General features: G+C 50.9%; 1 protein-coding gene and 1 long non-coding RNA gene across 5 annotated transcripts; one reads left to right on the top strand and one right to left on the bottom strand.

Annotated features, from left to right (window-relative positions):
* Positions 1–5,846: 5,846 nt before the first annotated feature.
* LOC128332718 (uncharacterized) lies at positions 5,847–7,995 on the bottom strand. The gene is made up of 2 exons (XR_008310732.1): positions 7,142–7,995; positions 5,847–6,417 (listed from the first exon to the last, which is right to left on the bottom strand). It is a non-coding gene; the product is annotated as an uncharacterized LOC128332718 (long non-coding RNA).
* THRAP3 (thyroid hormone receptor associated protein 3) lies at positions 7,918–41,675 on the top strand. Of its 4 annotated transcripts, none has more exons than XM_053267341.1 (12): positions 7,918–8,071; positions 17,339–17,403; positions 20,767–20,927; positions 24,105–24,995; positions 28,075–28,833; positions 31,949–32,121; positions 33,618–33,723; positions 34,958–35,042; positions 37,907–38,088; positions 39,225–39,438; positions 40,019–40,174; positions 40,394–41,675. In XM_053267341.1, the coding sequence occupies exons 3-12, from the start codon at positions 20,791–20,793 to the stop codon at positions 40,616–40,618; spliced, it is 2,928 nt and encodes a 975-aa protein (XP_053123316.1). In that variant the 5' UTR covers positions 7,918–8,071; positions 17,339–17,403; positions 20,767–20,790; the 3' UTR covers positions 40,619–41,675. The 4 variants fall into 4 exon arrangements, with proteins under 4 accessions (XP_053123316.1, XP_053123317.1, XP_053123315.1 ...); XM_053267342.1 differs by having other exon boundaries at positions 17,339–17,408; positions 40,022–40,174; XM_053267340.1 differs by having other exon boundaries at positions 17,339–17,408.
* Positions 41,676–60,948: the final 19,273 nt, after the last annotated feature.

Below are 60,948 nucleotides of genomic sequence, written 5' to 3'. Positions count from 1 at the left end.
TGCAGAAGTATTAGAGAAGATGATAAAATATATGGCCCCAAAATTGGGAAACAAGATTACAAGTTGAGAGCCTTTGCGGATGATGTTGTGTGTTTTTTTAGAAAATCCAATGGACAAGATTGGAAGACTCTTGGAAAAAATACAACAATTTGGCCAGTTGACTGGATTCTATATAAATAAGGCCAAAACTAAGGTTCTGACTAAAAATATGGATCAGAAATCTAAGGACAGATTCTCTGAAATAAGTGAGCTGAAAGTGGAGAAGAAAATCAAATACTTGGGGGTCTGGCTGACAAACAATAATTCTTTGTTGTTTACAAATAATTATGTTAAAATATGGAATACAGTGAAAATTGATTTACAAAGATGGTCTAAAATGAATTTGTCTTTAATGGGAAGAATCTCAGTGGCGAAAATGAATGTCTTGCCTAAAATGTTATTTCTCTTTCAGACTACTCCTATAATCAATACTTTAACTTGTTTTAAGCAATGGCAGAAGGATATAACTAAGTTTGTTTGGCAAGGGAAAAGACCAAGAATTAATTTTAAGAATTTAACAGATGCAAAGGAAAGAGGTGGTCTTACTTTAGGTTGTATTTTGATGCTGTTTGTTTAACGTGGCTAAAAGAATGGATAACATTAAGAAACCCTAGAGTACTTGATTTGGAAGGATTTGATAGAAGGTTTGGATGGCATTCATATCTGTGGTATGAAAAAAGCAAAATACATAAAGATTTTTTGAATCACTATGTGAGAAGAAGTTTAATGAGGGTGTGGCTAAAATATAAAAAATGGTTGGAACCTAAAACTCCGTTATGGGTATCTCCGATTGAAGCTTTATCACTTAAAGAAGTAAATATGCAACTGCATTGGGGTACCTATAGGGATTTGTTATATTTTCAGGAAAAGGACTGTAAGTTAAAAAGTTTAACAGAAGTACACAATTTGGTTAGAGATTGGTTTCAGTATCATCAGTTAAATGAGATGTATAAGAACAATTTTAAAGTTGGATTTGAAGATCAGATTTCGAACTTTGAAAGGAATTATGTGAAAATGATGAGAAAATAGTTTCTAAAATGTATAAATTTTTACTTCTGGAGGAGACAAGAGAGGAAGTGGTTAAAACGACCATGATAAAGTGGGCTCAAGATGTGGGGTGTAATATAGAAATGGCAGCCTGGGAAAAATTATGGGAAAATGATTTAAAATTTACTGCATGTTATGCTTTAAAAGAAAATTATTATAAAATGATGTATCGATGGTATTTGACACAAAAAAATTGGCATTAATGTATAAAAATGTCTCAAACAAATGTTGGAAGTGTGGACATTCTGAAGGTACTTTTTTTTCATATGTGGTGGACCTGTGGGAAGGCTAAGGCTTATTGGGATATGATATATAATGAGTTAAAGAAAATATTTAAAATGACATTTCCTAAGAAGCCAGAATCCTTCCTGCTGGGAATAACACAAGGTGTAATTTTTACAACTAATTTAACATTTTTTATGTACGCTTCTACAGCGGCCAGAATAATATATGCACAGAAATTGAAGAGTAATGAACTGCCTTCAAAAGAAGACTGGCTGATAAAAATTTTGGAATATGCGGAGATGGCAAAACTTACAGCACTATTAAGAGATCAAAACTTGGAATATTTTAAAGAAGATTGGAAACCATTTTTGTTGTATCTAAAGAACTATTTTCCTACTATGGACTTTATAGCAGGGTTTGAAATTTAGTAAAAATTGCAGGTTGGGTAGATTAACTGTGTTTGTAAGGGTTTAAATTTATGTTTTGAATTATTATTATAGCAAGGGTAAATTTTATAGCTGATGATTCACGAAGAGATGTGTGCGGGAAGTCCACATTTGTTTATTTGTTAATGATAATATTACTATTGTTAAAATCAATAAAAATTGAATTTGGAAAAAAAAAAGAGTTTGTGGATAGCGTTGAGTTATCAGTAAAGCCTTGCAGAAAACTTGAGGTAACAACAACAAATATTTATATACCCCTTTTCAACAAAAGCTTCCAAAGAAATACATGGAGAAATAATAAATATATAAGATGGCTCCCTGCCCCCAAAGCACTCACAGTCTAAAAAGAAACATAAGACAGGCACCAGCAAGAGTCACTGGAAGTCCTGTGCTGGGGGTGGAGGGTGGGGGCAGTTCCTCTCCCCCTGCTCAATCAAGAGAATCACCAGGTTAAAAGGGGCCTCTGCCTAATTAGCAGGCAAAACCTGCTGTGTGGAGAACTCCAGGCTGACCAAGGCAGTCCCCAGCCAGAGCCCACCCAGAAACCAATTTGAAATGGGTTTAGATCATCTCTTTCCTCCAAGGGCGTCTAGAGCTGAGAGGCCACCACCCTCTTAATAGCTTGCCCAACCATGAGAGGTTGAAGATGGGGCTATAATTGCTTAACTCTAAGGGATCCAAAGCAGGCTTCTCCGGAAGAGGTCTAACAACTGCCCCCTGAAAACAGGAAGGCATCCTGCCCTCCTGCCAAGAAGTGTGTATAGCCCCCCAATAGCCCCCCCCATAACCTCCCTTCCAGATAACATAAGCCATATTAGGCACAACCAAGAGGACAGGTCTTGGTCTTGCACGACTTCAAGCAGCTTGTCCACATCCTTGGGAATCGCAGACTGAAACTGATCCAGTTTCAGAATTTGTAGAAATTCAAGCATACTCATTTCAATAAACTCATGAAAGGTTGATCCACACATTCCTTGAAGCTATTCACATGCGCATGCAAAAGTGGGCTAAGAGAGCCCCACCCAGTTTTGCATGCACATGTGAACCACCGGGATGGGGCCGATCCAGGCAGCAACATGGCGGCAAACCTGCCTAAGTAGCCACCCTTGGAAACGAGGTTAAGGGAGCAGGCACTCCCATAACCTCGTTTTTCTGATCATCTGGCAGCCCAGGGAGGGGAGGGGGGTGCCCAGGATGCACCGAGCACTTGCGTGGTGCATCACCGTATTTCCGGGGTCCAGGACGACCCAGCCCAGTCCCTGACCCTCCCCACTTCCTCAGGGCGCGGGGAATCGTCTGGGCGTGTGGGGAGCATGCCCAGCAATGCCAGTGGGATCTTCTGCGGGGAAGGTAAATATAACCCGCCTTCTCCACAACCCGCTCTGGAGCCCTTCTCCCAGATCGTGAGAAGAGCTGCCTCATGTGGATGGCAGATGGAAAGATACCTTTCTCAAAGAAACTGAGTCAGTCTGGGCTCCGCTATTAGTAGCAAATCTCCAGTTGTAAGTATGGGGGTGGTGAGAAGACTCATGATCACGGTGTTGCGCTTTCAGGTGTTCGTTTCAACTTCTGCTTCTTCTTAGCAGGTTTCCCACTGATTCATTAGAAAAACCAACTCATTTGTCCAACAGGTGATTCTGAGCTTTAAAATGCCTGTTCTTCCAAGAATACCGGAAAGGGAAAATTTGGAGAAACTACAGAAGGCCGGGTGGGGAGAAACGACAAAGGGTTTGGTTGAAATAATGTCAAAGAGTGCTGTTTTACCACTCCACCCACGCTTGGGGGTCCAGTCTCCATCCTCACATTGCCTTTTAGGCCTCTTTCCTTCCCAGCGGAGCAGATAATTAGTTGGAGTGGCTTCCCTAGGGCCAGCAGCAGCATGTTCATAGCAAAGCAAGAGTTGAATTGGGGGCCTCCTCTTGGCTCCGAGTCCCAGCTCTACATGCCACTCCACTGCTAAGGGACTGAGCCAGTCTCAGGCTATGATCTCGGTCTTGCCCTGAGGAGGGAGATGTGTCATTGTGTGCTGCTGGTCTAGGAGCTGCTTGGCAGCGGCCCCTCACCTCAGTGTGACCCCTGTGCACACCAGCCACACGAGGGGGGGGGGTGTGTCTGCCCGGTGGCATGGCCAGCACTCTTGCGCTCTTCCCAGCTGGTGAGTGAAGGGCCGGCTGGGTCGTTCTTTTTTCTGCTTCACTCAGAGGGAGGGAGTGGCAGAGGGGGCCACACCTTCTGCTCCCAGCCAGCTGGGTGTGGGAGAGGACAAGGGGGGTGCTGTGGGGGAGGAGTGACCCCGGCAGCCCAGGGTCATTTGTCCATCCCCCCCCACCACCACCACCTTGTTCAATGGTGGCTATTCCTTTGTGCATGATACTTGGTCTGAAAGGGACCCGTATGTGTGATGGACTCTCTGCCAATACTTGCTGGGCATGTTAACTGTGTTTCTGACTGCTTAATTGCCTTTGACCAATGATCAGACATGACTGATCGTGTGGCTGATGATACACCCCACCTATAACACATCCGAGAAAAGTCCTTCCTTCACTAAGATGTGCTTTCTGCCCTTGGGAGGGGCCTGGTTGCAATCGTGGGGGCTACGGCTCCCCCTTCCAACTATTCAAGAGCAGAATTTAGATTCTGACCCCCAGCCATCTCTCTCCCAGTCCAGCAACTCAGCTGTTGCCATCTCATCGCAGGCTGATGACAGCCCCGAGGGTCTATTTTTAACCTCTCATCCTGCTGCTTGGAATCTGCTCGCACAGGAAGCTCAGCACACCTGCTGCCGCTACTGGCTCCTCAGACCTTCTGGCCTGAAGTTAGAGGCCTCACCTGTTTCCAGCAGTCTCCCTCCTCACATCCCCGTTTGGGTCTTTGATCAAGAGGACTTCATCCTCGCCTCCAACCCCCCCCCCGCCCCGGTCTCTAGCCAGCTCTGCGCCTGCAAAATCTGTTGGCAGGTTCACCCAGCCGACACTTCTTGGCCCACCCCAAAGGCGAGAGCAATTCCTCAGAGCCATCAAGGCTTAATGGACTGGAAGACGGCCCAGTCCTGGGCAAAACCCCTTGGCTTGGGAAGCAACGGCCTCTTTGTCAAGGGGGCCTTGGAGGGATCAGAAGAGCAGCGGCCAGACGCCTGTTCTTGAACCTGCAGCCGGCAGCTGGCTTGTGGCTCACCAGGAGGATGTTCAAACTATACTCACACCTGAAAACAGCCCCCGCAATGTGGGCGGATTTGAACACAGAGCCACCTTAAGTGGCACGGGGGGGGGGAAATGCTTGACTAACAAGCAGAAGGTTGCTGGTTCGAATCCCCGCTGGTACTATATTGGGCAGCAGCAATATAGGAAGATGCTAAAAGGCCTCATCTCATACTGCAGGGGAGATGGCAATGGGAAACCCCTCCTGTATTCTACCAAAGACAACCACACGGCTCTGTGGCCACCAGGAGTCATCACTTGTGCCAAGAGAGTCCTAACTAGAATGCCCGAGCTCCCGCTATGCATAGCCTTCCTTCCTGCAGTCTGCACGAATGGAGGAACCTGCAGTCCAGCAGCTCCTGCACACACCTGCCCTCTGAAGGGGTGCAGTCCAGAAAGAGGTGCGTCCCCCCAACACACACGCACCTGCTGTTAAGCTGCCTGCGCCTTCAACTGGCTGCAGGCAGGCAAAGTCCCCCAAGCACCGCTCCAAGCCCCTCCTGCTCCTTGGGCAGAGACTAGTGTGGCGCTGCTGTGGCTGCCACTCCGTCCTCCCAGCAGTTTGCTGCTCCTTGGAATGGGACCGAGCAGGATCTTGCAGCAGAAAACCTCTGCAGGTTTCCTAGACAATTTCACAGAAATGTCATGTTGGCTCCCCCAAAGCAGTGTCCGAAACAGGGGGAGTGTTTAAAAACTTTATTTCTGTTCAAAAGAGCTGGTGACTCCTGGCATTTAAAGTAGGACATCATCTCATCCTGCCAACAGCTAATCTCCAAGACAAGAAGGCAACAGAAACCCAACACTGGCGAGGGGTAGGGCAGAAAAGCAGGCTGCATGAAGGGATGGTTGTGTAGCAGAATCCTCCGGGTTCAAAGTGAGAAATTGACACCAGTCGTTGAGAAAAAGCAGAATTTATTGCTAGCAAATAGACTCAGTGGAATAATTTCCGAAAAGCTGAGCGCGGGTTACATTCTGGCTTCAGGGCAGTTTACATGAAAAGCAAACACAGATAATAATTAAAATTAAAAAACAACAACATTTAAACCAGATTAAGATTAAAACTAGGTATCACTTCAGTTATATTTAGATTTCAGTTTGACATAACCAGAGTTTTATTATCTATATTCACACACAAACACACACACACTGCTTTTCAACAACAAAAAGGTTCTCAGTGCAGTTTGAAACAATGGGGCTGGAATAGGTCTTCTAGCCCAACCCTCTGTTCAGCGCGGGGAACCTGCTACAGCCACCCTGACGGATGCTTCTCCGGCCTCTGCTTGGAAACCTCCAGAGAAGGAGAGCCGGCCACTGCATGAGGCAAGCTGTTCGACTGTCACCGTCAGGAGACTCTTCCGCATGTCTCACCTGGACCTGCTCCCTTGCAATGTCCACTCTTGGCTTCTAGTTTTGCTCTCAGCAGCAACAGAGGACAAGCGGGCTCCCTCTCTGATGAGACAGCCCTTCAGAAATGGGAAGACAGCACTCATCTCTTGAGTCTTCTCTTCCCAGGCTAAACACGCACAGGCCCTTCAACTTCTTCATACAGCACATAATTAATCTGTGGAATTCCTTGCTGTGGGATGTGGTGATGGCCACCAGCTTGGAAGGCTTTAAAAGAGGCTTAGACAGATTCATGGTGGACAGGTCTATCAGTGGCTACTTATCTGGTGGCTGTGGGCCACCTCCAACCTCAGAGGCAGGATGCCTCTCGATCCCAGTTGCAGGAGAGGAGCCACAGCAGCAGGAGAGAAGGCACGCCCTCACTTCTTGCCTGTGGGCTCCCCAGAGGCACCTGGTGGGCCACTGTGTGAAACAGGATGCTGGACTAGATGGGCCTCCTGGGGCCTGAAACAGCAGCCAGGCTGTCCTTATGTTCTTAACTGTTTCTCACAGGACCTGCTTTCCAGACCCCTCACTGCTGCTCTCCTCTGAACCCCTTCCTTCCAGTTTATCAACACCCTTCTTAAAATGTGGGGCCCAGAATGGTGGTTTGACCAGCACAGAAGAGAGTGGAATGATTAGTTCTTCTCCTGGTCTTCTGTTCATGCAGCCTAGGATTGTATGCGCTTTTTTTAGCAGGGCCTCATCAGGCTACTGGCTCACATTCAACATATTGTCCCCTGAGACACCTAGGAAGCTCCTTTCACGCGTCCTCCCACCTACTTCTGCCTTTGGGTTTCTTACCTGGTGTAGGTCATCCCACTTGTCTCTGTGGAACTTTGTTTCTCTGCCCAATATTTGAACCTGTCCAGATGAGACTGGAGCTGGATCTTGTCTCCTGAAGTGTTTGCCAGCCCACCCCACTTCCTGCAGTCTACTAATCTGATGAGCATCCCCTTCAACTCCCTCCTCCAACTCTTTTATTTAAACTTATTTTGTTCTGTTTAAATAAGTTAAACAAACTTATTTAAACACGGCGGCCCTGGTTTTTTTTGGGGGGGGGGATCCTGACACCACACACACACACACACACACACCCCAGGTGCAACTGGGTAATTTTGGAACCTGGACCTCAGGGCCTTCGGAGGCCCCCTCCCGTTAAGCATCATTATGCTCCGCACCACCCAGGACAGACTGGGGGCGGGGAGGGGGGCAGGGGCCGTGGAGGCCCCGGACTGCGGCCTCGAAGTCCGGGGGTGAGAAGAGCGCCTCTGCCCGCGACTGACACCCCTCCTTCCTCCGAGCACGCAGCAGACCCAATCATGTCTGTCCCTGGCCGAGGCGCCCCCTGGGAGTTGTGGTCCCTCCGCCCCGCGGCCCAGGCCTGCCCACAGCAGCGGCAGCCAGAGGACGACTCTCCTCCCATCAGGCTTCACGGCGGCCCTCGCGGAGGGAGACGGCGCTAGGAAGCGTGGGGCGAAATTGTGAACCGACCACGAGCTCTACCGTGGCACGCCGGGAGTGGTAGTTTCCAGCTCGGGGCTCTTCGTGGAGGCGAGCGAGCTGGGCGGGCCGGAAGAACTACCTCTCCCTTGGGCCTCGTGGGCGCCGCGCGCGCACCGCTCTAGGCCTGCTTCCGCCGCTGCCTCCGCCTCCTGCTTGTGGTGCCGCCGTGGACTGGCCGCGCCGCGCCTCGGAGCGAAAAGAAGCAGGCCGCGCCCGCCCGCCCCGGCGGTGAGTCTGCCCGCCCGGCCCCCCCACCCGCCCGCGGGAGGCTCCTTGGAGAGCGCGAGGAGACGAGCGAGCGGCCCTGAGGGAGGAGCGGGACCGCCGAGGAGGCCTCTGGGCGGCGGCGGCGGCGGAGGAGGGAGCGCAGCAGCAGGCCCGGCCCGGCCCGCTCGCGGAGGCCCCCGGCTGGGCCGAGGAGGGCGAAGGGGCCGCCCCGCCGAGGTGGTCTCCAGAGGGCGGGCGCCTGGAGGGGAGGCTCCCCGGGGGGGCTGCGGGGGGCGGGGCTCGGTCGCGGGCAGCGGCCGCCGCGGCCTCCTGGGCGGCGAGAGCCGGAAGCGCCGCCGCCGCCGCCTCGAGGAGAGGGACGGGGGGGGAGGAGGAGGCCCCCGCCGTGCCCCGATGCTGGGCTTCGCTTTCTCGCGGGGGCGGGAGGGGGGGAGGAGGGACGCGGGCGGGGGGGGCGAGGGCTGCCCTTGCTTCCCTGGGGGCCCGCCTGGCTGCCCTCCTCCCCTCCCCCCCCGCTCCGCCCTCCTCCTCCTCCTCCTCGGCGGCTTCGGCCTCTGCTGCTGCTGCTGCCGCCGCCGCGCTCGCTTCCTTCGGAGTCGGGGAAGAGCGCAAGGCGGGAGACTGAGCGGCGGCGGCGGCGCCACCAACGCCGCCTCTGAAATGTCTCCTCGCCCTTCTCGGAGGCGCTTGTTTCCCAGCGTGGCGGGAAGGGGCGAGCGGAGGTTCTGCGGGGGCGGCGCGCGCCACCCTGGGCTGGGGCTCCGAAAGGGGCCTTCACGGGCTCCTGTGAGGACCGAAGCGGGCTGATGAGGTGCCTCAAGGTGGTGTCGACTCTGAGCGACCACAGAGATGGACTCCCTCCAGGCGGATCTGGCTTCCACGGGGCCTCGAAGGCCTCTCAGTGGTGGCCTCATTGAGTCCATGACCCCCCGGCTGCCGGCCGTCCTCCTTCCTTCCACTTTCCCCAGCATTATGGACTTCCCAGGGGAGCTGGGCCTTCACATCATGTGTCCAAAGTATGATAGTTTGAGCCACGTGTGCCTTGAGTGAAAATCCTGGATTGATTTGTTCTAGGATCCATTGGTTCCTTTTCTTGGCTGTCCATGGGATCCAAACCCAGCTTTCGCATCCATGGAGTCTCATGGGAAGCTCCATGGTCCGAACGATTCTAATCTTTGTAGGTATAGACGTGTCACAGCATCTGATATCGTTTCCAAGGCCTTCATTGCAACCCTACCAAGTGCTAGTCTGCGGCATATTTCTTGACTGCTGTAATGTGCTCTACCTAGGGTTGCCTTTGAAAACAATTCGGAAGCTTCAGCTGGTCCAGAATATAGCAGCCCGCCTCCTCATGGGTGGCCATAGATTTGGTATTCACACCTCTTTTATGGTCGCTGTACTGGTTGCCTGTTCGCTTCTGGGTCCACTTCAAAGTTCTGGTTCTCGCCTACAGAGCCCTTTTGGGCTTAGCACCTGTATATCTCCGGATCGTTTCTCTCGGCCATTTGTATCCTGTCCTGTGAGGTCTTCTCAGCTGGCCCTCCTTAGTGTCCCAGGCCCTGGTGTAGTGCGTGGGGCCGGGGCCTGTAGGAGAGCCTTCTCTGGAACACCTCCCCCACCCCATTCATTCAGCCCCTTCCTTAATTGCTTTTAAGGCCCTTCTTAAGACCTACCTGTTTCTCCAGGTATTTGAACTTTATTTATTTATTTGTTACTGGTATTGTTGTTGTTCAGCACCTAGAGTCTTTGGAGCAGGCAGTATATAAGAAACTTTAAATAAATACAAAGCAATTAAAAAAACTCATTTACAATCAGTTTAAAAATCATGTTTAAAAATACAAACTTAAATGTAAAAGGGCTGAGTGAACAAAAAGGCCTTTACCTGGCATCTAAAAGAACAAAGTGATGAAGCCAGGCAAACCTCACTGGGAAGGCTATTCTATAAGTGGGGTGCAACCACCAAAAAGACCCTCTTCCTAACAGCTACCTGCCTCACCTTGGCAGAGGCATTCAGAGGAGGGTTTCCAAAGAGGTTCACAAGACCAGCTCCCCTCTTCATAAGATACTCTATCTCTGAACTATGGATGCCTTATGTAGTCACCCATCCAAATGCAAACCAGAGTAGACTGTGCTGGGGAAAGAGGACAAGAAAACCACATGGCTCTGTAGTCGCCAGGAGTTGGCACCAACTCGAGGGCACAACTTTACCACAGGACCAGTTCTTCTCCCCCTGTATGGCTAAGCAGTCTGGATGCTGCCCAGCATTAACACAAACATTACTGTCGGATATCCAGATTAAGAATTGTGTATAGAGAGGGCTTCCTCATCTCTGCCTCCTGAAAGTCTGCCCCGAGATAAATTGCCTTTCCCCACCATGCACAGATAAGTGCTCCAGTTGGGATGTCTGCCACTATAGGTAGGATGTATGAGACAGTCTTTCAAAGCCTAAATATTCCATTGGGCAGAATCAGCAAGCAAACACCCACTGGGCACTCACGAGCCCCAAAGGGAGTTTTCCTTTCTCTCTGTCAGGAGGGAAAGGGGTTCTCTCTGAAGAGCACTGAGAGAAAGGGAAAAGAGAGAAGGAGTTGGCAATTGGGAGTTGGCAAGTAACCTGGTGTAAACAGTTTTAAAAAAAAAGATTTCAAAGCGGGTTGACTTGGCAGTCTTACAGGAAGTAGGCTGTGCCCTCAGCAGCCCCTTCTCCGCTTCCTGGCAGTGACCTTTGAAGTCCTTGCTGAAGCCTCTAAGGCAGTGATCTTCACTGTTTTTCAAGCAGGGGCCACTTGGGCAAAAAACCCCTCAGTGTAAGAGCCATTTCCCATAGTGCTGACCTTCGCCCAGTGCTGGGAAGGCCTTTAGGTGAGACAGAGCCCTCTCCAAAACACACTACAGGGCAAGTGCTGGGAAGGGCCACACTTCTCAGCATTATGTGCGTGCCTTCCAAGATGTTGCAGGGCTCAAGAGGGCTCCATTCCCCTTGAAGGAGCCCCCTGTGCTGGGCAAGGCACAGCATTGCGGTGAGAATGGTGGCTGTCTCCTCATGGTGCCGGGGGGACTGTGCTGGCACCGAAGCTTTGGCTGAAGCGTCACATGGGCCTCATAAACGATTAATGAAGGGGCTTGATGATGGGGGCCTCCACTGGCCCTCGGGCCTTACCGTGAAGAACACTGCCTAACTGTGGCACTAGTCCCAACCCAGCTATGCGTGGTCTTCTGTCCTTTCCGGTCCCATTCCCAGTCTTGCCGCTTCCATGTTGCTGAACCCGTGGTCCTCAAGCCTGTGAATCGCTCCAATATGCATCACTTTACACTTGCTAACATCGAAACTCATCTGCCATTTTGTTGCCCACTCCCCCACTTTGGAGATATCCTTTTGGAGCTCCTCACAATCTGTTGTGGATTTCACTGCCCAAATAGTTTAGTGTCATCTGCAAATTTAACCACCTCACTGCTTATCCCAATTTCTGGATCATTTATAAATTAAAAATTTATAAATTAAAAATTTCCCACCCCTGCTAACTGGACAAAGAGGCACCTTTTACCGTGGTGATTCCCTTTATTTAGCAGGGGGAGAGTAACTGGCCCTATCCACCCCCAGCACAGTACTTCCAGTGACTGTTGCTGGTGTGTGTCTTATGTTTCTTTTTAGAATGTGAGCCCTTTGGGGACAGGGAGCCATCTTATTTGTTTATTTCTCTTTGTAAACCACCCTGAGCCATTTTTGGAAGGGCAGTATAGAAATTGAATGAATAATAATAATAATAAGCAGCAGCACTGGTCTGAGTACAGATCCCTGGGGGACCTCACTTCTTACTCTCCTCCCTTTAGAGAACTGTCCATTTATTCCTAACCACTGGTCCCCAATCAGGGCCTGTGCACCACTCAGGATTAAGTCCAAGGCCGCCTTCTCTCTGGTTGGTTCCATGGCCAACTGTTCTAGGGCACAGTCGTTCTGTATATTTAAAAATTTGGCCTCTTTGTTGTTACTTGAATGTGAATTTACCCAGGCTATGTGTGAGTAATTAAAGTCACCCATTATTACAGCCCTGCCTCTCCTTGACGCCTCCCTGGTTTCCTTCTGCAACTCCCAGGAGGGCCATAGCACATTCGTAGCAGAACATTTCCTTTCAGGCCTTGTATTGCCACCCACAGAGTTTCTGTGAAGGACTCTGGTCGTGTTATATGTTTTCTTTAGCAATCAAGCACTCCAGCTTGCCCATCTTGGCTCGGAGGCTTCTGACTAAGCACCTATATGCTGAATCTTGTACCTGGTGTGTGCTATCTTTCTTATGACCACTTGATCTCTTTGACCAGCTAGCACATCCTCCTGTTTGCTCTTTACCTGGTTCTACTCTGTCCCCTTCTGGTTTATCTGAAGCATTTACACCCTCATACCTTAAGGGACGGCATTTGCACAACTGGATACCGCCCAGCTCCTGCCAGCTATCCCGCAGCCTCCACTTTAAAAGCTGCTCTGTGGCCTTTTTTATTTTAAGCACCTGCAGTCTAGTTCCATCTTGGTTCAAGTGGAACCTGGCCCTTTTGTGCAGGCTCATCTTGTCCTGAGAAAGATAAAAATCTGTTTAAAAGGGAACTAAATCCACTTGGGGCTTGTAACTTGAGGGGGAAACGTGCATGCCAGATCTGTTTGTAAGGGGAGGCTGCGCTTGTCGAATGAGCAAGCCTGCTGTAGCTGGTGGGGTGCGTGTGCCTTTTCTAAATTTCCAGTGGCTAAATACTGCAGGCTTTCATTTGTCTCCTGTCCAGAAGTGACATAGGTCTCATGAGGGAAGTGATAAAACATAGCCATAAACTTTGCGCTGTGTGTTATTGCTGCTGAGTGTCAGGTGAGGAGATAATAAACAGGGAGTTTCCAGGAGCAAGACAATTAAGATATCCTTTGAGACTGGGTACTCAGCAGATCTGTTGGAACAGGTGGTGACTTCTTGTTTTCAAAAGCCCAGGTGGATTGATCGAATGCACGGAGGAGGAGCAGCATTGCCTGCTGGTGAGGGACCTCTGGGCTTCATTGTATTGAACAAAAGATGTTTTTCCCTCTTGGGTTTAAAAAGCAGTATAAAATTAAAGTTGTAGATGGCTTTGGTCGTGGCTATAGCAGCAGGAAGGCAAAGCTGATGACTTGGGCTGGCTGAATCTGACATTTGCCACGTCAACACAAAGTGTCCCCCAAAAAGCAACAAAACCAAACTCTTTTTGCAACTTGTATTGATAACTTTATATTATGGCATGCAGCTGAATTGATTTGTGGACAAAAAGCACCCTATGTAAAATCTTTTTTTCTTTACAGTCTTACCTTTGTGGGGAGGAGAAGAGAGACATGGAGCAGCCCCTCTACTGTTTTTGTTGTTTTTTAATTGAATAAACAGAACACATAACAATCATTTGTAATAGCATCATGCCTAATAAATATCACCCTTTTTGCAAATCACATGAATTTCTACTAGATTGCAAAACAACCTCATTTAGCAAGCTCCTCTCTACTAGTTGTGCCTTGAGACTTGGGTTGGGTAAAGAGGTGTAGGGCTGATGGCTGCAGTAGTGGCACTTGCTGGTTTGACTCCGGGCTCTCTGGGACCAGCACACGACTCCAGTGCTGCTTGATCTCCCTGGGCTTCTGCTGTTTGCAGGTACAATTCAAGGTGCTGCTTGTTGCCTCTCAGGCTCCATATGGCTTGGGACCAGGTACTTGAAGGACTGCCTTCCCCCATATGGACCTGCCTACTGGCTGCGTTTCTCACTGGACACTGCTCTGTGTCCTCTTATCCTGAGGATGAGGCAGGAGGCAGGGCTTTCTCAGCAACAGCAACCAGATTGTGGAACTCCACCCCACCCCGAGGTCTGACTGGCTTCATCCTTGCCAGTTTTTAAAGGGACAATAAAAACACGTATTCCTTTTGGCTCTTCTTAGATTTATTGGCCTCTGTGCCTTTATTGTATGGCTCTGATTGCTCTGGTGTGTGTTAGATTGCGGTCTTGTTTGTGGTATATGCGAGTAGTTGCCTCTGAAATGAAGCCAGGTAATGCTGTGAATCTGGTATTCCTGTTGAGCATCCATTTTGTGTCCTGTCCTTTTGCCAATGCCTTGACGGGGTCTTGATCTGACTGCCATGTTTGGAGTCGAGGTTATACCTCTTCCCCAGGCCAAGCAGGCTACGGCTACACTCCTAAACAGGCTTACTAGAGAGCAAGTCCCCTTGAGCTCTGAGAGACTGACTCTGAGTATGCGTGCTTGGGACTGGGCAGCTCGTGGTCCTCACCTCGGCTCTCTCAGGCAGGAAGTCCTTTGGCGTTCATTGTCCACCGGCGGCTGCTGCTGCTGCCTTTCTGGGCGCAGCTGCTCTCCAGTTGTGGCACCCTGTGGCCTGCCTTGGGTGACCTGATGCGGGCAGGGGGGTAGGCAGAGGATCCAAGTCGATAGCCTTTTGGTCTGCACTATTCTGGTATTTCTTCCTCCCCACTGCTTTGTCCTGATGTCTTCACATCCCCTGTTTACCCAGAAGAAAGCCCCACTGAGTTCTGTAGAACTTCCTAGGAAGTGTGTTTAGGACTGCAGTTTTCATAAGCAAGATTTTCTTTTTTTTGGGGGGGGAGAGGGGGGAAGACCCCCATTACCCTCAGAAAGGTAATCTCTCGATTGCAGGGCTGCTCAACTTCGGCCCTCCTGCAGATGTTGGCCCACAACTCCCATAATCCCTGGCTATTGACCATTGTGGCTGGGGACTATGGGAGTTGTAGTCCAAAAACTGCTGGAGGGCCAAAGTTGAGCAGCCCTGGCCTAGATTGTAGTTGCCTGATGATAAAACAGGGGCAACTAGACATTTGGCAGGCGGCTACTCTCGCCCAGCACAAGCACTCTCGCTCTGGCCCTTTGGTGCCTCTCCTCCCCCAAACTCTAGCCAGAGTGAGAGGCTGCAGAACAGATTCTCCTATGCTTCTCAGAAGTATCACTTCTGCATCGTTTGTGAGAGATGACCAGCACGGCCCTGCAAAACCTCTGTTTTTCCATGTTGCCATTCTCGGTTTAGCCTCCGTATTTAAGAGCCAGTTTCCATTAAGCTGAAGTGGCCATTAGCAAGTGAAGAGGTTTATCTGTATCGAGACTCTCTGCAAACCACACTTCATGGTGCTTTAGCAGTGAGGCTCCATGCACCCACATAGTCATGAGTGGGTGCATGCACTACTGGCACTCTTACTTGCAAGTAGACCACATGCCCTAACTCATGAGTGGACCCACAGTCTTGTTCCCAAGAAAACTTTGCATCCTTGCTTGTGAGCAGACTTTCCCTTCTTATTCAGAGTAGGCTTTTAGCCCTACCAATAGGAGACCTTACATCCTTACCCCTTGTGGGTAATGTGGAGGGTCTGCTTGTGAGTAGGGCTGCACCCTTACAAGTAAGCCTTTCATCCTTTCTCAAGGGTAGACCTACTTGCAAATAAGGTAGGTAAGGCTGAGGAGTTACCCATATGTTCAGGTCTACTCAAAGCCTATCTACTTGGATAGATGCAAGGTTGTGTCTTGATCATTGGCATGTGGTTTACTCGAGTAAAGGTGAGGTTTATTCACGAGTAAAGGCTTAAAGCCCTGCTATAGTACATAGGAAGCTACCATATACTGAGTCAGACCATTGGTCCATCTAGCTCAGTATTGTCTACACAGACTGGCAGTGGCTTCTCCAAGGTTGTAGGCAGGGATCTCTCTTACATAGTACATAGCATTTGGGGAAAGAACTGCTTTATCGAGTTGCATTGGACAGAAAACCATTAACCATATCTGTAGAAAGTTATTGTGGCTGGATTGGAGACCTCTTGAATTTGTCTGGACACTCACTATATAGCTGGTATTGGGGAAAACACTGTGCCTTGTAGAGATGCATCCAGGGATTCCAGACAGAAATTCATGGAGGGCTATCTAGCAACAGATTGGGGAGCTGCACCTGTTGAATTTCTGTCTGGATGATGCATCCATTCCCAGCCTAATGCCCAGCTAAAGGACCAAGGCAAAGCGTGGGTTCATGAATCCTCATTTCCAACTCTATAAAGCAGTGTGATCTATGAAACTACAAAGCACGGTTCCCTCTAACAGGGATTCCCAGATGTTGTTCACTACAGTTCTCAGCATCCTCAGCTGCAGTGGCCTTTGGCTGGGGATTCTGGGAATTGTAGTCAATAACATCTGGGAATCTCTGTTAGAGGGAACACTGCTACAAAACCTTTACAGCTTATATGGTTCAGATGGACACCTCAACTTGCAATTTCCATCCTCTTTAGAGCATGAGTTAAAATTGGAAGCATCTGAACTTTCATCATTGGATGACTGACATTTTCAGACTCTTTGAAAAGGAGAATCTGGACATTGTGGGGAAAAGAAGTGTGATGGTAGCTTCTACTCATGCTGGCTGAGTGGAGCCTCTGTATTTGCCAGCAGTATCTGTCTGATGTAGGGAGTTCGTGTTCAGAGGCTGTCTCCCACGATCTCATGCGCTCTGGCAAAGCCCTCTGCATGCCCCCACCAGGCTCCATGCAACCTCACCACCCTCTCCGTGGAGGAAGAAAAGAGAAGGAGAGGGAGGCAGGGAATTTTTGACTATAAAAGTGCAAAAATTCTCCTAGAGGCTTCCCAGAACTCGGCCCTCCCAGCTCGGGGTTCAGACAGAACCCTCAGTGGGCAGAATTGAGGCTGAGTATCCTTAGTTGAGTTTACCCTCTTGTTGTCAGGACTTTGGAGGCGAGTGACTCAGCAAATTCTGGATTAATTTTTTAGCGTGCCAGTATAAGTCACGTGGGGCTAGACCTCTGTTTGTTTTAGCTATTGTGTGATAATTGAAGCATGGCAGCCCAGTGTGATTCTAGTCTACCTTTCTCTTTAATTCAGGGTGTCTCCTAAAACTTGGAGGCTCTGGGGCTTAGTGGGTCAAAAATAACTGTTAATTTCTGGGACCTTCTGATAAGAGCACCAGTGTCGGGCAACTGCCTGAATGTTTAACTGTCCATAGTTTATGCTTTTAACTTCTGGTGGTGTGCTCTCCCTGCAGTCAGTTATTGTGATGGACGGCATTAAGTAAGAAGATCATGCATGCAAGCGAGGTCGGTCTGTGTGTGCATAGGGCCCAAGCTGGAGCAGTGGTTCTGAGCGGGGGATGGACTGCCCACCCACCCTTCACAACTTGTTTCAAAGCATAGCAGTTATTCTGAATGGCAGCCTGTGAGAGGATTGCAGTACCAGCAATTGCTTCTGTCTTGCAGATCTGTGGAGGAGACAACAGTGCCGGATGATCCTTGAGTTTTGTGAAAGCAGAAGCTACTTTCAAGTAAGGTAGGCTTGCAGAGGGCATCACCCTAGTGTGCGTGTTGGCTGCATAATTTCCATACATGCTGATTTTTAAGAAAATGGATATTCTGCCTCTTGACCCATCAGGGTCCTCTGGGTGGTTTACAACATAATTTAAAACACCTTAATATAATTGCCATTCTTGAATGGCGGGGTGGGGGGGGGAGGTAGGAGGGGCCTGAGTTGGATCCACAAGCCCTAACCCCGAATCCCAGTCTTAGCCAAATTATGCTTCCTTGCAAGACTTCTGAAAATGTGCTCGAAGCAGGAGATCCTCTCCCCTGCTACAGTATGAACACTCGTATAAGCAATATTCTGAATACACAGTGGGACTATTTCTGGTGCTTGAACATTGGCTGCCACAAAGTCACTTTTGTGAGGACACTTTGAGTTGCCTGTTTCCCAGTTAGTACATTCTAGCTAGCCCTAGCTTTGCTCAAAACCTCCCTAGCTCCTTCTTTTTGTTTGTTTGGCAGAAATTTCCTGGAATGCCTTTGGTTTTCCTTTCAGCTGTTTGAAATAAATAATTATCCCATGAAATAAATAATTTGAAATAAATAATTATCCCATGAAATAAGTTTGGATTTCCAAAGAAGAATGGGGTGTTAAATTTTTAAGTGACTTTTGTGTTAAGGCACAAAACATTGTGTGCTAAGATGCATAGCCACACACAAACTCCATTATGACATGTTTATAGGCTATTGGACATTCTTTAAAAAACGAAGCCAGACTGCGGGTACTTGGGAAATTTGGGGAAGGTCTGGTATTCTATCCCAGTAATCCTTACGACAACCTTGTGAGGTAGGTCAGTGTTATTTAATTTATCCCTGTATAGCAGATGGACGAGGTCTGAGACTATTGGCTTGTTTACGGCCTTCTAGTGAGTCTGTGGCTGAGGTGAAATTTGAATTGGGGACTTTGCAGAGGACCCTCTTGAATCATTGTGTTACTCTAGCCAAACCATTACAAGGGTTTGTGTCTTCCTAAATTATTTAAGGGGTGGTGCTGCAAGTCAAGGAGCACCTGAGCCGTTCGTCTGCTGCCAAGTGTGAATTGCAAACCTTGGCTCTCTTTCTGAAGAAATGGCTGGAGTGGCTGTAGACGTGGTGAGGCAGCAGGAAACAAGAGGCCGCCTGAAGTGACTCAGGCTGTGAACATCCAGGAAAGGAGAAACTTAACTATGTACACCGTTCTGGGCTCCTTGGAGGAAGAGTGCAATATGAATGTAAAGGGGGGGGGGGAATCCCCAAAATCTGGACTCTACATCTTGTACGTTGTTTTGAAGAAAAGAGATTTTAAGAGGTCAAGCTCTTACAATCAACCAAGTTGAACAGAAGTGTAACTAGCAATAGGTTTCCTTTTCATAGTACTGTGGTGGTATCCTTCTGTTCAACACTGTTCAGCACAAGATGCAGCAGCCATAAGTATCTTTGCAGCACAGTTGAGAAAGGATGTCTGGTCCACCTAAAGGAACGTGAAATGTTGGGTTTGAATTCGAGGCTCCCGCTTCAGACTAGTTCTCAGTCGTGATAGAATGTCCTCGGGTTGCTCTATCGGGGTGTGCACGGAACCGCCAACTGTGACGCCAAACACGTCACAGAGACGAGCGCGCATGCCAAGGACTGCTGGGTTTTTTTGCAAGTAACGTCGGGGAAGGGGCGGCAGGGAGGTGTCCTGCCGCCCCAATTACACAGAGGATTACGGGCGCCAAGCAGGAAAGCGGCGGGAGGGGTAAGTAAACCCTCCTGCCGCTCTTAAAGGTACCCCCCACCCCCGGACCGGACCACCCAGCTCCGGACCGGTCCAGGCCCATCCCTATTGCTCTCCACATTGCTTGCTCTGCTTGGGAATCTGTAATACAAAACGGATGATGGCGCAATGGCATGCATTTGTATGCGTAGTGGGTTTTTCTGGTAATTGTGCAGGAAGGATTGAAACCGTGTGCGTGTGCTTAGAAACCCTGGAGATGTACTTTGGGCAGTTTGTTTTGATGATCTTTTCTGCCTTCCCCACATTTGTATCCTGTTGAGTAAATGTCATCAGAGACTGAAGTCTTCTCGGGCTTCTTGACTGCTCAGAACCTGTCTGACTCTGAAGCACAAGCTCGTGTGCAGAGGTGGGAAGAGGGGAAAGGGTTAACTCTGGCTGCTACCACCACACCATCTGGAAGTCCCAGTCATGGTCCTGAATCTCCCCTTTTAATTGCTTGGGATGTATAATGGGTGTGTATGGGGGAGAGGCTGCCCTGACAGAGACAGACATCCTGGTTTTTGTTTGCTTTCCAAGAAGCAAAATTACTCCCAGTTAAGGGGGTGACTGTGAGGAGGGAAGTCAGAGTGCTTTGCTGCACAGAAGAACTTGTGCTTGCTTCCGTGTGCTCTTTGTGCAGGGCAAGTGATGATGGGCCAGGCCAGGTGTTGGCTTCTGGGGCAGGAATGGAGGGGGAGCTTTCTGGCCCTTCCCTCAGGATTACGGGAGGAATGTGCCTTCCCTGTTCCGTTTTAAAACTGAGCTGAGCGTGCAGGGCAACTCTTTCTTCTTGCTAGCCTGGATTAGAACTCTGTCGGTTAGGAGATGGGGAATGAACACTGTGCCAGGAACTGTTTTGTTGTGTTCAAGGCCAGTTTCGAAAACAGACAAAAATTCCAAGTAAGGCTTATGCTTGCAGCAAACAAATAACTTTGCAATGAGTTGTTTTTCTTAGTTTTCCAAGAGCTTTGTGTTCACTTTGCAGCATTTTGTAAAACCAGTAAAATAAGAGAATTTTTTTCTTCACTTAAGACCTGAAGACTTTGGTTGTGAAGAAATAGATTTGCTTCTCATTGGCAGCAGTTTGTGGTCTTTTAAAACAAAAACACTGGGTCTATTTTGCAGCCACAAGCTGGATTTTCAATGGAAAGAAGCAATTTGCATTTTTCTAAGTGGGCTCATGTGAGAGGTCTTACTATTTTCTGCTCATTTATGCCAAAGTCATTCTTGGTCATTGTTTCCTTTGGGTGTATTTCTAAAATAACATAGCTTGTGTTTCAGTTAACTTTGTCTCTAGTGGCTGCTTGCTTGTAACAAGGGTATAGCTTGGTGTACCAGCAGCAAGGCCTTTTGGAGAGCCAGCCCTTCATTCTGAGGGTTAGCAAGTGTGTAAGTGTTATTCCAGTGGCGGGGGGGAGTCACCTGTCTTGGATGGTGACCGAGAGAGCTCATTTCTTGGAGGGAGGGAGGGAGAGAGAGAGAGAGAGAGATTGAGGTGGGGCGGGAAGAGAAATTCACTGTTCTTTGCACTCTCAGAACGTCCAAGGAGAGTAACCGGAGAACAATTCATTGTGTTTTTAATCTGTGTTGACAGGTGTAAGTGAAAAGAGTATCAAAGATGTCAAAAACCAATAAATCGAAATCAGGGTCCCGTTCCTCTCATTCAAGATCTGGATCACGGTCTCGGTCCCGATCTTTCTCAAAGTCCCGGTCCCGGTCCCGGTCTGTTTCACGGTCAAGAAAACGCAGGCTCAGGTAAGTGCCTTTGGTGATCTTAACAGGATGGTCATACGCTGAGTTTTTTGTATGAAAAAGGAGTGTGCGCACATCGGTGTTCTGTGGAAAGCCTTTTGCTAAATTCCATATTGTTTTAAATATTTTTCCATCTTAAGTCATTGCTTTTGTTGTTGTCTGACAAGCAGTTCTATTTTTGTAACCTCTTCATCAAAATGGCTCTTGCTGAGCCACGTAAAGAGTAGCTGTTTTAGCCCTGTGCTTTTAGTTCTTTGTCTTGATCCCTTTGGGAAGGATCTTTCAATACATTAGTTTTATTTGGAGGGAGCTTTTGGCACAGGTTCTGAACCACTGGCCCATTTCTAGCATTATTCTGATTTTAAGGAATGCTATAAACTGTAGTGGGAGGTGAGCAGAGGGAATATTTTTTGGCGCTGTGCTTGTGCTTAGATTTTGTGTTAAGACTGAGGTTCTTGTGATTAATATCATGATTACCTAGCTTTTTATAGTAGGTAGCAGAGAATAGACTGATGTATTTTTTCCTTGTTAAAACCAATCTACTGCAAGCACCTATGAAATTTGACAGCAAAATCTTCAGGCCCGTAAGTTTGTGGTGTGTGCATGCACACACACATATACACATTTAAAACCTAAATGAAAAACGAACAACGGGGTCTCTGGTAGAAAAGATTGCTGATCTTGATCCATTACTGAGAGCATATGGCAAAACTGGTGTGGTAGAGTTAGTAAGCAAATTCCAAAGAGAGAATATTCTCCTCACACTGAATCATAGTAGAGGGGATAAATCTTGTCTATTCTTCCAATTTGGTTCTCTAAGTCTGGACTCTTAAATAAAAAGAGAACCAGTTCTGAATGATCCCAGGGAACCATTTGCTGGCACATCCTGTAGAGAAAGAGTGTGACAGTGCTTTGCTCTTCTGAAACGCATTCTTCTCCAATTAGTTAATGTATTTAGACACAATAGATCACTAGTAGTTACCTGTTTAAAGTAAAGGAACTGCAAAAATTCTGCTTGTGAGACTAGAAGCACAAGTGACAGTTAATAATGTGTGTGTTTTTAAAAAGACATGGAAAGGCCATAGTAAAATGTGGGCGGAGAGGAGAACGCCAGGATGGAAGAGAGGAGCCAGAGTGCCAAAGATCTCCTTACAGAGGGCCAAAGCATTAGGAAGGGCAACCTGTAGGTTGGGAATATCCGGCTGCATTCAGGGAGCCGTGGCAAATAGAGACGGAGCCCAGTGGGCAACATATTCTTGACTCTGGGCAGCTGTTGGAGAAGCGATGGTTTTGTGAGTGACTTGGCTAGAGAAGCAACATGGAAGAGGCTGGTGCATTCAGATCATCTGGCAAGAGTTTAGTGAGCTCACAGAGGCCGTGTCTTGATGATGATAGGCTTGTGGGCCAGAACCTTGTAGCAGGAAGCTGCAGCCCTGATAGCTGGTTGTCCCTCCCTTTCCTCTACTCTTACTTGAGTCAGCCTCCCCCCGCTTTGAGGGCAGTAGTAGTAGTAGTAGTAGTAGTAGTAGTAGTAGTAGTACACCTTTCACCATGTGTGGAATGGCCTGAGCCCACGTGTGGGACTAAAGCTTGCTGCTGGTTGTGTAGCCCCACTCCTGCCTTGGCCAGGAGCGAGTGGGTTGCTCCCACCGACCTCTTCTCACCACATTTCTGTGTATGTCGTTTCCGGTGATTTCGCACGAGCAGCCTCCACAGAGGTTGGAAGGGAAGCTGCTCCTGCGCCGTGCCTTTAAAATGGCAGGTTGGCTTTTGGAAGGAGTAGGCAGCAGGTCCCTCAGCAGTCGTTGGTAACGAAATGCAGGGGCCGCCTGGGGACTGGTTCTGCACAGGCTGGTTAGCGCTTTCGGGAGGCCTCTTAATTGGCTCATTGTTGCTGCTGGCATCAGGCGGTGTGCCTGTCTTTTCTCTCTCATGTGGCTGAAACTGTTTGCGAATGAAACCGTATCGGAGGTAAGTTGCTCTGTTCTCTGCTTGCCGGAGGAGGAGGAGACAGCTGTGCTCAGGAAGCGAGGTGGCAATGGCTCTTTGTTTCACCCCCTACCAGATATGGCTCTTGCCTGCAAATGCAGTTCATCCTTCCACTTAGCTCCTCACTGGCCAAGTGTCTTTGTTTCACGCCAGTCAGAGCAGTGATTGGGACATGTGGTGGCTTTCTGGGATGTGAGGGCTCTCTCCCCACTCCCTCGGTTAAGAGAGGCAATGTGGGGCCTTCTGTTGGATGTTGAAGGGAAGGGCTGCAACTCCGTGAAAGAGCACATGAGTTGGAGCCCATTTTCCAGCCCCCATGGCAAGCTGGGCCCTTTTCCAAGAGCATCCGGTGGTACTCGGCTTTCATCATACAAAGGGAACTTACCTCGAGAACGGCAACTTCTAGCTCCCACCTACAGGGGATCCTTTGTGCACCATATGCTTGAAATGGCTGTCCCCACTTGCGCTGGCCTCTCTCCCTCTTGTTTGGTAAAAAGGCAAGCAAGTGCCCAGTCTGCCTCTTTGAAAAGGGACTGTTCTGGTGAACAATGCACTCTGGCAGAAAACGAAGGCTTTGGCAGTGCTTTTATGTGCTTGGCATATAACTCTTTTGGAGGAATGAAGAATAGTTTCTGACCAGTTCTCCCATTTCTTCTCTGAAGTCTCCCCCACCCCCAATCCCAGTGGCGAGGGGGAAGAGTTTTCTCTTCCCTCGACATCCCATTTTACCTGACAACCTGTAAGTTTCAACTGCAAAGTTTCACCTTTCCTGGATTGTTACTATAGCTAAAGCAGATAGTTTAAAGCTACAATGCCCTCTGCTGCATGGGGTCAGGCTTGCCCACTGGCCCAGTCGGAGCTCTGGAAAGTGGCCCTTTGCGGGTGATCCTTTGGAGGCAAGGGCTCCGTTCCTCAGTGCCTGTGTGCACATGCAGTGGTTAGGTAAATTCCAGTACTGACCGTAGCAGTTTTTTTCATCCATCCGTATGGCCTGGGGATAACCTTTTGGCACAGGGAGGGTTGTTCTTCAGGAAGTGCATTCTCATCACAGGGAGATGGAGAGAAGCTGGAGGTGGGCAAAGAGAATTCCTGCACACCATCATGAAGGCAGGTTAAAGCTGTTCTATTGCAGTCAGATGGCAGCAAGACTGTGTGTAACCTTTTCCAAATATCTTTTTCTCCCCTTCTTAGTTCTAGGTCCCGTTCGAGATCCTATTCTCCATCTCACAACAGGGAGAGAAACCACCCACGAATATACCAGAACCGGGATTTCCGAGGGCATAACAGAGGGTATCGGAGGCCTTATTATTTCCGTGGAAGGAATAGAGGGTTCTACCCATGGGGCCAGTATAACCGAGGCGGCTATGGAAATTACAGGTCCAACTGGCAAAACTACCGGCAGTCCTATAGCCCTCGTAGGGGCCGCTCCCGTTCTCGGTCACCCAAGAGGAGGTCTCCGTCTCCAAGGTCTAGAAGCCATTCTAGAAATTCTGACAAGTCGTCGTCTGACCGGTCGAGGAGATCGTCGTCCTCTCGGTCCTCCTCTAATCACAGTAGAGCGGAGTCTTCCAAGCGTCGGTCACTGAAGGAAAAGAAGTCCTCTTCCAAGGATGCCCGGGGGTCTCAGGCTGCTGGGGACAACCAAGGCGATGATGCCAAGGAACAGCCCTTCTCGGGAGGAACTGCCCAGGATGCCAAATCCTCGGAGGGATCAAAGCCCTGGCAAGACGTGGGCACTTACGGCACGAGTTCAGCATCCAGGGCCTCTGCTGTGTCCGAGTTGAGTCCAAAGGAGCGCAGCCCAGCGCTCAAGAGCCCTCTTCAGTCTGTTGTTGTGAGGCGTCGTTCCCCCAGGCCAAGTCCACTTCAGAAGCCCAGTCCAACGGCTTCCAACCCTGCACAGCTGGGCTCAGCTCTGCAGAGTGGCAGCTCCTTCCAAACAGGCTCACATCAGTTTGAGCATAGCTTAGCAGGCCTGAGCCCAACGAGGAAGAGCCCCGTGTGCAAAAGCCCCACCACAATCAGTTCTATGTATGGGGCTTCTTCTCAGAAGGAGGAAATGGGGGCAGCCTTCTCTAAGAGGCAAGTTGTCTTGATTCCTGCATTTGGTTTATTGCTGCTTGACTGACTTGCTGGTCGATAGCTTGGCCTCTGCTTTGATTAATCTTTGATCTAAAAAACTGATCTAAAAGGCTTACTTTAGGCTCACCAAAATGTTTGGGCTCATCTGCTGTCAAAATAATAAAGAGCAGGCTGCTTTCTTGCAAGCTATCATTGACCTATGGAATTAATTACTATATTAATTAATTCAATTAATTACAGTCGTTCTGGACTGCTTTTCTAAAGTGAAATTGTTCAGGGATGCACACAAGATCTAAAAAATAGCCAGTTGTGATAAGAACAACAAAAATAGTGTAAAGTAAATACACTTTTAAAAATATGACAAATACAAACCTGTACAACAGCAGCCAATCGTCATTTAAAAGCCTTAGTAGTGAAATAATTTTTGTTAAGCTTCGACCAGCTGGCGGAAGGAAGACAATTGAATAGCTTAGTGGGCCTTCCTGGAGAGATCCTTCTTCTGAAAAGGCTCCATTCCCAAGCAGATCTTGTTTCATGAGAGACAGAGTGCAGGGCAACCCAGATTTAGGGATCATCAGCCCTTCCATGGTGTACATAACTGGTTTAGCTTTGCGTGGGTGAAGTGAGTGGCTCACTCTTCCCGTAGAGACACACCCCTGTGAGGCACCTCATATCAATGACTTCTAAAAATGCGATTAGATAAATGTTTGGAAGATAAGTTTGGGTGTGGCTATTAGCCCTTGGTAGCCAGAGGTGCATGCCTGACTGCCAGGTGATGGGAGGGGTTGGGCTGGAGCTCACCATCGCATTCTGCTCCACCTCACATTCCTGAGGCAGCTGCCTGCTGGTGGTTGCTAGACAGAAGGCTGAATTGGACCCCTGCATGCTCTCAGGGTTTGCTGTCTTAGAAGAGGAGAAGAGCCAATTCTTCAAAATGCAGCTGTCCCCATGGAATGGAGCTTGGGCCCTCCTAGCAAGAGAAGAGCTCCTTGAGCCACCAAATGCATTTGGATTAAATGCATTTTATGTAGCATCAGAGTGAGCTCCCGGATGAAGTCTTGACTGCTGCCTAATATTCTGTTTTTGAAATATTAGTGACTACTTATTTCCCATAGCATATAGCTGGTTTGTATTAAATGTTTGATTTATTTACATTTCTATTCTGCTCTTTGTCCCACAACATAGATCTCTGTCTTCCCAAGAGAGCCCCCAAACGGCTAACTCTGAATAATCCCTGACACAGAAATATACAAAAGCATCCCAAAAAAACATGCCTAATCAGTAAAAATACCTCCAATCAGTGCTCTTCCTTTTTAAGGCCTGGGAGCCAGTGGCGGAAGTGCAGCTCCCTGACTAATGGTCGGTGGGACTCCTGCGCAGCTTTGGCCCAAGCATCTCACTCGGCACAGTCCTCCTGGGTACCGATACCCCTAGTGCAGTGTTGATGGGATTCCTTGAAGAGGAGCTGAGCCACTTTGGGAAGGCCTGTGCAGGGTGCTGGGAAGTGTCGCCCTTCCCAGCACTTCCCCCATAGATCACTTAAGAGAGGGCCCTCCCAGCACGGAGAGAAGTGCAATGCTGCATGGAGGTCAGCACAGTGGGAAATGGCGGTCACATTGGCAAGAAGCCTTCAAGGTGGCCCCTGTTCGGAAAATTGTGAAGGTCACTGCCTAAAACAAATGAATCCATTATTACTTTATGCCGTAATATATGTGGCTTTTTAAAAAGAAGGGAGGAAAAAGATTGGTGTTGGCCAGTTCTCCTAACTTGCACCTAAGTGCTTCAAAGGAAAACTGCAGAAATAAAATTGTGTGGGGTTTCTGTCACCTTTCATACACCTTGTGGAGAACATGTTTCCTCAAACCGTTCTAGAAGTGGGAGGTTTCAGAATGTGTAGGTGCTGGCTCCAGCTGCTCATGAGCTATTGCTAGATGCTGAGGTGCCAGGTCTTATGCAGGACTTGTGCGTCCGTACACACACGCGCACACACACACTTTCTCTTCTCTCCACCCCCCCACCCACCCCCGGTCAGATTCCTTGGCACCACTGCTTCATATCTTAGGAACCAAGAACCTGTTTTCCAAAATGCTTGACAAGGCTTGTTAAGAGTGGGCACCATTTTTGTCATTCTTGAAATCCACTGGTTGGCTGACTTTCCAGCAAATGTTGATGCCATCCGTTCAAAAGCTGAGGTGTATCCGGTGAAAGTTGAGCAATCTAGAGTAGCTAGGATGACAATTGGCATACACTTTAGGCAGGAGAGTGGCTTGATTTTCTTGGAAATAGCATCTTCTGTGGGGTCCCAAGCACCATTACTACAAGGGGTATTACTTTCTACTCTCTAGTTGAGCCTGGTAAATGTATGCCTCTTCAACAATGCCTTTAAGAAGGAAGGATGATGTTTTCAGATGCTCCAGAGTGGTTTTTCAGACTGACTTGTGTCATTCATCACAAAGGTGGCTTTGAAATCCACCTGTAGCTTCAGCTAAGCCCCTTTCTAGCCAGGTAGTTTAGACTGACACTGGTCACCATCCTTGTTGGTCTTCGTTGTGGGATTGCCAGTCTTGACAATATTTGCTGAGTATTCGTGTTCCTTCCAACCAATGAAGTATTTTCCCGTTAACCTTTTTGCTTTTATTTGTGTTTTTTGAATTATTTATAGCATTCCTAGGAGATTTGCCTTCAAAAATTTGAAGTAGCTTTTGAGGCTTTTATTTCCAATGTGTAAAAGCACATTAAAAGCACAGCAGTCCAAGGTGAAAATATTGATGGGTTAATTCTCCAAAAACAGGTTTGTAAGTGAATGCACAGGTTGGGTAAGATCTTTTACATATTTCCCCCTCTTCCAGCTGTGGCAAGTAGGTTCAAAAGTACCATTTAATTGGTAATACTAAGCTCTGTGTGTCCACATTCCAAGACCTATTGTGGATAGACTTATGTAGAAATAATTCAAAGACAGAAGAACCTAAATGAAACAGTCACTTCAGATGAGTAGCTCAGAGGCCTTCTAAAAGCTGCTTAATCAGAATGTTGAGGGGAGCACATCCCTGAACGGTGTTTCTCTCTCTTTCTAAAACAGGTACTTGGAAGAACAAAAGTCTGAGAATGGGAAAGATAAAGAGCAGAAACTGATGAATGCAGATAAGGAAAAAATGAAAGAGAAGGGAAGCTTCTCAGAGATGGGGTTAGCGGATGGTAAGACCAAATCTGATCCTTATGCCTCCAAAGCTGACCCAGAAAAGGTCTATCGTGGCAGTCAGTCCCCAAAGCGCTATAAGCTCCGCGATGACTTTGAGAAGAAGATGGCAGAATTCCACAAGGAGAGCCACTATGGCAAAGAGGAGGTGGATGAACCAGAAAAGAAAGCTAAGGGCAAAGGGCGGAAGGAATCCAACTTTGAGGAGGATGAGGAGGATGAGCCCAAGTTCCTGTCCAAGACAGTGTCTGCTTCCAGCAAAAACCAGGAGGAAGATCGGACAGGCAAGTGGGAAGGCCTAGTATTTCTGCCTGCAGCCAAAGAGAAACAGAGAAAAGCTGAGGAGATGGAGGAGGAATCCTATGCCGAGCAGTCTAAGAAAGAGGAGAGGCAGGCGGCCAAGAGAGCAGAAGCTGGTCACAGAGGCTTCATTCCAGAGAAGAATTTCCGAGTGACCACTTACAAAGCCAGCCAAGACAAGAGTGCTGCTGCTACTGCTGCTCCTTCACGAAAGGCCTCTGATGGCAGAGAGAAGCTGAGCACACGCACAGAGAGCCTGGCCACTGGCAAGTCCTCCTTTTCCATCACTCGGGAAACCCAAGTCAACCTCCGGATGGATTCTTTCGACGAGGATCTTGCACGGTGAGAGGCACAGCAGGGATTGAGGAGAAAGGGAGGGTGAACCGGTAGGGAAGAGCTGGTCGCCTGTAGTTGCGCCACCTTAATACTGCTTTAAAGAGAGTTCACATAACCATTTAAAAAGATCAGCTCTAAGAATATGTTCAGAAATCTTACGGTATTATGCATCTCTTAACTAAAAAGATAACATTAATATCCATACCAAAAATGGATGTTCTTATATCTCCTACCAGAGCTGGAGGGGAGGGGGATGTTCACTGGGGTGATTAAATTAAAGAAAAAGCTTTCTCTCCCTCTGCTGCTGGCTGTGAGTGTAGTCCCTGCCCAGTCCTCTGGATTGGTCCTTTTATTTGATTTTCCCAGGTTCCCCCTCTTATTAGGAAAGGCCCACCCTCTCAGCAGTTGCTCTAAGTGAGGCCTCAAACCCGTACTATCACTACAGATGTAGTGAAATTACATGAACCATAGTCACCAGTGTCACTTTGAAGGGTAATTCAGTATCCTTCAGCTCCTGATGGGAGGCTGGTCCACTGGCTAGTTTTGAATTATATTCCTCCTCCATGGAAATGCTGCATTTGGAGCACATGGCAACATAAGAGTCAAGAGATAGACTCTGTTATAGGTGGGGTGGGGTGGGGTGGCAGGGAGCTGTAGACTAAATTCAGAGGTCCAGTAGGCCCCCCCAATAGACACTGGGTCAGAGCTGTAGGCTAGATTGGTAAGCAGTCTCCTTAAAACACACCTATAGTTGTAAAATAAGACCCTGTAAGAATACATCCCTAGAAGGAGCAACTGAAAATTAAAAAATAACAGGCATGGGAGAAGTTTTACCTCAGAAAGTATTTGAAGAGCCCAATTTCTGTCCAGAAAGAGTCTAATTTGTATCCAGTCGCACGAAGTACATGTGGGCACAAAACAGAATTGCATTTTAAATCATCAGATAAAACTACGAAGTGTTTTTTAATTCCAAGATGCCTTAAATATTGAACCTGCTCTCAATGAAATGTCTATATTGTGACTGAACAATATGGTGTAGAAATTTAACAAATTCATGTGTGCAAACATAAATCAGAAGTATAAGTTTTCCAGTAACTAAAAATACAACAAAAGGGACCATTTGATTTCTCCTCCACCCTCTGCAGCAGTAAGGTATATTTTATTTTTTTATTCTAATAGTGAAAATGTTTTAATAAATGGAAAAGATCAGATCCAGAAGTGTGTGTGTATATAAATAATCTCCCGCATTTTGTTCACTGTGTTGAACTATAGTTAGTGAAAATGCCAAAAGACCTGTTCTGAAGCAATAAGGGTGAACTTAAATTTGGTCACTTGTTTCTGATGTGCAAATATTTAGTCATGAACTTGACATTTTAGCCCTGGAGCAAAGAAGCTTCTGTTGTCCTGTGCTTGGTTTTACTCTTGTGTTGAGTGACCACAATTGCAGTAGTCCTTGTGTGCCTCCCCCCACACACCCCCATACCAGATTGCATTTGCAAACTCATACAAATGACATTCCTGCTATTTCAGGCTATGAAATGCCTATAGACTATACCAGCCTGTGAGTTTCTTTAAAATTGACTAGTTTGAAGAGATTGTGAACAGAAAACACTAGTTATGGCAATTGTAATGCCTCTTAAATCTAAAGAATCAGCTGCACAATCTGAGCATAATATGAATGGGCCAAGAAATCCCTTGGTCCTTAGTATCCTAGGGACACTGACTGCCACAAGATGGCATGGTATGTTGTCCAAACTGTACCAATGCCAAGAAGAAATGGTTCTCTTTACAACACTAGCCAAGGGACTACATGCCAGGCTGCTTGCCACTGGAGACCCTTTCTCTGAGGTGAGTACATCAGAGCTCCTGCTCAGTGGAATGCTGGCTTCAGGAAATGTTGTCTCAAACCTTAGCAGGAGGAGAGCTGGTCTTGTGGTAGCAAGCAGGACTTGTCCCCTTAGCTAAGCAGGGTCCGCCTGGCATCTCCAAGATCGGGCCGAGAGAGACTCCTGCCTGCAACCGGGGAGAAGCCGCTGCCAGTCTGTGTACAATCCTGAGTGAGATGGACCTAGGTCTGACTCAGCAGATGGCAGCTTCCTAGGTTTCCCTGAACTGCAGCTGCACTCCAAATTAGCCCTCTAGTAAACTGCTAATGAAGGGGTTCAAGGCAGGAATGCTTCCAGCCCTCTCTTCTGAAGTGCTGGTGGGTAAGTTAAGAGAGAGGAAGGCTGTATTGGCCTGCATGGAGAATGACGAGGTTAATGCCCTTCAAGAAGTGGTTGCACATTCCTATCTTTGAAAATGTTGTATCTGTAGTGTCTCCCCAGAACAGATTGTCTGTCTTCCCTGCCCCACAACACAGGAAGCTTCAGGGTGTCAGTTCTTCTCACTTGATGAAGAAATTAGTCACTGAGCCAAAAATCATTTAAAAACTTTTCTCAAAACCTGTGATGGCGGAGACAAAGCCTGTTATTCCAGCGTTTGCTGTAATACAAGTCTGCTCTCTTCACACAGATGTTTGTGTGTAAGGTAGCCACGTCTCCAGTGGCAGCGCTCTGCCCGTTCTGTCACCTGGTGCCACCCACCCCTCCTGCCACGTGGAGTGAGCAAAGCAAGCTGCACCCTGCAGGGGAAGGCAGAACCTCCCCCGGCCAGCAGTGCTTGTCGGAGTACGCCAAAAGGCCGTTGCAGCTCAGCTGACTGTGAGCAACCTAGCTCAAAGGTCACTGTGGGGCTCGCTTGGGGGCACCCCTGCCTCTAGCCATGGCAGTCCCAACACCTGTGAGGAAGTGGGGGGCGGCAGGGGTGCATCTGGGGGGTATCGGAGGCTGCAGATAAACATGGGAATTGGCCATCAAGTGCCTTCAGGTGCGTCTTTGATCCCTGTAACCTCTGTGTTGTCTTTTCCTCCATGGTTGCCCTGGCAAGGCCATTGATTATCTTAGCCTCCAGCAGGTGAGCCACAGTTGGAGAGCAGATGTGCTGCAGAAAATGGGCTTCCCAACAACAGGAGCCTAGCCCGTGAACTTCTGTGGCGAGGCAGCTCTTTCCTTCCTCCCTCCACTTGTGTGTTTCGCATGGCCATGCTTTCTTAAGGCATCTCTGTGTGTTTCCCCACTAGCCCCAGTGGGATTTTGGCCCAGGAGCGCAAGCTGTGTCGTGACCTGGTGCACAGCAACAAGAAGGAGCAGGAGTTCCGCTCCATTTTCCATCACATCCAATCAGCCCAGTCTCAGCGGAGTCCCTCGGAGCTGTTTGCTCAGCACATTGTGACCATTGTCCACCACGTGAAAGGTGAGTTTCATGGGAGGCTGGTCCCAGGGTTGCTGTTGTGTTGCTTCCCCAGAGCTGCTCTGCAAGAAGGGGTGTGTGTGTGTGTGCGCGCGCGCGCGCTGGGGGGCCTTTGAGGGCTGTGCCTTGCCATGCAGTTGTGAAAGTCTCCAAAATATGACTCTGGAAATCAGCTGATCTGCCCCACTGGTGACCTTACTGCATTTTAAGTAAGGGCATGGCAAGAAGCTTGTCCACAGTTTGAGGAAAAGGAAAATGTTCCAAGTTGTAAAGTAATTCACAGTTTAATGCTTGGGTTTTGTATGCAGTGCCCCAAAAGCGCCCGAGTATCTGTGCTCCAGAAGGCTGAAGTCCATCTGACAAATTTATTATTGTGAAGCCTGGCTGTTCATGAAGGAGTCAGTTTCTGAGACCAAAGACACTCAGATCTCCTGTTCGTGCCTGGAGAATAGTGTTGCATGGACACGCGTATAACCCCCCCCCACACACACACACACATGAAGAATGTGTCCATCTGGAGTTGAGTGCTTAGGACCTCAGAAGGAGCTCTGCTAGAGAACGGCCTCGGTCCAGCCTCCTGTTCTGGGGTGGGCGGGCTGGCTGGCTAGGCAGCCAGCCGCTGCCTCTGGGAAGCCCTCAGCCAGGAGCCCTCTCTGCAGCTGCCACAATGCCGCTCCCCCAAGAGGTGGGCTGCCTCTGGACCCGCAGGTGCCAGCAAAGTGCCATTTCTCAGCCAGTGGGACAGGATTCCCACTGAGTCCGAAGCATTCCTTCCTTTTACATTGAGGACCCATCTCCATCCTCACTATGCCTCCTTCCAAGCCGTATGCTTTACAAATAAATGCATGGACAAATGGCCAGTCTAGGAGCAGGGTGAATATGGGAGAGAAGAATGCCAAGAATTCGGAGGCTTTTTAAAAACCAGCTGCTTCACTGACTGGGCCGATTCTAATAAAAGTCTGTATTTCTGAGCCAGCAGAGAGAGACCCTCTCTTCACTAGGGATGTGCAGACGGGGTCCAACCCAGTTCAGCTCTGCCGGGGCTGCAGTGGGGTCTTCTGAAAGGAGGAGATCAGGTTGCTACTGCATGGGACGGCACTCCCCCCAAGATCCTGTACGTGGTACCAGGACGCACATGCACAGACACCATTAGCATGGTCAGCATAGTGTTGCTGACCACGCACATGGCACCCCCACATGTGCGGAGGCCATGTGCATCCCAGCTCCATGCACAGGTTCGGGGGGGGGTGCGGGCTGCTCTCCTCCTTTTTAAAGATCCCACTCGCTGCTGCTCCTGCTCCCACTCACCCCCCCAGCAGCGCCTAACCTGTGCAAGAACCTTGGTTCGTGCATGTTCCTACTCCTCCCCTGTGCCTGGGTTGCTTCCTGAATCTATTGCACTCCTCTTGCCGAGCGGGTAGAACAAGGTGAACTTGTATCTTGTTCTCAAGTCATTGGCAGCATTAACAGTGTCATTTTTCTTCTCTGCAAATCAACAGAACATCACTTTGGGGCTTCGGGAATGACACTGAATGAACGCTTTACAAAGTACCTCAAGCGAGCAGAGCAGGAATCGGCTAAGAACAAAAGTCCCGAGATCCACAGGTAAACTGGGGCTTGGCATGGAGAAGATGTGTTAGGGTGAGAGAATGGGTGCCGTTGCCCCAAGCGGCGGATGTGTCTGTGTCTGTGCAGGAGGAGGTCTCTAGAGGACTCACCCGCATGATGGAAAGGAGGGGCTGGCTGTAGACAGAGCCAGCCGGCTGTCCTGACCAAGCTGCTGAGTTGCTCCTCAAGTGCTGCTGCTTGTTCAGGCCAACTCCCCCGGCCCTTCCTGTCGCTCTGCCCCAGGGCCTCTGTGGGGAAGGCTCTCCCTCCTGGCCTTCCAAGGCATCGGCAGGCATGAGTCAGATGCCGCTGGACTGTGCTTGAGCTGCATGGCTTCTGCAAAAGTAAATCTTGCCACACCAAGCTTGGGGAGTTCTTTGAGGGTGTGAACAGGCATGTGGATCAAGGTGATCCAGTTGACGTAGTCTACCTGGACTGCCAAAAAGCTTTTGTTAGAGTTCCTCATCCAAGACTCCTGAGAAAACTTAACAGTCATGGGATAAGGGGACAGGGACATGTGTGGCTTGCTAACTGGTTGAAAGACAGGAAACAGAGGGTAGGGATCAATGGAGAGTTTTCACAATGGAGGGAAGTAAGAAGTGGGGTCCTCCAGAGATCTGAACTGGGACCAGTGCTTTTTAACTTATTCATAAATGATGTAGAAGTCGGAGTAAGGCCAGATTTGCAGATGACACCAAACTATTTTGGGCAGTGAAATCCAAAACCGATTGCGAGGAGCTCCAAAAGGATAGAATGCCTTTATACAAATCTGTGGTGTGGCCACACTTGGATTACTGTGTACAGTTCTAGTCACCATATTAAAGTAGGACACTGTAGAACTGGAGACAGTAGAGAAGGGGGCAATTCTGATGATAGCAGTGTGCTCTCAGAGCAAAAGTTAGGAGTAATCAGAGAGCCAGGCATAAATCTCCCTTGAAGTCCTTGCTTTCGAAGGGGTCTTCATAGTCCCATCTTGTTTATCCTCTCAACAAGTCTGTGCCGGAGATCTGGCTCAGCAGCAGCAGCAGCAGCAGGTTGCTGAAGGCCCCCAGGGCGTCTCATGGCTGAGTAATGGCCAGACTGCTGAAAGCCATCCACTGGCCAGCTGGACAGGACAGGATGTGCCTGTCTGTCAGCATCCAGATTCCTGGCACAAGTGAACCGGTTACCTGCATGGCAAAATATAACTTTCTGAGGCAGTTCCTTAATCATGATCTTTCTTTGTTTTTAGGAGGATAGACATTTCTCCAAGTTCTTTTAGAAAACATGGATTCTCACAAGAGGAAATCAAAAGTTCCAAGGAATCCAGCTACAAGGTGAACTGTTGCTTTGATCTGTAGTGGAGCACTGTGTGTACTTTGGGCATGAACTTTATTTTTTTAAAGTGATATTTTTGTTTAACTTGCTCTCTACTTAAGTTTGTGTTTTTCTTTCAAGGATGGGCATAATTCTAAAAATGAACTACAAAGGGTTAATTTTTATTAAAAAAAAATATGTGTCAACAACCTTTGTGGAGTGGTTAGAAATATGGTAAAATGACCCCAAAGTCAATTGAGGTTGAGCTTGAGACAAAAAGTGGATTTTTGGAAACAAGTGACCTTGATGATGGAGGAGACTTTTTGTGATATTTTGCTGCTTGTAAGTATGACTAAATCACTTGTCTTACCCGTGATATTTCCAACCATGTTTTCAAAAAGACGTGCATGTCAGAAAGAGGGAAGTAAATCGAATCCATATCTAAGCCAAGCACACAGATTTTTTTTTCTGTTAATGTGTGTGTGTTTTTTTTGGTTTACTGCCATTACTTTATTTTTAAAAGCTGCTGAGAATGTTTAAAAATTCTTTTGGGGGGTCTTCTAAGCCATTATGGACAGTGAAATGATTTTACACCCTGTACTTTATAACTTTTAAGACAGTGCCACAACAGATTAGCTTGGGTTTAAGCCTTGTTCACGCTCATGCACGTGTGTCTTAGAAATATTTCGCAGTCCTGCCCAGGGTTTGCTTTCATATCATGCCTCTGTTCTCAGTTGCTCCAAATACACTTGTCACTTTGGAAAGATGACAGGCTGCTGGATTTGATGGGACCTTATACTTCCTCCTTCAGCACCACCTAATGGTGGATATACGCGTGCGTGGTGCCACCAGGCACTTCCTTCATGTTCACAGTCGATCGAGATGAGCTTCTTAGACAGCTTTGCATAAAATGGACCTGAGCACATGGCTGCCACCCATCCAGGCTTTGCTGCTGACATTTGATGACAAATCAGTTTCCATTGTGGTGGCAAATGACCAGCTTTGTTTTCTGAGTTGAAAAGAGAGTTCTCCTTCAGCTGAGGAAGGCAAAAGAACCAATAAGCGCTACTTACAAAATACCAACTTCTGCTGTAATTGAAAGTAACCTATATTCTAAGCCAAAAGTGTGCTAGACTCGAGTAAGTAAAACATTTCCTAGAGAGCTGCTAACCTTTCCTTTTTCTGAGTTAAGACAAGACTGACTTTCCCTGTTCTCCTTAATCCAGTTGTACAAAGTCTCTCCTTGGGCTAGATTTGAAAGCTGTTGAACGAGTTGAATCAACAGACTTGGCATCATTGTTACTGAAACAGAGGGTCATAAAGAGATCTGTAAGAATTCAGAAATGACTTCCTGGAAATCCTGCACTTCTCACTGAAGATTTTTGTTGTTATTTTTAAATAATTGACACTTCAGAGTACTTTTCTCCTCCTTCTGGCTATTTCTTCCAGGCCACTTAAAATGAGCCAAATAAAGATAAGGCTTGTGGCGTGGAGCAGGGTAGAGATGGGACATATCCTTGGGTCTTTTGTTTAAATTTCCGTCGTCTTCTGGGAAACGTCTGTAAAGTGGTCTCCAAAGCTACCTGAATTTCCAGCTACAGTTTCAAGGTTGCCCTTGGTGCTGAATGACTGTTTAATATTTGTAATAAGTATTGTTCAAAATAAACATGTTGGATGCATTTATTTTGCACAATATATCTTGCTTTCCAAGTTCAAGTCCCCACAGAATTCAGGCAACAGTTGATAAATGAGAGTTCAGAGAGGAAATGAGGCAGGGAAGAAGGGGTGTGTGGAGATTGGGTGATTGCTGGCCAATAAAAGCAGGCATCTCGGTGATATGGGTGGGAAACCGTCGTGAGTGTTCTAGAATGCCCAGGCTTTATCCCCTCCCCTGGAACCCAGGCCTTGTTGGACTTCATTTGGTTTTGGAGCCTCCAGCTGCCTGTGTGTGTTTGAATCTGTCCTCGCTGCCTCTGTTAAGTATTAGAAACACGATGCCAACTTCTCTGCTTACAGTGTACATCTCTGAATCCGAGAGGTGACGCTGAGGAAGAACCAAACATGGAGCCCCTCCAAGGCTAATAATGGATAGGCGTACGGCCAGGGGTGATGAGAAGAAGCACACAAGCAGAGTGCACCCCCTTTCCCCCCAGTAACTGGCAGGTTAAAATGGACCAGTGAACCTCTCCACTGCTCTGTCTTCATCCCTGACTCTAGAACAGGAAGAGATTCTCTCTTCAGTTGGCCTGGAAGGTTGAATTGGAGTCAGCCTGTGTGTTTCTCCTCCTCCCTTACATAACTGTGGCCAACCCCTCTTGCCGTGAGTGGGGAGTCTCCTTTTCCCAGCATGGGGGAGGAATGTGATTGTTCAGTTAAGTTCCTGAGGCATACGAGGCACTTTGAGCAGGCCAGTAATGGAACGCCAAAGATTTTAGTTTCAGATCATTGAAGTCTTTTCCTTGAGTGGAGACCGGGGAGTCTTGGCTCTGGCACGGAGGGCTTGTGTGGCATACAGAATAGTGAATGCAGGAAGGCCGGCATAGTTTGCATGAGAGTCCTACATCATAGGAGTTTTTTTGGTGTGTCTTAGCAAAGTGAAGAAGGCCCTTTTTGTTCAGGCTTTTGGCCAATGAGCTCTCCCTTGCTCTCTTAAAATTATTAGCTGTATTTTCTGTGTTTGTTTTTGTTGAATTGTTTTTATCTTGTTAATCGCCCTGGAGTCTTAGGACAAAGGGCAGTATATAAACAAACACACACACCAGCAAACCATGCCCTCCTGATAACTTTTCAGTTGTGTACACAGTAGGATGACTGTTGTTGTTGTTGAGGAGGAACTGCTGGAGCTGCAGGCGGTAACCCTAACCCCCCGTTCCTCTCCCTGCAGGCAGATAGCAAATACAAAGATGACCCAGTTGACCTGCGCCTTGACATTGAACGGCGTAAAAAGCATAAGGAGAAAGATAAGCGCGGCAAGTCAAGGGAATCCGTGGACTCCAGACCCTCCAGTCATTCACGTGAGAGATCAACAGAGAAAACTGAGAGGTCCCACAAAGGATCCAAAAAAAAGTATGTAGGAGGGAAGCAGATTCCTCGCTCTCCTGTCCCTTCTTAGACAGGCTCCACACACTTGCTGATAATGTCACCTGTGAGGCTATGGAGGGTGGATTGGACCAGGGAAGTGGCCGTCTCTAGAGGCCTGTTGGTGATGCTGGCGTGTGGGGCTGCCCCCTCAAAAGCACTTGTGCATCATGGGGGCAGCCTCCCCCGTGTCTCCTAGCATAACTAATTTCAGGCCCAAAGGATGACACAGAAAAAGTAATAAGTGCAAGTAAAGGTAAAGTGTGCCATCGAGTCAGTGTTGACTCCTGGCGACTACAGAGCCCCGTGGTTGTCTTTGGTAGAATACAGGAGGGGTTGACCATTGCCTCTCTGGACCCTGGGCTAGCAAGGCACATCATATACTAGTCAAGTAGCTTTTGTGCTTTCTGTCTTCCGGGACCCAGGAGTCCGTTGACTGTTCTGCTGAGGAATATCCACATTTGCCCTGGTCAAGAGACCTGTGACTTCTAAACTGCTCCACCCCAAAGGCGTAGAGCTGCTTGCGCCATGTTTCTTAGAGAGTCCTGTCCCCAGCGGGCTCCCTTTGCAACTGTTTGGGAGGCTTTGGCGCCAGCGCTGTGTGCCTGGGATCCAGTGGGAGCGCCTTCCCAAGCGTTGGTGCAGAGTGTGACCAGGTAGTGGGAGGCGTCCACCCCTGCGTTCCTGAAGCCTCCAGTTGGGCAACGAGGAGCCGTGCAGTTGACCGTGCTCGTGTCTGTCCTTAAGCATAGTGAGGGCAAGAGGATGGGTGGCGCGCTTGTCCGGTGCTTGCTTGGATCAGAGCCCTGGAGCAGAGGGGGCTGCCTGCTGGCTGCCTGCGGTTTTGGAGAGACGCCCAGGAAGCAGGGGAGGGGACTGGCCCGTTGGGTCCCTAGTGGCAGAGCCCTGAAGAGCAGAGCTGCTGCTGCTGCTGCTGCTGCTGCTGTGCAGTCCCTGGGGACCGCACGATGCCATGTGTGGGGGCAGCTGGCCGTGCAACGGCAGGGAAGCAAGTGGTGGCTGCCTTGCTCTGTGGACACAGAGGGTGGCCGGGGGAGCAGGGCGAGAGCACCAGCCTGCCCTGCCCTGAGCACTGCTTGTGTCTCTGCTGCTCCCCGATGCAGAAAGCACCGACACGTGCGAGAGCGGTCCCGGTCCAGCTCTTCGTCCTCACAGTCCTCGCGCTCCTATAAAGCAGAAGAATACCCTGAGGAGACTGAAGAGCGGGAGGAGGAGGCGGCGGCAGCAGCGGCCGCCGCCCCTGGCTTTGACAAGTCCCGTCTCGGCACCAAGGAGTTTGCTGGCCCAGGCGAGAGGGGCCGAGCGCGGGGGGCCTTTGTAAGTTGGCCGTGGCCCCTGAGGGGGTTGTGGGAGGAGGCGGGCCCCTCGTCCAGGGAGACCGGGCCGGGGGGTGGAGTCGCTTCTCCTGCTCACCGCGTTGGGCCAAACGCTGCGGCTGGCTCCTTCTCCCACCTTGCCTGCTTTTGCCCACTTAGTAAAACCCTCATGCTTTTAAAAACCCAGGCGTGCATTGCAGTGATCCATTGGGAGTTCCTGGTTCGGGGCTGTTCAGAGCCTGCTTTCTCCTGTCGTGAGAGGTTGGGGTGGCTGGCCCCCCCTGCCAAAGCAAAGCCCCCCGAAGTCTTGGCCCGTTGGCGAGTACCCAGAAGAAAGCCCCCTTGCCCGTCAGGGTGCTCTGCATGTTCTTCACTGAGGGGGGCGCGGGCACCTCTCGAGGGAAATGCCCCACTTCTGCGTCAGCAGCTGACAGGGGTGTTGAAAGGAGGAGGGCAGGCAGGGTCTGAAGACCTGGCCACGGAAGCCACCGGGGCGCCCCCAGACCCAGCCTGCCAGCCTGGGGCCGCCTGGCCGCCTCCTCCTCTTCTGACGTTTCTTTCTCTCTGGGTTGTGATGTCAGCAGCAGTTCCGGGCCAGGGGCCGTGGCTGGGGAAGAGGCACCTTCTCTGGCAACAGCAACAATAACAATAGCAGCGGCAGCGCTGACTTCCAGAAGCGAACCAGGGAGGAGGAGTGGGACCCCGAGTACACACCCAAGAGCAAAAAGTACTACTTGGTACGTGCCGCTGGATCGCCGGGGGGCGGGGGTTGGAATGGAGGCCAGCCGTTCTGCTGGAAGGGTTGGGAGCGCCTTGTTTGAGGAGCTCCTGCTGAAGGGCTTGCTGCATGGTCATGCCTGTGCAGGTGTGTGAGGAATGGGGTGGCAGTCAGTGGGGCACCCAGAGCGGGCCCCTCCAGTGCCGATGCTGACTGGCCCAACTGCTCTTCCTTGCAGCATGACGACCGTGAGGGTGAAGGTGGTGAGAAGTGGGCAAGCAGAGGCCCCCGAGGCCGGGGCATCTTCCCCCGAGGCCGGGGCCGTTTCCTGTACCGGAAATCAAGCACCAGCCCCAAATGGGCCCACGACAAATTTAGTGGCGAGGAGGGAGAGATTGAGGACGACGAGAGCGGAGCCGAGACCAGAGAGGAGAAGGAGGTCCTTCAGTCGGTGGTAGAATAGCCGCTTGGAGCCTGAAGCGATCGCCTCTCTCCGCTTGGACTGACATTGGCCCTTCTTGACTAGTTGAATGTGCTTCTTCTGTGTTTGGGTTTTGGTTTTTTGGTGACCCTTGGAGGACGATGTAGAGTGAGTTTCTCCCCAATACTCCTGACATCCCCCCCCATGTGATGATAAAGATAGATAATTAATTCTCCATTTTGTTTTTTCACCTTTCTCCTTTCTGTGGATTTTAAAAAACAATCCTTTATTTTAAGTGTGTGTGTGTGTGTGTGTGTGTGTGTGTACCAATATATCCATCCCTCTTTCAGAGGATTAATTTCAGAAAGCCTTCCTGGTTCTTATATATCCAAGCAGAACAATGCATGTGAATAAACACCTGAATATAAACTGTTGGGACCAAATTCTGTAGTAGTAATTGGAAGGAACTTTCTTCTCTCCTCTCACACACACAAATTTGAACTCTTTTCATTTTAAGAAATGTTTCTTCTTCTTTTTCTTTTGGAGCTGAAGCTTTCAAATTGGCATGCTGCAGGTTGAGGAAACACACCCCTCCCCTCAAAACGCAGGACTGCTCTTGGCTGACGTTAGCCGCATCTCGGCATCCCACTCACTTGAGGCTTCTTGCATCCCCCGCCCCCCACCTGCCTCCAGTTGTGAATCTGAACACACTTTTCAGGGTCGCATAGTTTTCTAAGAACTGTCCAAATATATACTAGGTTTAAAAACAACCTGTAGCATGAAGAATTAGGATTATTTCCAGTATTTTTATTAATCTTTTTATAAAGCAACTCTGACTCGCTTTTGTGATGGTCATGGTAAGTTGCCACCAGTTGGTTTTGTGTTTCTCTTCAGCTTGGAACTGGCAGCATCTGGCCAGCTACAGAGAAGTCCGTCCCTTGAAAAGCCTGACTTTGTGGAGCTTCTCTTCCCTCCCCTTCTCCCTCCACCTTCCCCCCCCCCCCCTGCTCATTTTGTGGAAATGACACAGTTCTTGCTTAGCAAAGCCCACAAGTTTTTGTTTTGACTCCTTGTTGAAATAAAATTAAGTTGAAATGAAGCCTGTGTGTGCCTCTGAGGATTTCTTTCCCTTCATAGGGGATGTTTGCTGGCTGACCGGAAGCGGCTGTGCAGGGAGGGGTCCCTGTCAGGGCAGCCACTGTCTGTGCTTTGGGCTTTGGGAACGGGTGCCAAACAGTCTCCAGTTCTGCACCAAGAAAAGCCTTTGAACTCTGCAAGCTAAGAAAATGGCCATATATATTCGCCCTTGACTGTGTGTGTGGGTGCGGGTGCAGGTGCAGGCAGAGGATTTTGAGCCCTGGAATTCCTCTACTCTGGTGATCTCACCACATCTCGGCCCAACATTTTCTCCCAAGTTGCAAACTTGTTGAGGGAGAGAGAGGTGAGGCTTAGGGTGGCTGGAACGGAACCTCACAGGGAGGAAGGTCCTGCTTGACCCAGCTTCGTTCCCAGCAGCTACACCTTTCCCCCCTCCACATTTAATTAAAAACAAAAGCCAACTTGCTCCTCTTGCCCCAGGAGCTAATATCCCTTGGGCAGCGCTCTTGGCTCTGTTCTCTGCGGAGGCCTTGTGGCACCTGCCTTGCAGGCTGGGCCCTGCTGCCGCCACCACCACCACCGAGCCTTCTGGCCCAGAGGCCCCTTTGAGTCCCCCTTGCTCCTCCATGACGGGTTGGGCAGGAATTCTGGGTCTCTCGTGCTCAAACAGACCTCTCTGTCCTCTGGGGCACGGTGGCTGTGGATGGAGCCTCCCTGACATGCTTACTGGTCCATGGGCCCATAGCATGGAGCAGGCGAGGGCGAGGCAGCCCCTCATCCTTGCTGTGTGGTGAACAGAAGGCATGTAGCCCCTTCCAGTGTGACACAATGAAGTCTGTAACATGAGAAATGATGCTTCAGGCGGTGGGTGCTGGGTCAGCTCACCTCTGGGAGACACTCCAGCTGCTTGATCAGCACAGGTTCTGGTGTTGGATCTCACATAATAGCCACCCAGAGATGTAAGTTTGGGCGGGGTGTAAATTTGATAAATAAATAATAACCAGTTAGGCTTTGGGGTTTTTCCTCTGCTGCAACTGGGCTGCTTCTATGAACACCGGCTATTAGCTCAAACTGTGAAGTCTGAGGTTGCTTCTAGAAAATGCTTGCCTTCGGTTCTTGAGTGGAAGAGAGCTGCAAAGCTGAGGCAGAATTCCAAGCACACCTTTCCATGTGCCCTCCCCCTGCCACAGTCAGTCGACAATCGTGGGACAGGCGGAAGGAGGCAGGTTAGAGCCAGCTCTTGGAATGGTGCTTGGAAGCCACACGCCCCCAAGGATGTAGGCCAGGTGGCACCGGGGCTCTGACCTGCTGCTCTCCCCTTGCTGAGCACGGAGTAACTTGCCGCTCTGCCAGGGAGGCTTCTGGGATTGCAGGTCCTTGGACTTCAAGAGACTTGCCCATCTCCTCTCCCCACCCCATTCAGCTCTGCATTTCGTGGTTAAATGGGAGGGAACAGATCTGTGATTCCCCTCCCCCCCCCATTGTGCTGCCGCTTTAAGGTAGGGAATTGAAAGGGTGCACCCAGGACACTAGGACTGCAAAGAGCCTCAAACGGCATGAATGGGCAGCAAAATGCCTTCGGAAGCCTCCTTGCCCAGCGTCCGATCCTGGGTGTGTCTGGCTCTGGGTGGTCTGCACTGCCTGGCAGTGACGCTCCAGGCTTGGTTTTCAGGCTCAGGGGCCTTTCTCAGCCCTGCCTGTGGGATGCTGCCAGGGGGTGAACCTGGGACCTCTTGCATGCAGAGTGGATGTCCTACCACTGAGTGCTGGCCCTGTCCCACAGGACGTTCAGTGGAAGTCAGTTCAGATTTCGCCTGTGTGCACATGAGGTGAGGATTTTGGCGCCAATGTACTTCTTCACACTTCATGCTTGAAGAATTGGCCCGACTCTTAGCCGCCCAGGGCTGTGAGCATATTGGCCATCTTTGAGAAGGCTTTCCCCCCTGCTGCACCAGGGAATGTGTGGCAAAGAAGTGATTATTTTCTGCCGGTATTGCACCTGCATGTTCACACCCGGTTGAGTTAATCAGGGTGTTGTGAGATGGCTGGTGCGTGCCCCTCCGCCCTTGAACCAGAATTTGGAATCACCAGTTCTCGGTTATTGTTGCCAGGGACATCTCATGGGTTATCCCCGCCCTCACTAGCTCCGAGACAGGACAGAATTTGATTGGAAGAAAAAATGGATACACACCCACTCGAGGCTGAGGGGGATAACCCCGCCCCAGTTCTTTCTGTCCTCACGTAGCTCCAGACGGCAGTTTTTTCTCTCCATATATCTTTGTCGTTAATCTTAATTTTTTCCTCTCTCTGTTTTTTCCTCGTGTCCCTCAGTTTCTCATATCTTCGTCTCTAAAAAAACCAAAAAAAAAAACCCCACCTTTTAGCTTTTCTCTTCGTGTTCCCCCTTCCTCCTCCCTCCCTCCGATGTATGGAGTGCGGTTTTAAGGGAAGAACAGTTTTAGTGCCTAGGGGAACGCAGCGAGTCTGTTTTGGGCCGGGGCTTTCCAAGGCTCGTGGAGCTCCCGCCCCAACGCGAGCCGCTTCCCCGGAAGCAGGTCCTGCCACCACCGCGACGCTCGCCAGCACTCCGCTTGATCGAGCGGCCCCTTTTCAGCCGCCCGCTGCTGTGACGGTGACGGCCGCCTTGGAGCAGTCCACACCATTCGCCACCGGGTCCACCCCCCGAGTTTCCTGCCTTCGGGCCGAGTAACTCGTTCTTCGGCAGCTCGGTGAGCAGCTGAGAGGTTCTGGGCCTTCGCTCCTCCCGGGGATCGTCTTCTCGCGGCTCCCGTGCGCCAATCCTCCTCCTTCGGCCAAGATTAGGGCAATATCTGAGGCACAGGAATGCTGCAGGCACAAGATGGCGGCAGAGGCAGCAAAAACGGCGCGAAAAGAGGGCGAGGCGGCCATTTTGGAAGAACCTGAGCAGTTTTTGGCAGGCCCTTCTTCCAGGGAGACTTCATCCAGGGAAGTAACCGGGGAGTCTAGAATGGCGGTTGGGGATCGGGGGGCTACCACTCCTGCAGTCTCCATATCTATTCCCAAGACGGTTCCGCCCGATTGGCAGGCATGGTTTAAAAATGCAATAATCAATACAGTTTAGCAGCTCAGGCCCACTAAAAAAGAAAAAAAAATCTTCTCGAAGGAGAAAGAGGGATCCTTCCCCTTCTGATAGTGTTTCCTCTAGTGATTCTGCCAGCCCTCCTCCTAAAAAGGCCAAAGCAAAACAAAAACACCTTAAAACGAAGAAGCTGCCTCCGCTTAAGTGTGGCAAGCATTCTTCCGATATTTCTGACCACGACTCTGGTGACCCAAAACCGCTGAACCCCAGACCTCTGGGGAAACCTGGCACAACCCCATCCCATCCCTCAACATCTGATGGGGAGGAGGACCTACCAGAAATAGGGTCTCACCCCGGGACCCTGAACTCCCTGACAGGGAGGATGGGGAATGGTCAGGGGGAGAGGACAATGAAAATGCTTCTGTCTCGCAAAGACTTTTTGTGGCTGAGGATTTCACTCCTCTTATGACCAGAATCATAAAGGCCATAGGGCTGCATCAGAATGTGAGCCCGGACACTCAGGCTACTGAAAAAGGGGACTGGGTTTTTCCAAGGGCAAAGCCTAGAGACATTCTGTTGCCTTTACCAGATTTATTTGCTCAAGTAGCGAAACAGGAGTGGCAGACACCTGCAGTGAATAAAAAGCCTTTACCCATTTCTAACCGTTTTTATTCCTTTCAAAAGGAAGCTTCTGAACTATTTAAGACGCCTTGCACAGATGCACCAATCGTGCAACTGGTGTCAAATTCCCTCATCCCGCGGGACGGAGAGGTAACGCTGAAAGACCCAGCTGACAAGAAAGTGGAATCAGCGTTTAAGTGTACCCATGATAACTCTGCCCAATCAACCAGAGCAGCAGTGGCTGCATCCATGGCGGCAAGGGCCTCCCTCCTATGGTTAGATGATTTGCTAAACGATCCTCCCTCAGATACGGTTAGGTTGAGGCAACAATTGGTCAAGATACAGAAAGCACAGGCTTTTATAGCAGACGCTACCTTGGACTCTATCAAGTATTCCTCACGTGTGGCTGCGGTGTCAGTCTTGGGGAGGAGACATCTGTGGCTAAAAAATTGGTCAGTGGATAGCACCTCGAAGAGTAACCTTACGGCAGTTCCTTATGACGCCACAAAACTTTTCGGGGAGGAAGCCCTAAAGGATGTACTTGTGGAGTCTAGCGACAAACGCAAGACCATGCCCACAGCTGTGCGTAAATCGGACCGGCCACCTTTTAAGAAAAATTTTCAACAATTTCAGCCCTTTCGAGGTTTCCGGTCCTTTAGGGGCTGGGGCAGAGACAATAGACTACAAAGAGGCTCCTGGGGTCGCCAACGTACCTCTTACAGGGCTACAGGTAGTTTCAGACAGCCGGTCACCCAGCCCAAACCAAAAACCCAGCAATGACTCAGACCTAGTCCAACTAGGGGGCCATCTAACAAAATTCCTCCCCGCCTGGGTGTCTTCTGTGACAGACAATTGGGTGCTGCATGTCATCCAGTCCAGTTACAGAATAGAACTGGACGCCCCTCCCCCCCGCAGGTTTCTACCAACCCCAAGATCCCACTCTTGGCAAAAACATTCCGAAATGCTTCAGGCCATCCATCACCTCATAGAAATCGGGGCGGTAGAACCAGTTCCAACCTTGCAGGAGGGGAGGGGCATTTATTCTATTCTGTTCACCGTCCACAAAAAGGACGGTTCAAAACGGGCGGTACTGGACTTAAACAAATCAGTCAAACAGGAGCATTTTCATATGGAGACATTAAGGTTGATATCGGAAGCTTTACACCACCTGGACTTCCTAACATCTATCGACCTGAAGGAGGCATACCTACACGTACCAATACATCCAAAGAGCAGAAGTCTACTTCGCTTCAAATACGCAGGTCGCCATTTCCAGTATGCAGCACTTCCGTTCGGGCTGTCAGCCCTAACCCTAACCCTAACCCCAGGTGTTCACCAAGGTCCTGGCGCCACTGGTGGCGCATCTCCGCCTGCGCGGCGTTCGCCTTTTTGCATATTTAGACGATCTTCTCGTGCAATCGCATTCCTTGAACGAAGCGAAGAGGGAACTAGCGATGACCATCTTAGAGCTGGAACGCCATGGTTTCCTGATAAACCATCAGAAAAGTCAACTGACGCCAAGTCACCACCTTCGCCACCTGGGCATAGTGATCAACACAGTCGAGGACCGCTTGTTCTTTCCGTGGGACCGATTCACAACGATCACACAGGAGCTAAGGGCCATCCTTTCCCACCCATCAGCGCCCCTAGCATCCCTGGCACGGGTGTTAGGTCTCATGGTGGCGACAATAGAGGTGGTTCCCTGGGTGCTCTTACACCTATGCCCACTTCAATGGTTTCTGCTGCCCTATCAACAGGAGACAGCGCAAAAGAGAAGACTGTGGCTTTCCCTCCCATCTCAGCTGCAGGAAGCTCTATGCTGGTGCCTCAACCCGTCCAACCTATTCCAAGGGAGGGAGTTTCTGGACCCTCCGAGAGCGCTGATAACCACGGATGCAAGCGACCGGGGCTGGGAGGCACACTGCCTCCACCTGTCAGCACAAGGTCATTGGAACATAGACGAAAGGCAACACAGTATCAACTGGAGGGAACTTCGGGCCATCTGCTTGGCGCTGGAAGCTTTTCAGACCACAGTTTGGGGCCGTCACATCCTCATAAAGATGGACAATGTCACGGCAAAGGCCCACGTAAATTGTCAAGGGGGGACCCGATCCAGGTCCCTCAATCAAGAGGCCACTCTGCTTCTCACCTGGGCAGAGGAAAACATCAAGTCCTTAACAGCCCATCATCTAAAGGGAGAGTTAAATCGGGTGGCAGACTGGCTTAGCAGAGAGGATCTCAGCAGAGATGGTCTCTGGACCACCTTGTCTTCAAACAGATAACAAAGCGGATGGGCATGCCACTGATAGACTTATTCGCCACGCCAAAGAACACGCAACTGGAAAATGCATGACCAGATTTCCATGCAGGGAAGTGGTGGCAATAGATGCTCTCTCAAGTCCGTGGCCAAAGTGCCTGTTGTACGCTTACCCTCCAATGCCCTTACTAGCCAGAGTCCTGCGGAGGGTACGTATATTGAAAGCGCAAATGATCCTCATAGCTCCTTTTTGGCCCAGAAGACTGTGGTTCTCGGAGCTCGTACACCTCGCAGTGGAACTGCCATGGGAGCTGCCGGTCAACAACCGCATCCTGTCTCAAGGGCCCGTGTTTCACCCCAACCCGAGCTGGTTAAGGCTGACCGCCTGGAAACTGAGAGGGGTCTCCTAAACCAGTTCGGGTATTCACAAGGGGTTCTCCGTACGATGTTGGCATCACGCAGACCATCTACCAACCGGATATACCAGTATACTTGGCGGGCTTTCCTGCTGTGGGCGACACGCCATTCCATCCCTAGGGGTGCAGCCTCACTGAAACACCTTCTGCAATTCTTACAGGAAGGCCTGGAAAAGGGACTGAGGCCAAACACCTTGAAGCGGCTTTGTTGATTGGCCTAGTATCCAGAGGAACGCGCTCTTCATCCCAGTCCAATGCCCATCTTCAGAGGTTCCTAAGAGGAGCTACCTTGCTATCCCCTCCGGTTGTTCACAGATTCCCGTCATGGAATTTACACCTGGTCCTGAAAGCTCTTCAACACATTCCGTTTGAACCCATTTCAACTATTCCAATCAAGGTTTTGTCCTTTAAACTGGCTTTTTTGGTGGCAATTACGTCAGCTAGGCGTATATCTGAGCTAAGAGCTTTATCTATTGGAAAATCTTTTTGCGTTTTCCAGAAGGAGGCGGTTCAGCTGATCCCGGATCCCTTTGTGCGACCCAAGGTACCATCAGTTTTCCATCAATCACAAGTTGTGTTCTTGCCGTCCTTTTGCCCTCATCCACTCCATGAGAGGGAGAAGTTGTGGCATAAATTGGACGTTTGTAGGCACCTTAAGAAATACATCCGCAGAACTGCAACTTTTCGTTCCACGGACGCTTTGTTCATATCCTTTAACCCGCACTCGATGGGGTCGGCAGTTACCTCCTCCAACGGAAGGATCCGAGCCTGCATTGTGATGGCATATGAGGCTCAGCACATTACTCCGCCGTCACGTATCATGGCGCATTCCACCAGGGCGGCAGCCACCTCAGCGGCTTTCTCCTCGAATGCCCCAGTCCAGGATATCTGCAGGGCGGCCACCTGGTCCACTCCATCAACGTTCACCAGGCATTACAAGATTGATTCCCATGCCACCATCCAGGCGGCCTCTGACAGGAGAGTCCTCCAGCGGGTCCTTCCTCAGGAACAGGCAGGGGCGCTCCCGCCCAGTTTCTAGGCCAAGCTGTGGTCATCTTCTTTTGCTAACAAGCATGTTAATGGCTAGCACAAGGCACTGGAAGTTTGCTTGTTTACATTTTATTTACTCACAGATATTCTGTCAGACATGAGAGATAAACTTTGATCCGTTCATTTGCCCTCTCTCCACACAGGTCTTTTCTGACCTTCCCTGGCCTTTGTCCAAGAAAAAAATCACTTTTGTCCAAGAAGATGTTTACTCTTCACTTTTGAATAGCACAATGACATGATTATACGCCCCCTGCTTCACAGTCATGTGGATATAGTCTTGAACTCTCCTAGATGTTTCTGAATAAATTGGTGTTAGTTTCAAAAGATAAATTAATTTCAAAAATCTGACATTTCAGGTTGATTTTGTTGAGGTGTGTTTTAGCTCTTTGCATGAGAAGCAGTTTGTACTTCTAGGAGCAAGAGAACTGCTAGTCCCGGAATCCTCTACCCCACTCTTTAATTCTGTCTAGGGTTGGAGAACAGTCCTGAAACATACCACCCACCCCACCCAAGTTCTACCTGCTTACTGAGCTTCCTTTTTATTTAAGAAGAAAGCTGATTAATCCTTCCAATCTTTTCATAGTTCTTGAAGTCTGGCTACATTTGCTTTAGTGTGTTAACATTGACATTCAACAAGTGGCTTCAGTTATTTCACTACTGAGAAATCTAATTCAGAAACCACAGTTTTTCTGGTGAGCCTAGCAGACAGACTAAACACTATATAATAATTTAACCTTAAAAACCTTCTCCTGAACACTGATCCTGACCAACAAATTACAAACAGAGGCAAGTACTTCCATCATTAGCACAGACATCTGGCTCCTTGGGTCACAGGCTGACTGCATACAACTTAATTTTCAGTTTTGTATCTACAGTGCAGAGAAAAAGTTTGTGAACCCTCTAGGATGGTCTCTATGTTAGCACAATTCTTATTCAAAACATGATTCGATCCTCAGCTAAACCCTGGTAAGAGAGAAAAGCAATTCCAACGAATAAGTAACTCAGGCAAAAGGATACATCCCTGTGTGGAAAAGTATGTGAAACCTGCTTTCAGGAACTGGTGGCACCTCCTTGAGCAGCAAGCACGGTAACTACATGTTTCCTGTAGCTGGCGATCAGTTTGGAAGAACAGCGGCCCATTCGTCCCTTTAAAACTGTTTTGGTTCTGTGGCATTTGAGGGCTTCCTTGCACAAACAGCTCTCTTCAGTTCTTGCCACAGTATTTCAATAGGGTTTAGGTCGGGACTTTGACTTGGCCACTCCAAAATACTAAATCTCTTCCTCTTCAGCCATTCTGTGGTTGAACATTTACAGTCATTGTCTTGCTGCATCACCCACTTTCAGCTCAGCTTCAGCTCTCGGACAGAAAGCCTGACATTGTCCTCTAGAATTTTCTGATATGCAACTGATATGCATGGCTCTATCATCGATGGCAAGCTGTCCAGGTCGGTCCTGATGTAGCAAAGCAGCCCCAAACCATGATGCCTCCACCATCATGCTTGACAGTTGAGATGAGGTTCTTACTTTGGAAGGCAGGGTTTGGTTTTCAACAAACAGAATATTTGTGATTGTGTCTGAAAAGTTCAACCGTGGACGGGGGAGCCCCCAATGCTTAGAAATGGCCTTGTAACCTTGTCCAGACAGATGAGCATCAACCAGTGTAGTGATCAGCCTCCCCTACCTCTAAAGAGTTAACAGGGAGTGAACCCTTGTCTCGACTGACAGGCTGGTGAACTCCAGGGCAGCCAATCAGTACTCCAGGTGGGTGGGACCTGGAGAGTAGTTGAACAAGAAGGGAACAAGAAGAGTGGTCTTTGTTGGGGAGAAGCGCTGTGGAAAGGCTTAGTGAGGGGCAATGGAGTTTTGCTCCCTCATGATTGAAGCCAGCATGGAGGTTTCTCTCATGGAATAACTCTGTAGATCCTTAAAAGAAAGGACTGCAGGAAGCTTGATTCTCCTTAGGAATTCGGTGAGTTCAAGGAAAAGGGAATTCAGCATAGGGAACAGTTTGTGTAGTCAGACTGTGCGTTAGGAACTTATATTTCTTTGTATGTGTGTGCTTTTGCAAATTCCTGATACTGTTCTATTATAGTTTACCTGTGTAACGTAATTAAAATACTAGCCTACGTCCACCCTACCTAGGGTGTTGCCAAAGACTCTATAAGCACTTAAGTATGCCTAAGACAACCTATTTTTGTAACATACTAAGTATTTTTGAGTGTATCTAAGAAAGCTAGAAGCCTCAGACGCAAGCAGTAGTATTTGAATACGACTGTTTTGGTTTTTTACAAGTCTCTCAGAGTTGGTTTTTAACTCAGGAAAAGTGGAGGGGGATTTATCTGGTGCAAAAGCATCCTCAAGCACTCAGCAGCTATCAGTTTTCTCATCACGTGTAAGCCTACACATGGAAGGTTTTTGTATGTATCCAATAGCAAAATAAAGAGAGTTTTCCTTGGGATTCCACCCCGAGACCAGGGAGGTTCAAGCTCTGTCAATAAGAGGGGTGGCGGCGGCAGCAGCATTTTAATTCTATTCAGTCAGCTCGCCAGGGATGGTTCAGCATTTCCCCCCCTCATGTGAACTGCTCTGAGACAAAGGCTGTAATCTGCTACAACCAGTCTTTTTCATAGGTCCTCTGGGATTTCTTTTTCTTGTGGCATGACAAACTCCCACTGTCATGCTGCAGACCTAACTCAGGACCTTTATTAGGACAGGATGGCCCTGCTGATCCTGGAGCAGTTCTTGACCATCCTGCCTCTGGAGACAGAGAACTAAAGCAGAGGCTGGCCTGAGAGGAAGGCTTCTGCCAGGTCCACTGCCTGGGAAAGGGCAAGGAAAGCAGCAGAGGTGGGTAGGGTGGGTCGCAGGAGTGACTACTGACTTCTTTGTGGCAGGGAAGGCTCTTCCAACTTCCAACTGAGCAATTTCTTAGGAAGGTTATGGAGGTGCCGCCTTGCTGGGCTGTGCAAGGGTGTCTCCCCTGTCTGGCAGAGGTGGAGAACCGGCTTCTAGACAACCAGATGAGGCTAACCCTAACCCCTCTGAGGAGGGGGCTGTGCATTTTACCGGGAAGGAGTGGGCTCTGCTGGATCCAGACCAAAGACCCACGTCAAGAAAGGGGGCATGCCCTCACCTCTTGCCTGTGGGCCCCCCAGGGGCATCTGGTGGGCCACTGTGTGAAACAGGAGGCTGGATTAGATTAGATAGATACGGCTTGGGCCTGATCCTGCAGGGCTGTAGGGGTGTGCTCGGACCCTGGTTTGAGCAGCGATTTGAGCCCTGGTTGGGATCGGGGAGCGGGAGCTTTAAGAAAGAGCCAGTGCTTCCCTGTTCTCCGCCACCCTGTGAGCTCCTTGCTGGGGCTGTGCTCAGCCCAAGTGGTGGTGCCAGCATGCACATGGCATCCATGCATGTGCAGACACCATTTGCATGGCCAGCATGGTGCTTCTGGACATCCCATGCATGCGCGGATGCCATGTGTGTGCTGAGCGCTGCCCCAGCGGGAGGCAGAGAGCAGGGAAGGACCGGCTCTCCTCTTTCTTAAAGCTTCCACTCCCTAATCCCAGCCAGGGCTTGAACCGCTGCTCAAACCATGGTTCAATCACATCCCTGCCAGGCTGCTGATTTATTGATGGATTTGCCTTAAAACCAGCTAAGGAGGGGGCTGAATGAATTGGGGGCGGGGGGGAGGGTGGTCTTCTTATGTGCTGATTATGAGCCCTGCACAGAGAAGCCATGGAAGAGACTAGATGGACTGTGACCTCTGGAAGGTGGTGGTGGGTGGAAATGCCATTTTGAGGGAGAACAATGTGGAGCGTTAGTGGGAAGAAGGAGATGTAAAGAGGGAGGGCGGCCGAGAAAAGAAACGGAAGAAGTCTTAAACAGAAGGGGGGGGATGAACCTGGAGCCCTTGACTCTCAAGGAATGGGGCCTGCACATGTGTGCCAGCCAGTCTGAGACACAGTGAGAGGAGGAAGCATCTCTTGCTGTGGGACAGGCTGCAGTCGTCAATGGAGGGGTAAATGTCATGGGCAAATCAAGGCTGGGATGCACCCCTTAAATGCTTAGAGCGCGGAAAGAGCTTCGGTGAGAGCTCAGCTCTGGGGTGGGAAACCTCTTTGCCCATCTGGGCAGGGGAGATATGCGGAGTGGGAGGCTTTGGTATCCCGGCTCTGGAAGGCTGGCACTCAGGAGCAACAACTCCATCCAAGCACCTTCAGGGGGAGTCCACAACATCACCTGCCAGGCTGAGTATCCTCTCGCTCAGAATACTGGCAGGGGGCCAGGAATGTTACTTTATTTCCATTTCCATTTCCTACATTTGTATCCCGCTCTTCCTCCAAAGAGACCAGAGCAGTGTCCATGGTTATGCTGATCCTCACAACAACCCTCTGAGGGAGGCTAGGCAGAGGGAGGCGCGACAGGCCCAGAGCCACCCAGTTTCATGGCTGAACGGGGATTTGAACTCAGTCAAATCTCCCCAGTCCTAGTCCGACACTCCAGCCACTACCCCACACCACCCCTCCCCAGGGAGAGCATGGCCAGATTGTGCCACGTGTGGCTGCAGGTTGCCCTCTAGGCCTGGAGCTGGCTGCTCTCCTCAGCTGCTCCTGACAGAGAGAGCTGCCCACTCTGCGCAGCCGCCCACAGCCTCCTCCTTGCCTGCACCTGCTGTGCTGTGGGAAGGGCTGGTCAGCGCTTTCACCTCCAGATGTCCCTTCCTTTGTCTCTTGGTCACCCTCACTTGGGGGATGAAATCTCCACCCGTTTGGCCAGGGCTGAGCCAGAGCCACAAAGGCCGCCTTGCACACAGAGGTCGGACACACACAGCACCCCGTACGGCGCTTCCCTTCAGGGTTGCCTCCATCCCTCAGTGGGCCGACGTGACACATAAGTCCTCCCAGCCTCTGGCCTGAGCTGCGCAGCGCTGCCAGGAATCCAGGCTGCCAGGAACGCAGTGGCAGGTCCTTGAAGACGGGGGCCACCTGCTTAGGGGGGGCTTCTTGCTGGATCAGGGTCTTGGTGGCCTTAAATGGCTCAAGGGCTGCCACCACCACCCGGGAGACATTCTCACTCCTGCCTGCTGAGCGGGCTGCCCAGCCCCGTTTCCTCAACCCTGGCCACCTTGTGCACATCCCGTTGCTGCTCAGAGCGGAGCCACAGCAGAGGACAGGTGGGACTCCACTGGGTGCCGACCTCTCGGACCAGGTGCTGCTGCTTGACACCCTCCTCCGCTTGCTCCTCTTGCTCCCTTTTATGTTCCCGTGAAAGCAACTTGTGATCTTCCCTAACTCTTGACCAGATTGCAGGTGGCAGCGCTGGTGGTGGTGGAAGACTCGAACCCAGAGCCATTGGCCACCACTCGCTTCAGTGCGGGACCTCGTGCACACTGTGTGCCCTGGTGCGGCTGCTGCTGCTGCTGTCATACACCTCCCTCACAATCTTGGCTTTTTCTAGTGGTGATCATGAAGCCGCTGGTCGCATGAGGGGGCTTGTGGGACCACTCATCCCCCATGCAACTCACAACTGCCTCTATGTTTCACAAATGGGCATTGCCAAATGCCTTGGTCCGGAGGGCCCACCTGTACCCATCCTGATGCCCATTGCCAATAGTGCTGCCAGCAGTAGCAGGGCTGCTGTTGCTTGCCCCACCAGCAGACAGTGGGAGGAGAAATGAGAGCGCTCCCCACCCCGGTTTGCCCACAACTCTGGGCTGAAGGGCCTCGGAGTCTGGCTGCCCCCCCTCCCCCCCCACTTCTCCCTGCATCCCAGTACAGATCGGTGGCTGAATGGGCTGCTTGAGGGGACTTGCCACTGGGGAGCCACCAGGTTCATCACACGCTTGAACCCAGCCTGCGGGTCATCCAGATGCCAGCGTGTCCCTTCTGCTCTGTGTTGGCTTTGAATCCTCCTGCTCTCCACTGCTCCAGGGCTGGATGCTTCTCATTCTGCGTCTTCTTGCGAATGGGAGCTTTGGAAGCAGAGGAAAATAATACCCGAGAACCTGGCAACTGGGCTTAAATCAAGGGGATGAGATTTCTGGAGGTAATGGACCATGGTCTGGTGGCAGCAAGCATGACTTGTCCCCTTAGCTAAGCAGGGTCCACCCTGGTTGCATTTGAATGGGAGACTAGAAGTGTGAGCACTGGAAGACATTCCCCTCAGGGGATGGAGCTGCTCTGGGAAGAGCTGAAGGTCCCAAGTTTCCCTCCCCAGCAGCATCTCCAAGACAGGGCTGAGAGAGATTCCTGCCTGCCTCCTTGGAGAAGCCACTGCCAGTCTGTGAAGACAATACTGAGCTAGATAGACCAATGGTCTGACTCAGTATATGGCAGCTTCCTATATTCCTATGTTCCAATGCTAGGGGAAAACGTGTGACACACTCACACAGGCGTGGATGCACCATAGCACACCTCTGAGGGCCAGGAGTTTTCTGTGTAGGTGGTGACAGCTAGAGGATTTCCAAGCCATCACCTAGAAAAGGTGTGCCCTTCCGTACCTGAGAGCACACCTTGCCATTGTTCCACTTCTTCTTCCACTAGCCGCGACCCTTTGCTAGCCAGCCAGCCCCCCAAAGCCTCCTTTCTGTCTGGAAGGACCCAGGGCCAGGGCCAGGTTTGTGCTGTAGGGAACGGAAGATGGACGGCGGGGGGGGGGGGGGCACAGCCAGATGAGGGGATGCAGAGCCTGATGGTGCTTTGCAAACAGCTGCACTGAGGGCAGATGGAGTGGATCGCAGCTGACCCTGCAGCGGGGTGTGGCTGGCTGGCGGCGGCTGCTGCTGCTGAAAGGCGGGAGCCAGTGGGGGGGGGGGTGCCTGTCCACTCCAGCCCTGCCCTAGGCTTCCTCCAGCTGCAGTGAGCCCCCCACCTGGAGAACGAAGCCAGGCTGCTGCCTCCTGGGGAAGGGTGACCTGGCGCTCCTGTGAAGCAAGGTGGGGGGGGCCTGGGGAGAGGCAGGAGTCCCCAGAGGGCAGGGCCCACGGCCTCCTGGGGGCTCACCGTGGCTGCTGCCGTTGCACTTCTCCTGTTTGCCCAAGAAGCGAAAGGTGCTGAGTGGGGGGCGGAGGTCAGCACCCCTGTTCCGAGGGCGAGGGTGAGGGCGAGGGTTAAGGCACCCCTGTTCCGAGGGCCGGTGGGAAGCAGGTGGCCGAGCAAAGCCTTTGCTCAACACCGAGCTGCCTGCGTGACACCACCGGCAGAAGCTGTTGGGATTTCCTCTGGACTAGAGACTTGAAGCTCAGATGAGGACAGCTGTTGCGCTTGGTCTTCGGCTCCACACTGAGACGAGTGGAAAGCGGGGGACACATGGAATGCTTGTCGCTGCCAGGAGGGGGAGAGGAGTTTCTGCCAGACAGCCTGAGTGCCCGTTATGATGACAAGAGACAAACAGGGAAATCCACACCAAGTTCAAGGCTGTTACCTGATATTCTTGGCGCCATCTGCTGGAATCTGCAGAGAGCCGTGAAACCTTTTTCAGACTTTTGACCTGGAAAACAAGCGTGCTTCCACAGATTTCAGTGTCATGAAATTGCGCTCAAGTCGGAAGGCAAGCCTGGAAGAGAGTGTATGTTCACTGGATTAAGAAGCTACTGGAGAACTGAAGGGCCGGTGGTGGTGGTGGTGGTGGTGGGTCCTTTCTGGGATCCAGGACCAGGGCTTGAAGCCCCCAATATGTTAAGCTCTCCTCTGGTCTCCAGTGGCTGCTTCGAAGGCCACCTGCAGCCCATCATGTGGCGCCTGTTCACTGGGCAAAAGATGGGGACAGTCACCCATTTCCTCAAGCTCTCGAAAAACCTTCTGCTTGCCTGGCATAGGAGGAAGAAGGATCGAGCTGGTCACAGCCGGTGTGGGTGGGCTGTCGCTCCGTGGCAGAGCTCCTGCTTTGCAGCGCAGGGTCCAAGAAGGGCTTGGGGAGAAGCTTCTCTGCCTCACACTCGGGAAAGTGATTCTGTTTTGGTGCCTGCTTGCATACAGGAAGGAGAGCAGCGGCAGGGAGAAGGGGCCCCAGAAGAGCCGACTTCAGCAAAGCACTTCCATTTTCGGTCTGTCTGTGGCCAGTTTTGGCTTCTAGTTCATCCTGCTGGGGGGGGGGCTTGCGGAGGGGACGAGGGGCACTCACTTTCCCCTGAAGAGTCCCAGATAAGTGAGACCCTCCTTCCTGCCCGCACCTGGCCAGAGCATGAAACGACCCTCTGCTGCTGCTGCTGCTGCTGCTGCTGCTCCTCCTGCAGGCTGCGGTGGACATTGGCTGGTGGGAAGTTGGGGAGAGGCTGGGCTAGGGAGGCCTTTCCCTGGCAACCTGCTCCTGCCTTTGAGCGGGGGGTGGGGGGGGAGACAGGGGCTCTTGCTTCGGTGCAGAGGCCCAGGGGACTCAGCAAGGGCCGGCCCTCTCGGGGTCCCTCCGCCAGCATTGGGCCCACCCGTGTGCAAGCAGCTGGGCGAGTGGAGGTCAGAGCAGCCCCCTGGCGGGGAGCCCAGTTTGTGGGGCCTCTGGTGGCCGCTTTCCAATGGCTGCTGCCGCTGCCTGCTGCTGCTCCAATGGTGCCCCAGCAGCTCCTGCAGCCCAGGCTGCCCTGCGACAAGGAGGAAGCTGTGGCTGCTCTTTGGGGTGACTCAGCAGTGCCTCCCTCCCTGCTGCCCGCCCGCCCGCCCTCCTTGGCTCCCTGCAGAGCAGAAGCAGAGTGTGGGCAGCTGCACGAGGACGGAGCGAGGCCTCTGGTGAGTAAAGGCTCTCTGGCCTCCGCCTGGCTTGCTCCTCTCTCCCGAGCACCCCAAGCAGGCCACATCCAGAGAGTCCTCAGCAGCAGCAGCAGCAGCAGCAGCAGCCCTCTTGCTCTTGCTCTCGCTCTCGGGGGGGGGGGGCACACACGCCCCCCCCCCGCACCATGCTGCCGTGCCCGAGACCCTGCTGGGTTCTCTCTCGTATCCCAGGGCAAGCAGGGCAGAAGCCGTCAGGTGGGGCAGCAGTGAGGACTTCCAGGCCCTGCAGCTGATTGGGACATGGAGGGCGGGTGGCCCTCGGTGGTGCCCCTCAGCTCGGCCTGGCCTGGCCTGGGGGTGCCCACGCTCGGGGAAGCGGGGACTCCCTGGGGAACCTCTTTCTCGTCCTTGACTCCCTGCAGCAGGCTGGGCTCCCCCGGTGCTGCTGCTCAGTTTTGTGAGCCTGCTGGTGGGAAACGAGCCGCCTGCCTGGAAGTTCCCCCTTCCCCTTCCCCACCCCCCCCACCCACCCCCACACATACACACACATGTGCTGCTGCTGCTGCTGCTGCTGGTTCATGGAGTCAGAGGCAACTACTCCGTGTGCTGAAAACACCCTCCCTGCCTGCTGGGAGAGAGGGAGGCTTCCAGCTTGTGCAGGGTCTGGAAGAGATGAGGACCTCGGGACTTCGCTGGCCCCATGCAGGGGAGGGAGCTTCTGCCCAGCATCTGCAGAGTGTCTCCTCCTGCTTATGGCAGGGCTGCCTGCACCCACGGCCCTCTGGGGCTGGGCCCAAAGACCTCCGCTGGGAAGCCGCCGCCTCCTCCTCTCCTCCTCCTCCTCCTGGTGCTGGGGAGATCTGCTGCTTCTGCTCTGAGGCGCAGCTCAAGGCTAGACACCTTCCTCTTCCTGCTCTGGTTTGCTGCTCGCTGGGGCTGCAAGAGAAGAGGGCTGCCCTGTCCTCCTCGTGTGGAGGAGTCCTGTGCAAGGACCGGCACCCCTCCGTCCTGCTAGGCGGCTAATGAGGTCCCTGGAGGGCCAGTCCCCCTCCCCACCCAGAGAATGCCAAGCTGGGGGAGGGGGGTCCCCATGGGCCAAACACGGGTGGAGTCAGTCCGGTTTGGAAGGAGGGGAGGGGAGGGGAGCTCTGCCCCGGCCACCGTCCTGATCCAAATGAGCACCCCCCCTCGCCCCCCCCCCCCCACCCCCTGCAGCTGCTTGTTCAGGGAGGGAGGCTTAGGTGGCAGCGTCATGGATTGTGGCTGGATGTTGCAGCTGCCGAGAAGGTCCATGTCAGTAAGAAAACACTGGCATTCTCCCTGGGATTAAAACCTCCCCTGCGGAGCCACGAGGAGCCACTTCTGCTGGTGCTGAGCTCTCTCTGCAGGGCTGTCCTTCGGGCAAGGCAAGCAGGGCGACCGCCCCGGGCCCCGCTCTTTCAACCCTCATTAGAACGAACGAGGAGGGGGCCCCACACTGGCTGGTTTGCCCCCCACCCCACCCCCCGCCAGGGCTCTCGAAGGACGGCCCTGTCTTTCTGCACCCTCCGATGTGACCCAGCAGGACAGGGTGTCGGCTGAGCCCGCTGCACGAGTCAGTGGCCGACCCAGCAAGGTCCGGCGGAGGAGGAAACCAGCCACAAACATTTCCAACTGCCGCCTGCATTGGGTCTGTTCTCAGCCATCCCTCTTTGTCTTCCAGCCTCAAAAGAAAAGAAAAGACATGGAGGCCCCCAAGAGGACGCTGCCTCTTGCCAAGAAGAAGGCTGCCCCCCCGCCCCCTGTGCCCTCAAAGGCCAAACCAGCCCCCACTTTGCCCCACAAGTAAGATGATGATGATGATGATGATGATGATGATGATGATGATGATGATGGGTGCTGGGGGCGGGATGTCTGCCCTGGTCTCTTGCCACGTGTCCTGGGGCCTGAGGCGTGAGAGTCGCCCTTCAAGTTCCCTCCGACAACGGAGGCAAGGGGACTGGGTTTCCAGCCCAGAGGAGGTGATGGGCTTGGGCCAGGCGGGCAGGCAGGCAGGCGTGAGACGAGAGGATGCTTGACAAAGGCTGGCCAAGTGGGGGCTTTGGGTAGGCCCAGATGATCCGAGCGCATGCTGTTGCACCCCACCCCACCCCCCACAAGGTCTGGGTTCCCTGTGGTGCTGCAGTGGGGCAGAGGGAGAGCGGAAGGCGTGGAAGGAAAGCGGCTTCAAGACGGGGTTTCCCTGAAAGCCAAGCAGGAGGTATTCTAGGGGTGACGGGCCGGGGGCTCCTCCCTCCCCCCCCAGCCAGCCTCTCTGGCCCTGCCCCCTCTTGCTCCTGCAGCAGAGCCCCCCACCCGGCACTCCTCCGCCTCTCTCCCGGTTGTCCTTGCTGCAGGTCCTTTGGCCTCCCAGTTTCCAGTGCTGTGGACTCCTCTGGGAAGAAGGGAGGACCCTGGGAAGAGACAGGTAGCCCCTCCCTCCCTCCCCCCCTCCCTCCCCACCCCAGGGATGTGTTCCCACCTCTTCTTCCTCAGCCAAAGGCCCAGAGCAGCACTTGGGCTCAGGTGGGGAATTCCTGACCGCTCTACCCGCCAGCCGTGGGGCTAACCCACCGGGCCCCTTTCTGATGGTGGCGCCCGTGATGGCTGCAGGTGGGCCCTGCTGTGCGTGTCGTCATCCCTCACCAACAGGGGAGGCGCAACCATCGCTCTCTTTACAGAACCCGGTGCTTCAGATGCCTTCCTCGTCCCCAGGGCCAGAGTGAGCCACCCAACTGCCAACCGCCCCACAATGCCAGGAAAGAGGCCACCCACTCAGCGGGTGAGCAGCCTACCAGTGAGCCCACCCCACTCCACCCCACAGCTGGCGGGCGGCGGCGCCTCCTCCTGACATTGCAGCTTGTGGAAGGGGGGTCAGGCCTGTCAGCCCCCATGGCTGATGCAGAGCAGACGGGCCCACCGTCCCGTCTCCCTCTCGGAAGCAGGCTGCATTTCTCCACTGCGGCCCCTGTTGCCTTGCCGCACAGAGTAGGCAAGAGAGCCCCTACCAGCCCCCCAGCCCCGACCACCAGCCCCACTCCTCATCTTGGCCCTTCCTGATTTTGGTAGGTGAAGGAAGAGTCTGTCCCGAGACTCGGAGGAGAGTCTCCAGCTCTGGGACCCAAGGAGGTGCCAGTGATGGAGGAACA

This window comes from Hemicordylus capensis, chromosome 7, assembly GCF_027244095.1.
Source record: "Hemicordylus capensis ecotype Gifberg chromosome 7, rHemCap1.1.pri, whole genome shotgun sequence".
Classification (NCBI taxonomy): Eukaryota; Metazoa; Chordata; class Lepidosauria; order Squamata; family Cordylidae; genus Hemicordylus; species Hemicordylus capensis.
The sequence above is the reverse complement of the archived record's forward strand: the minus strand, read 5'-3'. Positions and strand labels throughout refer to the sequence as shown.

Coding starts and splice junctions, on each gene's coding strand:
- THRAP3 (XM_053267341.1), top strand. CDS start 20,791: ATGTCAAAAACCAATAAATCGAAATCAGGGTCCCGTTCCTCTCATTCA. Junction 38,089..39,224: donor CACAAAGGATCCAAAAAAAA/GTATGTAGGAGG, acceptor TCCCCGATGCAG/AAAGCACCGACACGTGCGAG. Junction 39,439..40,018: donor GCCGAGCGCGGGGGGCCTTT/GTAAGTTGGCCG, acceptor TTGTGATGTCAG/CAGCAGTTCCGGGCCAGGGG.